Genomic DNA, 60,948 nt, shown 5'->3' on the forward strand with positions numbered 1-60,948 from the left:
ACAGGTCTCCGCCTTCTCGAGCCTGTACCCTACATTGACTGGTTCAATAAAGAGTCCCCATGCCTTCTTGGTGCTTCACCCTTATCTTTATTTACAGTGCAACCATGTAGTCCCCCTTATTCCCCCAACAGCTATCCCCATTCAGACCCATCCCAGGGTCTAATCACCATGAGGCTCCCTGCTTTTGGTGAGGCAACAAAAAGGTAAGCCTCCTAGCCCATCCCAGGCTAGCCTCCTGACTGAGCTTTCTCCAGGGCTTTTATAGCCCTCTCCTTCCTCAGCCCAGCTGTCTCTACTTAGCTCAAGTCATTACTATGAGCCAGCCCTCATTAGGGCCTGCAGCTGAGCTCTCTGCTGGCTGCCCGGGGCCCCTGCATCTGGCTTCCCTACCAGAACGCAGGGCTTGGCCAGCATTTTGGTAGGGCATTCAAGAGGTTTTACCCCAGCCCTGCCACACCATCTTAAAAAATTGTGACCATTTTGTTGAGATGCTCCAGCACGACCATGTTTTGGAGCAGACACTTCAAATTTGGGTTAAGTCACCCTGGTTTCTGGGATGTGTCTTTTACAGTTCCCATGAAAAAATGCCCAAATTTGTCCACATTATGAGACTCTGAAGCACATACTCAGTAGAGACTTCTTAGAATTTGGCAGCTAAATGTTCTGAAGATTCCATTCTGCCCTGAGCGTACTGCATCCCATGACAGCTGGCACATGCTGCCTAGATTGCACATGCACTATTCCCAGAGAATGACTGCACATGCTCCAACCTGGAGCTGCAGGGACTGAGCAGAACTTTCCCTGCAACTGTTGCTCCCAGCTGTTGTGAGCTACTATGGTACAAACTGAGCAAGGAATATGTTTCTCCTGTGCTCTCAATGCTCCCACTGCTGATGCTGAGGCAACATGAAGGAGGAAGCTGCCTGACTGTAACAGAGAGAGAACAAGACAGATCATGACAGCAGGAAAACTGAGGTAAAGAGTCTCATAGGAAAAACTGGGAGAAGCCAGGGAGAGAGGACAAGAGATAGGACTGTTCTACAGGCAGACTGGAGAGGAAGCAGGTCAGGCTTTCCTTGAAGCACAAATATGGACACAAGCATCTGTGACCACTACAGCACACTCTTCTTCAGAACCTCAGGTTTGATCTACATTTTGTTAGATTGACATAGCTCTGCTGGTCAGGGTTTGAAAAAAACAAACAAAAAATCCACTATCCTGACCATGTAGCTATGCTGCCCTAATCCACAGTGTGGATGCAGTTTGTCAGCAAGAGAATATTTCTGCCTGCACAACTTTGTTCAGGGTGTTCCTCCACCAATGGAAAAACCCCTTCCATCAGTGTAGGCTGCTATGCTATAGCTTCCATAGTGTAGACACAGCCTAAGATTTCTGAGTCTCAACATTCCTCTGTTGTCAGCAAATAGCTGTGAAATCCATTGGCAAAGCGCAGCTCATCTCCCTCTAATGCAGGTCCATGCAGAGGATGACAGCAGAGTGTCAGTCCATTAGCATAAGTGGCCGATGTTTGTGCTGAACATGTAAAGGTTCCAACACTGATTACCCATGTTGCTATCGCTAGGTTTCTATATGATGGTATTTATTCTTCGCATTGTTTTTTAAAAAGTTGAGATCACAGAAATGTTAAAAAAGAAAATTAAGGTTGCAAAGTCAAGCACTCAAAAGTTAGGAAATGCATCCATTGGGAATATGCATTATGTAGTCTTACATATTTTTTTTTTCTGCAGAACCATGGCTCATCAGGAACACAGGATGGTGCTCCGAGAATGAATCAGAATGGTGTAGTGAACAAAGCATAGGATCATGGGCAGGGGAAGGATGGTCTCTTGGTTAATAGCTAAATGACTACCCTGAAGAACCGGCTTCTTTCCTACCTCTGCCACAGCGTTCTCATGTGATGTTTGGAAAGTCACGTAAGCCAAACATTTTATGGGTTATCACTCATTATGAGATCATCATTCTGTGGATGCCTGACTTGAGACCCTAAGCTGATTTGCAGAAGTGCTGAAAACACATTACTGCTATTGAAATTAATGAGATGTGCTTTGAACATATACAATGCTAAGTACTCTGGAAAAAGAGGTCAGTGGGATCTCCAATTGCGCACCCAAAATTAGTGGTCACTTTTGATCTTAACTCTTTCTGGCCTAGAATCACAGATTTAGATATTGCAACTCTCAGCATTGCACCACTTTTCAGGCACCTTCCCACTTAGTGGAACTCACAGCCCAAGTTAGGTGCCAGACATTCTATACCAGTGGTACTCAACCTGCAGCACACACAGCACGCAGCTGCAGCCCATGTGACATCCTCAGGGCCATACAGGTAGTATTGGATGCGGCCCACATGTGCAGCCCACAATGGTAAATAGGTTGAGAATCACTGTTCTATACATTGCATAGGCATCTAAGAATATGATCCACAAAAGCAAGTACTGAGCATGGAGTCATTTAAACCAGCCAATCAGAAATCCTGAGAAAGGTTGGGCACAAGCTCTACCCCTCTGTGGAAGCCTGCACAATCTCTGGTTGGGATTCTTAGCAGTGAACCCTCTCCTGGAGTTAGGAGTAAATCAGGATACTCATTTAAGATGTGGGAGAGCTGGGTCCAGTTATGTACCGTTCCCTGATACAGAACAGGGATTTGAACCTGGGTCTCCCTCCTCAGGTGACATTTTTAATCACTGCACTATAATCATTCTCACCCTGGCTCAACCCATATTTAATAATTCATCATACACAGCTTCACAAGAATGAGAGGCCCTCCTCCCAGTGCTAGAATACCCCATTGCTCAATGGCTGTCACTTCTGGAAGGTAGGAAGCCCAAGTTCAAATCTCTGCTCCACATCACATAGAAGGGGAAAATGAACTTGGGTTCACCCACACCACAGGCAAGGTGCCTAACCACTGACCTAAAGGGAAGCCAGCCTCGCACCCCTGCATCCATTTTGTGCAGGTTTAAACATGTTTTGAGCACACCTACTGGCTCAGGCTCTGCAAAGATAGGTAAGAGACAACCTAGTTTGAGGAGCCTACTTAGGCAATGATATGTGCACCTTGGGCTATGGGTTGTGAACCACTGGTCTATCAGCACACAGCTGCAGCCCATTTTACATTCTCAGGACCATACAGGTAGTACGTATAGTGTGTGGATGCAACTCACATAACACAGAGCTGCATATGCAGCCCACGATAAATAGGTTGAGAACCACCGACCTAGACTGAGGCAACAGAATGTATGCACACATGCAGAGGCTTAGATTTTAACTATGGAATTCCATGGGATTTTAGGCACCTTTTTCTGATTAGGCAGGAGCGGAGAGGGGTTTCAGGGTCTGAGTAGCACCTATCCTCTTATGGATCTAGGTTTGCATGCTTAAATTCCCCATCTATAAAATAGGAATACCAGCTCACCTCAGAGGGTACATCTACAGTGCAAAAAACCCAGAGCCTGGGTCAGCTGAGTTGGGTTGCAGGGCTAAAAATTGCAGTGGAGAAGTTCAGGCTTAGCCTGGACTCTTAGTCCCTCCCTCCCACATGGGTCAGTCCAATCAATATTGCCATTTTATAGCCCTACAAGTATAGTCAGTTGACCTGGGCCAGCAGCAGCTATGCTACAGGTCTTTTATGAGTGTAGACATACCCACCCAGGGGGTGGGTGTGGTGTGAAGATTAATTTAGGTTTGTGAAGCACTCCTAACAACAGCAGAGTCCCACAGAAAAAAACTATTCGGAAATAATTCTGTAGAGCAGGGTTTGAACGGTATTTGGTATGAAAGGCATAGTGCAATATCCAGCAATCACATAACAGAATTAAAAGAGCTGCTCATTCAAAATGCAATATCCATTCTGTGTAATAAGGCCTAAATCCTGTGAAGAAAACTGGATATGCAAAGGCAGCAGAATTATGGTTGTACAGGCAACCATTTTTCTGGCATTTCCCAACTTTTGAATGCTCAGCTTTGCAACTGTAGTTGTGTATGTAATTCTATTTAGGTTGTTATACTAGCCCTTACAGATGCCTAAGAACCTTGATATATCTATTCCCATCAGCAGTCAAAAGACAGCAGGCTTCATTGATTAGGAAAGAGTAAAACCAACTTTGTTGCTGATAAAAATTTTGACACTTGACCAAGGCTCTTTCTTCTCTATAGTTTTGCACAGTAATAAATACTAAAATAGTTAAGAGTGCATGTCTCCTACATAATCAAGCTTATAGATTTATTTTCAGACCACAACTCCAAGCAGTGGTGTGCACGTGGTAGGAGTATGCAAGTGATTTTGATTCAGAATACTTAACCAACCTGAACTAAAATTGAAAAAAAAAACTTTTGCAAAAAGTTGGAGATAAATGGGCCTGAGAAGGTATGGACAAATATTAACAACCAGATTTATACTCTTTGGCTTGCACGTTTCTCATTTGATAAAATGTCCTATTTGGAATGCAAATATTTTCTATCAACTCTAAACAAGCCACAAACTAAGGCACTTCCCCATCTGGCGGTGGGAGGGCCTGCAGTAAATCCCCACTCTGGACAGTAGGTCTTCCCACTGTTTCTTTATCACTATTTTCAAGTTAGGCCTTGAAGTACTCCTCCACCAAACAAAAAATATTCACAAACAAAATAAAGGGGGATACCTTTCCCTCCCCCACCTCAGGGGCATCATCCTGTTATGCACCCAGGGTGTCAGTCCTTCCTCTAAACAAGTATTCAGTTTTGGTTGTTTCCGTTGTAGGGAGGAGAGCAGCCTCTCATCCTAGAGATGCCTGTCTCTCCTCCTCACCAGAGGAGGGATTTTTAGGTTTCAGGCAGCCCTTAATTGGACTCAGGTGTCCCTAATTGACCTGAGGCAACTCCTCCTCAGCTTACAGGAAAAGGGACCTTTATCCATTCTAAGGCTAACATCCTCCCTTGCAGCTGTCCAGCTTTTGTCACAAGTTTTAATCACAATATCTAGTTGCCAAATTTGAAAATTGCAACTCCAACAGGAGACATTTTCACAGTATTATATAAAGGAAATCCACCTCACAATTAATTAGCATGAAGGTATCAGCTTGGTTCCTATAAATTCCCTCACAAGTCAGTCAGTGCATTCCCCACACTAACAAAAATGCAATCTAATTAGAACAGTGGCAGTTTAACATTTACTTTTCACAGGCATAAGCCACAGCCAGTACACAAAGTAGAGAAGAAGTATGGTCAAGAGGTCAAAATAATTTGAGCATTTCACTTATTATAATGGAACCTTACAAGGCTTACTTGTTTTGGTTCAGAGTGAAGTCAAAGCCAGAACTCATCAGAACATATCTAAACATAAGAAAGCAAAATCCAGAGCTCCCAAAGGTTGGGGTGAAATTTACTTATATTCAGTCCATTATAAAAACAAATTTGAGCTGAATCTCTAATTCAAACCTGAATTTCCTTTAGGACTGTGTAGTTAAGTTTTCAAAAGATAGGAAAACACTTAAAATGTATCCAGTGTTAATTAAAAAGTATCAAAAAAAGCTAGTTTTAAAGAATTTTTGCTGCATCTCAGAAGATTTGGGTAACAATTCAGGCATCTTTCCTCACTTGTTTCAGTAGAGGGAGCCACATTTTCATCACAGATGCCGCAATACTGCAATAGAGGTTCTCAATCCCCCCCAAAACGAAATTAGGCTCTCTACAATCGATAGCAAGAGTTTGCTTAATTAAGTGGATATAGTTGAATGAATGATAAATTACCCTCAAAAGACCTAGGATGAAAAGAGGGGTTAGAAATGTACTTTTTGAGCTTGAAAGATCATGATAGATGCCACTCATCAAAAACAGACAACTTAGTCAGGCTTGACAAAATTTATTTTTCATTCATTTCTTGCACTTGAAGTATTCTTCGATTACATCTTTGGCCTGAGATTCCTTGCCATAGTCCTATAATACAAAAAAGAGTAAATTAATGGACTACAGACATCTTTGGAAATTAATATATCTTTGTTCAGAGTAAGCTACAGGCTAAATTAATTACAATATATTTTTGTTTGGCTATGTTGGGGTAAACTTTAGTGGAAGATATTCAAATAGATTCAGCAGTTAGAAATACGGGCACACAAACTTTATTCTTCAAGTATGATGTACATGTATGTATATACTTGTTCATGTACACACCCTCATGTCAGCAGTAACAACCAGAAACTCTTGGTGTTCACTTTAGCCTCCTTAATATGCTAATAAGTTGCACACCCCTCATCTACTTCCCACTGTTTGAAGAAACTAAGCTGTGCAGAAGTTGGGATAAAAGGTATCCAGTGATAAACATGTATACTAACTGCTAGATTCTTCCTTATATACACACAGTATTTTTGAAAGACTGTTCCCATCCTTGACTCCCCTCAAACACACCAATAATCCCCTGTACTTTGACAAAAACAATGGTGTGTTCAAAAGCAGTGTGCTTCTACCATCTCTTTGTTGCGCTCCTTGAGCAACCACAAGTGGACTGCACTTTCCCAGATACTCTGCTACTCTTCCAAAATACCCTTCAATGTCCCTACAATGTATCTGAGTGCCCCGAGACTTAAGGGAACCTAATGGTAAAATGTAGGCAAGCATACCTAATTGTTGTGATAACATGAAATCTGTGGGAAAGCTTTAACAGTCATAGGAAACCCATTTATTAAAATCCAGAACAATGACAGAAATATGAAAATAATCTGAGTAACCATTAGTGTTGTCCACTATGGAAGATATGTTGCCATTTTCAGGGACCTCAAAGACTAGCAAGTCTTTAAGGCTCGTACCATGGCTTTGTTTTTGCCAGCACCATCCTAATGATTTCTGCAGAACATTTTCAAGTTAAGCAGACATAATTTACTGGCATTTAGTTATGTGTTAAAACAGAACCAGACCTCTTCTAATAAAGGGTAATATTAAATTTGTTTTAAGGCTAACACATTAATGTTTTCTATCAATCCTGTACTCAAATTTTCTAGTTATGCATTATAAAATAATCAGCAACAAAAGAAAAAATGTTAGACTGAGCTGGACTGGTAAAACTATTTGTTGCTAAAAATACCACTAAAGTTAATTATAAATAAGAATGTTAACTCATGTATGCCTATTTTTTTCAATACAGGAAGCAATTTTTTTTTTTCTGTAACAGAGAATTGGCACTGAATTTACAAAGTGAAAATATTTTTCTATTTAAAATTATATTCTAGGTTTATTACTTTTTTTGGGGAAACTGAGGAAACAAATGGAAAAAACTTGTCATCTTACTTTGACAACCACACAACTGCAGCCCACTACTTTGCGGGGTTTTCCTTCTCTGTCGATTTTGCAGAGACCTACCCACTCACCCAGTTTCTTGTTGTCATCAACCTGTTAAAGACATTAGTATGTTAGAACTGCACTTTCCTTGATGCAATCAGAATAAGATCAAAGCTGCTGTAGACTCAGAAACATTGGGTAACGTTTGTGGCTGCTTTCCTCACAAATATCAGTAGAGGGAGCCAAACTATCATCATTGTACAGCTCTAACAGGATTCTGAAGAATACAGCTCTAAATTTGTAACTGAAGTTTCAATACTCACTTTTATCAAGTTGATCTGGTGTTCTGCACAAAGGGCTTCAACCAACTTTACGTACATGGGTTCGTCGCAGTTTGAAGCAAGAACACAAAGGTGGGCTTGGCGTCTAATATAAAGAACATTTATACACAAGTTACACAACAAGTTATTCCAAAGTCAATAGATTTTCATTAGTAATTAAGCCATGAACTAAAATACAATATTCAATGTCTATTTGCCTGCAATAAACCACTTTTTGTAAAACCTATCTGATCCCACCAATATGTTGAGATTCAGTTTACAAGAGAATAAATAACTTTTAATCAAGCTTTAGAAGGTTTTACTGCATCAATATCAGAGTTCATGGTTTAACTGACAGGAATCCACTTCAGTTTTGAAAACAATCTCAAAAAACATTGATTACATGGAACCGCTGCCCTTGATTTAGTGTAGTGAGATCCCAGTATCTGCAAATGACTGCATATAGGCACACCTCCATATTACAGCAAACAGTCAACTGCAAGAGTGAGGCCTTCACTGTGTAGTTCAAATGACAGCAATCCATTAGCACAACTAGGATTGTGAAGTAAAAATGTATGTCCACTAGTTATATTTGACATTTAAATTATAAACTCTTCAAGGCAGGGATCTTGTCTGCCTGTTTGCACAGCAGCTATCATGACAGGACCTCAAGTTTAATTAGGGCCTCTGTACACTATTGCTATACATACTTTTTTGGATAGATTGAAGAGGAAGATGAGAGTAAGGGAGACCGGAAAGAAGGCAGTTACAGGATCCCGGGCAAGGAAAAAAAAAAAAAAAAAAAAAAAAAAAAAAACAGTGGCACAAGCCATGAATTTTTTTTCTTCACTTTATGCATTTTGACTATTAAGATGACTAGAGTTGTTTGAACTTTGTATGCAATTTTACCCCCCCTCCCACCCAGGGCAACTGGAATGGAGTTATTGTAGTTGTTCACAATCTCTCAAGTAAAAGTTCTATGAATAACATATTGGATAAAGGTGGGGGAGGGCACCACTGAAAAAGAATGGGATCTGACTGAGGATCCACCTGAATCATGGGCATGGGTTTGGCTCTGACTCTGATCTCTCCTGATCCCCCTCGTGCAAGAATTGGAATCAGGGGCATCAGTCATTACGCCCAGACCTGATTACAACCATGATGCTACTTCATCTATTCCATCCAGCACCACACATCTGATTATCTGAAGAGATGAATGCAGCTAAAAACAGGCTCTTAGTATTGTACTTAACACACTTTAAAAGAATCCACCTATTAAATATCACTACTAACCGTGGTCCTGTGCTAATACCTCTCCATCCCCCACCCAGCCTACAACAAATAAAGTTTTACATATAGGCAGCTCAAAAAGCAATGTCTCTTTAGGCAATATAATTGTATTTCCTAAAGTATGTTTCAGGCAGTTGACTGTACATAGTCTAGGTCTTTTTCCTTTCTCACCCCTGTTTTTATATTATATTTCAGTCTATTTCCTTAAACTTACAGGTTTGTCAGACTACTTTTATCACTCATAAAAAGAGTGAAGGGGTATCCGACATTTTTGAGAGTCATCATTCAAACACTGTAGTTTTATTGGAGTTTTGAAAGCTATTATATACCTAAACCTAAAAAGGTTATTCACATATGCATCTCTATCTTACTTTGCCACTAAGTGTGTGCTCTGAGACCAACTCACATACCACATTTGGTAACAGATACAGAATAAGTTTCAGCTTTATGTTCTGTTTTATAAGATTTTATTTGCAATATATTATACAGAAGTTCGTCGAATGAAACCAGAAAATAAATTAAAGGTTACCAAAAAAATGAAGACAAGTTTTCCCAAATAGACCTATTCTCAATGAGATCTTGAGAAGATTTTTATCCCCAGTTAAATTAAGTTTAGTAGACCCCAAATCTCATACTGTCTATAAACAACTCTATCAGCTCTCCAAAACAAGGGCCATACTAGTCAAACTACATTTAAAGTAGAGACTCAAGCAAACTACATGCAGACTAAGATTTCCTAAACTCCAATCATGTTGCGTGTGCTATCCCACAACTATTCATGAAAGCAATTTTTGCTTGGGTGTACTCAGTTACATGATGCAACTACATAACACAAGCACAGGAAACCCAGCATCTTGGGACCATAACCTGTAATTTGAGGGTTTACAATTTTACATATGACAGAAGGACTGATAGTCTCCTCGTTAGTGGGACCAGATTTCAAGTGGAAACCTTTTCATGCTACTATATATCCAAATACCTATACAAATCTGGTAGTGCACCTACATTAACAAATATTTAAACAGATTTGCTCATTACAATACACAGCCCCGAAATAAGACTTACTTGTCCAAGGCTTTGGCAGCTTCACGAATACCACGAGCTAAGCCATCGTGGATGAGTGCGGTCTTCAGCACTTCTTGCAGAGCGGTGTTAACATCCATTACACCTCCAGCAGCAATGCTAAACAATTGAACACAGACATAACTCCGCGCTCACCTGCCAGTCTCCCGCCTTAGGACCCCGGAGACCTTCCCTGCAAACACCGGGGCAATAACACACCGGAGGTGGGGTGCGCAGGTCCACACAACCCTGCTGCAGCCCAGCCCGGCTCCCCCCGCTGCAGGTGAAGCCCCCGACCCGGAGATCCCGCCGCCCATTCCTCCCACCCGGCTCCGAACACGCGGCGAGGCCGCGCAGGCCTGGGCCGGGCCACGAGCGCTCAGCGCCCGGCGGAGCTACAGGCGGCAGCACGTGGCGCGCGGGGCCCGGCATCGGCCACGCGCCCCCCTCCCAGGGCGCCCGAGCGGAGCTACTGGGACCCAGCGCCCTTCCCCCCACCCCCCAGTCTGCGCCCCCGGCCCCGGCTCTCACCCTTCCTCGGCCATGGTCGGTGGGGGTCGCTCCCGCCCGGGATTTGCTGAAACACAAGCGGCAGAACGAGAAGGTTAGTGGCGGTGGCGGACACAGCCCCGCCCCCCGCAGATGCCCCCGGGACGGGGGTTAAATTCGCGCCGCGGCCCGGTTCCCACTTACCCCGCAGCCTCTACGAGTCACCAGCGAAAGAGGGGGCGGGGCCCCGGCGGCGCCTTCTTAAGGGCGCGAGGACCCCGGCGCTGCCGCGCGCTCCCGGAAGAAGTGTCTTCGGAACTGCCTGAGCCGCTGTGTGTCACCGACTCCCGTTCACAAGCGTTGCTGACGAAAAAAACCCGCCCCCGTCTCCTCTGGCTGTGACCCCTCCCCCCACAGAGCCGAGTGACGTGTTTCGGCCAGAACTTTTTACCACAGGAACATGCCGGGGCGGGTGGGAGCCTCTGGCGGAGCCGGGCCAAACCCCGCCGGTGGCGGGAACCCGCCTCGGAGAAGATGAGCCCGGCCCGGCCGAGGGTTTCCCCCCAGCCCTGCTGGATTCAGCGCCGCTCTGCCTTTGCTCTCCTGCTTCCCTCCTGGGAGCGCAGTTGCCAGTTTTAACGCGGTAAATAAGCCCCCGACTTTCACAATAAGCCAAAAATGAAGCTAATCCCATTTCAAAACAAGCCAGTCCCTAAGAAGCTCAACACAATGTGACTGGATCCCCTGGTGTGCAGTCTGGGGCTATGGTGGACCCGCTGTGCACACCCCTGATTCTCTCCCCTGCTTGCTGGGAGCTGATAAAACAAACAAACAAACAAAAAAAACCCCAGAGACTGCTTCAATTAACAAAACTCGAGACAGAGCAGAGAGAAAGAGAAGAAAAAGCCAAAAAGGAGGCCCATGAAAGAGAGATGGAGCTGGAAAAAGCCAAAGAGGAGGCTCACAAGAGAACTATGGAGCTGAAAGAAAAAGAGATGGAGGAGAGAGAAAAAGAAAGGAAGCATGAACTGGAAGTAGCAAAGGCTAAGCAGGATGCACCTGCCAATGCTAACAACCCCCCTCCAGGTACCACTTCCCATCCCAGAAAATTCCCCATCTACAAGGCAGGCGATGATACTGAGGCCTTCTTAGAAAATTTTGAAAGGGCCTGCCTTGGATACAGCATCACTGCAGACCAGTACATGGTAGAGCTGAGGCCGCAGCTCAGTGGACCCTTAGCAGAGGTGGCGGCTGAAATGCCTAAGGAACACATGAACAGTTATGAACTTTTTAAAAACAAGGCCAGACTCAGAATGGGGCTAACACCCGAGCATGCCCGTCGGCGGTTCAGAGCCCTAAAGTGGAAACCGGATGTGTCATTTACCCGTCATGCCTACCACATTGACAAAAATTGTGATGCCTGGGTATCAGGAGCAAATGTTAAATCTCTGGAAGATCTGCTTTCCCTAGTAAAAATGGAGCAGTTTTTAGAGGGTGTTCCTGAGGAAATAGAAAGGTACATCCTAGATAGGAAGCCCAAAACTGTAACTGAGGCGGGGGAGATTGGAGCCCAATGGGTGGAGGTGGCAGAAAAGAAAAAAACTAGTAGCAGTTGGAGCGAATATCAGAAGGGGCAAGCCGAAACAAAACCTTACCACCGGGGACAACCCAAGGCCCCACCCACATCCCAAGGGAAACCCCAGACGCCTTCTCACCCCACCACACCAGTCTCCACCAACCAACCTCGTCCCGGTGATACCTTAGCAGGGCGATGTTTTAAATGTAATGGACTGGGACATATAAAGGCTCACTGCCCCAAGAACCCCAACCGATTACAGTTCATTACACCCCAATCACACCAAAGATCCCCAAACCCAGATGCCTCTCTCATACCCTCGGAGCGAAGGGAAACCTTGAGAGTGGGCGGAAGGAAGGTTACCGCTTGGAGGGGCACTGGGGCTCAAGTGTCAACTATCCACCAATCCCTAGTGGACCCCAAACTCATCAACCCAGAGGCTACAGTGACAATTCAACCCTTCGTGTCACAATCTGTAACCTTGCCTACAGCCACGTTGCATGTCCAGTACAAGGGCTGGTCAGGAATGTGGACTTTTGCAGTCTATGACAATTATCCCATTCCCATGCTGCTGGGGGAAGATTTGGCCAACCATGTGAAGGTAGCCAAGAGGGTGGGAATAGTCACCCGCAGCCAGGCTAAGCAAGCTTTCACCCCCATCCCTGTTCCTAAGCCGTCCACCAGGGCCCCGTTTGTGTTACCGGAGACCCAGACAAAGGTGGTGGAACTGGATCCTCTGCCAACGACTGCAACAGCCGTAGTGGATCCAATCCCAGAGACCCAGCCAAAGCCAGTCCCAGAACCGGAACTGGCAACGCAACCAGCACCAGAACCATTGCCAGCCCTGAGTCCAGCCCTTGCAAACCCGTCTACAACTCCAACGCCAGAGGGCACCAGCGAGCCTGAACTGGCAGAAGCAGCAGATAACCCTACCCAAGAGGCTCAGCCAGAGCCTGAGATACCACATAGTGCACCAGCGGACAGCGGTTCACAGTCAATGGAAACAGCCCCAGCACCTGCATCGCTTCCAGAGGGACCAAGCCCCAGTCCACAGTCCAAGGAGGAACTGATGTCTCCAGCATCAAGGGAACAGTTCCAGGCCGAGCAGGAAGCAGATGACAGCCTTCAGAAAGCTTGGGCGGCGGCGCGGAGCACCCCACCGCCTCTCAGCTCTTCTAACCGATCCCGGTTTGTTGTAGAACAAGGACTTTTATACAAGGAGACTCTTTCTGGTGGGCACCAGGAAGACTGGCATCCTCAAAGGCAGTTGGTAGTTCCCACTAAGTATCGGGTAAAGCTCTTGAGCTTAGCCCATGATCATCCCAGTGGCCATTCTGGGGTGAACAGAACCAAAGACCGGTTGGGGAAGTCCTTCCACTGGGAGGGAATGGGCAAGGACGTTGCTAATTATGTCCGGTCTTGTGAGGTGTGCCAACGAGTGGGAAAACCCCAAGACCAGGTTAAAGCCCCTCTCCAGCCACTACCCATAATTGAGGTCCCATTTCAGCGCGTAGCTGTGGATATTCTGGGTCCTTTCCCAAAGAAGACACCCAGAGGAAAGCAGTACGTACTGACTTTCATGGATTTTGCTACCCGATGGCCGGAAGCAGTACCCTTAAGCAACACCAGGGCTAAAGGTGTGTGCCAGGCATTAACAGACATTTTTGCCAGGGTAGGTTGGCCCTCCGACATCCTTACAGATTCGGGAACTAACTTCCTGGCAGGAACCATGGAAAACCTGTGGGAAGCTCATGGGGTGAATCACTTGGTTGCCACCCCTTACCACCATGAAACCAATGGCCTGGTGGAGAGGTTTAATGGAACTTTGGGGGCCATGATACGTAAATTTGTAAATGAACACTCCAATGATTGGGACCTAGTGTTGCAGCAGTTGCTTTTTGCCTACAGGGCTGTACCACATCCCAGTTTAGGGTTTTCACCATTTGAACTTGTGTATGGCCGTGAGGTTAAGGGGCCATTACAGTTGGTGAAGCAACAATGGGAGGGGTTTACGCCTTCTCCAGGAACAAACATTCTAGACTTTGTAAGCAACCTACAAAACACCCTCCGACATTCTTTGGCCCTTGCTAAAGAAAACCTAAAGGATGCTCAGGAAGAGCAAAAGGCCTGGTATGATAAACATTCCAGAGAACGGTCCTTCAAAGTAGGAGACCAAGTCATGGTCTTAAAGGCAATCCAGGCCCATAAAATGGAAGCGTCGTGGGAAGGACCATTCACGGTCCAGGAGCGCCTAGGAGCTGTTAACTATCTCATAGCCTCCCCCGCCTCCAACATAAAGCCTAAAGTATACCATGTTAATTCTCTTAAGCCCTTTTATTCCAGAGAATTAAACGTTTGCCAGTTTACAGCCCAGGAAACAGATGACGCGGAGTGGCCTGAAGGTGTCTACTACGAAGGAAAAAAGGATGGTGGCGTGGAAGAGGTGAACCTCTCCATGACCCTTGGACGTCTGCAGCGACAGCAGATCAAGGAGCTGTGCACAAGCTTTGCACCAATTTTCTCAGCCACTCCAGGATGGACCGAACGGGCATACCACTCCATTGACACAGGTAATGCTCACCCTATTAGAACCCCACCCTACCGGGAGTCACCTCATGCCAAAACTGCTATACAAAGGGAGATCCAGGACATGCTACAGATGGGTATAATCCGCCCCTCTAAGAGTGCATGGGCATCTCCAGTGGTTCTAGTTCCCAAACCAGATGGGGAAATACGCTTTTGCGTGGACTACCGTAAGCTACATGCTGTAACTCGTCCTGACAACTATCCAATGCCACGCACAGATGAGCTATTGGAGAAATTGGGACATGCCCAATTCATCTCTACTTTAGACTTAACCAAGGGGTACTGGCAAGTACCACTAGATGAACCCGCTAAGGAAAGGTCAGCCTTCGTCACCCAGGCAGGGGTGTATGAATTCAATGTACTCCCTTTCGGGTTGCGAAATGCACCCGCCACCTTCCAAAGACTTGTAGATGGTCTCCTAGCGGGATTGGGAGAATCTGCAGTTGCCTACCTCGATGATGTGGCCATTTTTTCTGATTCATGGGCAGAGCACATGGAGCACCTGGAAAAAGTTTTCGAGCGCATCCAGCAGGCAGGACTAACTGTTAAGGCTAAAAAGTGTCAAATAGGCCAAAACAGAGTGACTTACTTGGGGTACCAGGTGGGTCAAGGAACTATAAATCCCATACAGGCCAAAGTGGATGCTATCCAAAAGTGGCCGGTTCCAAAGTCTAAGAAACAGGTCCAATCCTTCTTAGGCTTGGCTGGATATTATAGGCGATTTGTACCCCACTACAGCCAAATCGCTGCCCCGCTGACAGACCTAACCAGAAAGAACCAGCCAAATGCAGTTCAGTGGACTGATGAGTGTCAAAAGGCCTTTAACCAGCTTAAGGCAATACTCATGTCTGACCCTGTGCTAAGGGCCCCAGACTTTGACAAACTGTTCCTAGTAACCACAGATGCATCCGAGCGAGGCGTGGGAGCAGTTTTAATGCAGGAAGGACCGGATCAAGAATTCCATCCTGTCGTCTTTCTCAGTAAAAAACTGTCTGAGAGGGAAAGCCATTGGTCAATCAGCGAAAAGGAATGCTACGCCATTGTGTACGCGCTGGAAAAGCTACGCCCATATGTTTGGGGACGGCGTTTCCAACTACAAACAGACCATGCTGCGCTACAGTGGCTTCATACCGCCAAGGGAAATAACAAAAAACTTCTTCGGTGGAGTTTAGCTCTCCAAGATTTTGATTTTGAAATACAACACATTTCGGGAGCTTCTAACAAAGTGGCTGATGTACTCTCCCGGGAAAGTTTCCCAGAGTTAACTGATTAACAATTGTTCTTGGAATGAAACATATTGTTAGTTTTTATATAATCAGTAGTATATCTAAAGGTACATGTGTCTTATTAACTCTGTTTTCTCCTAGAACTCCAGGAAGAAATCACAGCCAGTGTGGAACCGAACATCCAACACTATCTGTGATTTGGGGGGCGTGTCATAACTATAAAGGGAAGGGTAATAGCTGTCCTGTGTACAGTACTATAAATCCCTCCTGGCCAGAGACTCCAAAATCCTTTTCCCTGTAAAGGGTTAAGAAGCTCAGGTAACCTGGCTGGCATCTGACCTAAAGGACCAATAAGGGGACAAGATACTTTCAAATCTTGGGGGGGGAAGGCTTTTGTTTGTGTTCTTTGTTTGGGAGTGTGTTCGTTCTCGGGGACTGAGAGGGACCAGACATCAATCCAGGTTCTCCACATCTTTCTAAACAAGCCTCTCCTATTTCAAACTTGTAAGTAAATAGCCAGGCAAGGCGTGTTAGTTTTCCTTTGTTTTTCTCAACTTGTAAATGTACCTTTTACTAGAGTGTTTATCTTTGTTTGCTGTACTTTGAACCTGAGACTAGAGGGGAGTCCTCTGAGCTCTTTAAGTTTGATTACCCTGTAAGGTTAATTTCCATACTGATTTTACAGAGATGATTTTTACCTTTTTCTTTAATTAAAAACCTTCTTTTTAAGAACCTGATTGATTTTTTCCTTGTTTTAGATCCAAAGGGGTTTTGGATCTTGATTCACCAGGAGTTGGTGGGAGGAAGGAGGGGAATGGTTAATTTCCCCTTGTTTTAAATCCAAGGGGTTGGATTTGTTTTCACCAGGGATTTGGTGAAGGTTTTTCAAGGTTTCCCAGGGAGGGAATCCATTGAAAATGGTGGCAGCCGAACCAGAGCTAAGCTGGTAATTAAGCTTAGAAGTTTTTATGCAGGCCCCTACATTTGTACCCTAAAGTTCAAAGTGGGGATCTCAGTCCTGACAGCAACTCAAGCCAATTAAGCCAAAACCATGCCCAATTTCTGTGGTTTTTTTTTCAACGGGTTTGGCATGTCTGCTTCTGGGATCTCCTGTGGGCCCAGCGCTCAGACTTCCCCTTTCCTTCTGCACAAAGCCCTGCAGTTTGTCAGTTCTCCCATGGGCCAGCAAACTGGAAGAAGATCAGTGATTCACACAGCTCAACTTCTCCCCCTTTGGAGATTTAGCAACAATTCTTAAATACACATTTGTATGTCAGAAACCGGATACATTTCAAAAACATGACAACTACCTAGGACCTACTATAAGAATTTCAGATATTCCCACATTAAAGGAATTGTTAACAAGATGCATTTAAACCGGAAACATCCCACACCTTGTGAATGTTAGGTATCAGTATTCAGCATGTATATATATTCTTCTCCACTGTGTCTGAAAAGATTTCTGAAGTCTATGAATGTGTTCAGAAAAGAGTCAAAGTAAAATACACACACTGGGAAATTCTGAGAATGAAAAAGCACAGAAACAAATCCAAAAAACAGATGTTTGGGGGGTGGGGGAAGTAACAAAAGCTGGTAGCAACAGCTTTGTAACTAAAGAAACCAAAATTAGAATGCTCCGTCCTTTTTCTGCAATGTTTCCCTCTATCACCTTGCTAGTACCCACATCATTGGTGGCATTTTACCCCACTCCTTTCCATCCAGGTTATCATGGGAGGCAACCAATAGTGGACCATGAGGTTTCTTACACCTCTGTACAGGGAACTATAGAATGACATATGCAATATATATTCTATCCAGTAGGTGGAAGTATGCTCAGCCAAAAAGGTATGTATTAGATCAAACAATGAAAATAATAGAAGAGCCAATGTATTATACATTTCTCCCCACCTTCATCTAGCTACATTATAAACTCTTTGTTGCAGACTCTCTCTTCTTATGTGTATGTCCAGCACCTACCATCCTGGAGCCCTGATCTTAGTTGGAGTCTCCAGGCTCTAAACAACAATTGTAATAATAAATAATGTGGAAGTATATGTGTTATTGCATGCTAGATGTGTACACATAAATATACGTGTGTATCTGCATGTAGGTGTGGGAATCAGTTTCTACAGATTTATTTTTATAGGTATCTGGACAGGTGTGCATTTCTGTGGTTGTGCTCTATGGATTTGTATTTGGGCTTCAAGAGTGGGCCTTTAATGGACCCATTGCAGCTGTGATAATATGTGGTCCTAATTCCACACATAAAATTACAATAACTTTAGTGAGCAAAAAACATGAAGCTGGTTACGAAAAATGGGAAGAGGGGAGGGAAAGAATCATGAAAACCTTTGTGAAATTTCATTTTTTTAAATTACCCTTTTTGACTAATTTGCTGCCAGCTCTAGTGTCCTGTAACAAATAAAACCTGAACTTAGCATAATACATTTGTCAAAACAATAAATTTGCCTGTTTGGGCCTTTCTGTGAAAATGAGCACTTGAAAGAGGGTGTAGGAGAGCAAGTGATGGAGGGAGGGGGGCAGCCCCCCCACCTTCACTAGCAGGACCAAGTACTGATTTTGCCCCAGATCCCTAAATGGCCCCCTCAAGGATTGAACTCACAACCCTGGGTTTAGCAGGCTAATGCTCAAACCAGCCAGCATGACACAGGCTCAGGGAGTGATGGGGGGAAGGAAGCTCTGGGTTTAGGTTGGAAGATGCTTGCTGCAGATTTCAGCATAATGTACCATTCAGCTTCTGATACTGTGGGTCACAGATGGTGACATGATACCTCACACACGAATGACAGAAATCCATTAATAACCCCCTTTGCATCTGTAGTGCTACCACCCTCTACGCCAATAGTGCTTAAGTATAAGACAGTACCCCTACTCCATACTAAATATCAGAGCCTGTGGACCAAAAAGATGGTCTCCTCTTCCAGCCTTCTGAGCACCCAAAACATCACCCCTAGAATACAGTTCTTGTTTCCTGGGCACAGAAAATACAGAAAACCTGTTACTGTCTGAACTGTGAAAATTCTGTGTGGTTTGGACAACTGTAGGTCATCCTCACTTACTATACCTCAGTATTCTCTTTGGATTTTGATCCTCTCCTTCTCTGTCTGATTTCAAGAATCTCTTCTGTTCCTGAAGATGACCACATCTAAACCTGCTCCTCAACTAATGAGTCTGTTGTATGCAGAAGCTGCCTACCCATCCTGGCTGATTGGGTGTAACCAAAGAACCCAACTGCTGAGGGGGTTATGGGAATATACCTGTTATGGACTGTACATTACAGCTCACCACAGAATGGTATGCGAGTCTTAAATGAAAGCCATTGTCATACGGGTCATTAGTATTCTTGGGAGATATATGTCCAGACACTATGTAAGGAGTTATGTATATATACTGGAAATATATTTTAAAGTCAGTATCAAGGTAGATTGACAAACAGGTTTCTGTCAAACAAAGAGATGTGTAGTCATCTATTTGGCTGTTGAATTATAAGTTAAGTATTGTCTCATTCACAGTGGGTCACCCCTCACACATCTAAACTGAATGCTGATGAAAGATTGTAAGAATTTCAGAAAGGAATTAACAGGTAGGGAAATCCAGTGGGGAAAGAAAACCTTATCTTGAGAAACACTTCAAAGGTTTGGTGGACTATGTTTGGGGAATAAAGAAGACACCCTGTCATCCTGTACTTAGGGAGTAAATGGACATTGTGTTTATATTTGTGAAAATGAGATCACAACTAGCCGTGGTTGAAATACTGCAGAGGACATTAGGGGTGAGGTAAACTACTTTAGACAGGAGGTTATCCTGGTAAGTTTAATTTCTAGAAAGCATGTTATGATTTTCTTTTATATGTAATCTTTTGTTTCCATTGTCTTACTCACTATCTCTCATATCTTTGATAATAAACTTGTCCTTGATTTCACTAAAAATTATCGAAGTATTGTGCTAATAAGCAAGGTGATGATTCTGAGTTGAATAATACAAGTTGGTGAGTACACTGTAACCCTGGGGACAGCAGACCTGGTATTTCTGTGAGTGTTCAGTGGATGAGGGGCTGGACACTACCAGGGAACCCTTCCAAGGGGCTTGGTTCTGGGGTGCATCTATTGTTAACTTGCAAACAAAGTAAGGGATAGTAATGCTCAGCAGAGAGGCTTGGATGGCTAACAGACTGGTGGTGTCAAGGAGCTGACACCTGGCTAAGCACAAGCAAGTGCCTCTCTCACGCTTGAGGCAAGAGGGTAATGAAGTGACTCACTGTTCTGGATACCTCGAGCACCATCACACTGGGATTCCTATATAAAATTCCTATATAACAAATGTTCCTTTTCCAGTTTCTCTTTTTCCTACTCCCCATTTTTAATAGTCTCCCCCACATTACCAGTGCTCATGTCCCCATCTGTATTGTCCGACTCCTGGCTATCAATGGTTCCCGCTTCCTCACCTTGACCCCTTCCCAATCATGTATCAATAAAGGACCAAGTCAGTCCTTCCCTCAAAAGTAGAGAGGCTTTCCATTCAAAATGGGGCTTTCATCAATCCTACAGGATTGCTCAGAACTCTAACCCCCCTGGCTCAGGGAAGGAGGAAGGGTCTTTGAAAAGCTGGGAATGACATCTTTCCCTACTGTTCCAGACCTCTGGGCACTGCCTTCAAACATGTCCACTTTTCCTACATATATTGCATCTAATGCAATCCTTGTGGTCTCAATCTTGGGTGCATTAGAACCACTGCATGTGCACTTCCTCACCCCACAGCCCACACAAAAATGCTCTGTAGAGCCACAGGTAAAACAAGTGCATGGCTGCCTGGGATACCTACAGCTCAGAACTTAAATAAAATATACTGTGGAGATGTTGCAACCCTGGAAAAGTTCGATGGGGCTGTGATAAATTAAGGGGGGGGGGAAGAGGAGTAGCTCCCTTTTATGGACACCCAGCCAGCCAGTTAGCTATAAAATCTCTCTACTTGCTTTATCTGTAAAGGGTTATAAAGTCTGACTACATGCATAGGTAAAAGGAAGTGAGTGGGCACCTGGCCAAAAGAGTCAATGGGAAGGCTAGAATTTTTTATAATCGAAACAAGACTCTCCTTTTGTCTGTCTGTGGTTGTTCTCTCTGGAGAGAAGACACAGAGCAGCAATGCTGTAAGAAGCATGCGCCAGGTATGAAAAAATCATCAAATCATACCTAGAAACTACTCATTTGAAACCCCATATATGTAAGTAGATCAGGAAATGTCTAGGAAGATGCAATTAAGTTTCTCTCTTTTATTTCTGTAAGGCTTGTGGACTCCTCTATGCTAACCCCAGGTGCTTTTGTTTTGCTTGTAACCTTTAAGATGGACCTCAAATAAGTTATTTTGATGCTTAATCCTTATAAGTGGTTCTTTTTAAAATCTAGCAATAGTCTGAGTTTTTAGATGTATTTTCTTTCTTTTTTGTTTTTAATAAAATTTACCTTTTTTAAGAGCAAGATTGGATTTTGTGTCCTAAGAGGTTTGTGCATATGTTGTTTAATTAGCTGGTGGCAACAGCTGATTTCCTTTGTTTTCTTTCTCAGCTCTTCCCCAGAGGGGGGTGAAAGGGCTTGAGGGTACCCCACAGGAAGGAATTCCCAAGTGCTCCTTCCTGGGTTCAAAGGGTTGTTTTTTGATTTGTTTTGTTTTTTTGCATTTGCGTGGTGGCAGCATCTACCCATCCAAGGTCAGAGAGAGAAGCTGTAACCTTGGAAGTTTAATACAAGCCTGGAGTGGCCAGTATTCATTTTTAGAATCCTTGCATGCCCCCACATCTTCTACACTTGCAGTGCCATAGGGGGAATCAGCCTTGACGGGGGCCTATAATTCACCATTCAAACCCTAAATCAATCATCAGCTTTAACTGGAGGCTGTGCCACTTTAATGTAACATGGAATCCAGAGCAGAAGATCTGCTTCATGGATATTTTCATTGTGGAAGAAAGTAGTCACAGGTTTAATCAAGGTTGGGATAACAAAACAGTTACTCCCAATCCCTAATCCCCCTCCTCATTCCAAACTGCTCCCAGAAAAATCCAATAGACTATAAGAGTAAAAGCTGAAACAGAATTCTCTGCTGCCCGGCAGATGTATCACAGCTTTCAGCTGTGCAAGAGGCAATCCTAACTCTTTGAACAGGAGTCCCAACAACAACATTTCTAATTGGACATTTGTCCCTGTCCCCTGTATACAGCGGTCAAATCATCTATCTCCGCTGAGGCATCCTAAGATAATTTTTCCATTATGAGGAATCTTGCCCAGAAGATCAATCCGGCCAGCTGTGACTGCTGCTAGGATTTCTTCCTAGGTGGCCCCTAAGAAGACCCATGGCTGGAAACAGACACCTCAGATCCTTCCTTATTGTCACCATTCCTCAGTTTCTAACTCCCAACAGGTTTTTGTGTTCTCTCATCCCTGTGTTCTCTCATTAGCTCTGGGGTTTCCCTTTGTGTTGCTGGGATCCTCACGGTCAAGCAAAACAAAACACCACCACTTCAGATTCTAAAAAAATGCCTCTTTTGGACCACTTTTCCCTCTCGTCCACTCATAGCCTTAATAATCTCCTGAGTGGAGTAAAGCAAATGGAGCTCCTGCAACAGAGGAGACCCCAACACAACCCCCATCTCCACTCACAGGGGAAGAGGAAGCCAGATGTGTGGCTGCTAAACTGCCCTTTACCTCTACATTTCTGATCAGCCTGACTGTGTTAAAGTTCCACTGTATCCCTGCCCCTTCTCTAAATCCCATGCAGAATTTAAAATGGCGGTCACGCCCTGCAAACCATCTGCAAGAGTAAGGGGACCTAATCCACACCATCCATAGCCAAAGCTCCTTCTGGCAGCTGATCCCCAACAGCAAGGAGCTTCAAAGCAAGCTCTCTTTCCATTTGAACATATACTCCTATTGCCAGTCTCTTCATCCTCCCCCTCCGTGCAGATCCAAGTCAGTTTCCCCAGCTACATGTACCTTTGGCCTGGGGACACAACCCCCCCAGGCACCACAGGAATAAGGCTTATAACAGGGGTCGGCAACCTCTGGCACGTGGCTCGCGAGGGTAAGCACCCTGGCGGGCTGGGCCAGTTTGTTTACCTACCGTGTCTGCTGGTTCAGCCAATCTCAGCTCCCACTGGACGCGGTTCACTGTCCCAGGCCAATGGGGGCTGTGGGAAGCAGCACGGGACAAAGAATGTGCTGGCTGCCACTTCCCGGCATCCCCATTGGCCAGGAGTGGCGAACCGTAGCCAGTGGGAGCTGTGCTCAGCCGAATCTGTGGACGTGGCAGGTAAACAAACTAGCCTGGCCCGCCAGGGTCTTACCCTGGCGAGCCGCGTGCCAGAGCTTGCCAAGCCCTGGCTTATAACATCAGCTGATAGCACCACATAGATCCACTGATCTGTTCACAGTGATTTCTGCATCAGTCTCCACACACACAGACGTTTATGCCATCCCATCAGAGAACCAGGGCCGGATTAACTTTTTGTGGGCCCGGCGCCAAACATATTTGTGGTACCCCATTGGGGAAATAGGGCATGTGATGGGGGGTGGTCCGCAGAGTGAGGGGCCGGTTGGGGGCAATGAGACTCAGCGCAGCAGGAGTGGCCCCACTCAACCCAGCACAAGGGCACTATTTACAAACCCCAAACTGCTAGATGCACACTGGCCTGCCCAGCCCTGCGCTGCCAGCCTGCCCCTTCCACACTGCCCCCCTGCCCAGTGCCCTGCCCTTATGCCAGTACCCCCTCACCCAGAGACTTCTCCCACAGCTCCTATGCCCAGCGCCCCCTGCCTAGAGACCCCTCCCGCTGACATCCCACCACAACTACACAGCACCCTGCACACCATACCCCCTGCCCAGCTCCCCCGTCCCACAGATCCACGATTGTCCAGCACCCCCTTCCCAGTCCCACCATCACAGCGCCCCATATTCCTGAGGGAATTCTGCATCAAATTCTGGGCATAATATTTTAAAATTCTAATTTTTTTTATAATAAATACATGTGAAAGCTCCACCATGGCAATGGGGAGCATAGGCCACTGGCTGCATGGAGGTGAGAAAATACCCTGCAGCCTTCCCCTCCCCTGGGATAGGGACTTGGCAATGAGACTGAACCTAACCCTGACACAGCACAAGGGCCATGCCTGCCACAGAAACACCCTGGAGCCCTGCCCCTTTTGTGCCAGGCACACCAGATATGAGCAGGGAGGCTCAGCCCTGCAGCAGGATCCAAGTGCAGAGGGACTTAGTGTGGAGGTATCCAGATGGGGGTAGTGTGGGGGGGAAGTCTGGGTGCAGGCAGCTCAGTGGGGGATCTGGATGCACAGGGAGGTGCCAGGTGCAGGGGCAATGGGAGTCTGCAGGGGGGACCAAGTGAAAGTGGTTGGTGCTCAGTGGGGGAGGTGCAGGGGAGGTGGGGTTGTTGTGCTTAAAGTACTGCACAGGATGTTTCAGGGGAATAAGGCAAACGCCACATTCATTGTAATACATGCATCAATCAACACTGTATCATATGCATATGATCTATATTACACTCATGCACTCACATACACACACACAAACACACTCCATCTTGTTGTTGTTACCAGCTAGTTGCTCCCCTTAACTTCCAAGGGGATCCGCATGCTGGGCCCCCGTTTCCCCTATCCCAGGGATCAGTAACCTTTGGCATGTAGCCCACCAGGGAAAGCCCCCTGGTGGGCTGGGCTGGTTTGTTTACTTGCCGCGTCTGCAGGTTCGGCCGATTGCGCCTCCCACTGGCCGTGGTTTGCCGCTCCAAGCCAATGGGGGCTGCGAGAAGCCACGGCCAGCACATCCCTCATCCTGCAGCCCCCCATTTGCGTAGAGCCGCGATCGGCCGAACCTGCAGATGCATCAGGTAAACAAACTGGCCTGGCCCACCAGGGTGCTTACCCGGGCAGGCCGCAGGCTGAAGGTTGCCGATCCCTGCCCTATCCCCTTCTCTTCCCCATCCCATGTCCCTTCCTTCCCCACTGCCTCTGTCCCCCTGCCCTGCCTGCCCCACCATGGGCACTCACTGTTGTACAAGGTGAAGGATGGCTCCCAGCACACAGAATGGAGCTCAACCAGCACTAGGACCCAGAAGGTGGTGTCCAGCTGTAAAGTCCGGGGAGCTGAGCAGCACCTTCTTTTTTCAGCCTGGCTGTGCAGCGCTGCAGTCACAGAGTTGGTATGCTCGTTCCACCCTCCTCCCCAAGGCCCCACCCCTGCCTCTTCTCTGCCTCCTCTCCCCAGGTGAGCATGCTGCAGCTGTGCTCACCCCCCACCCTCCTGCTGGCAAACAGCTGATCAGCAGGGAGGGGGAGGGTGGGAAGGGAGCAAGCTGTGAGAAGAGGCAGGGAAGGGGGAGCTTGGTGGCCCTACTGCAGCAGGAGCCTCAGTGCCAGGAGCACCAAGCTTCTGCCCCCCGCAGGAGAGAGCGGCGGTGGAGAAGAGTGGGCCTGGTCGGGGCCTCCCTGGAGTGTGGGCCCGGCTCCATGGAGCCATTGACTCCATGGTAAATCCGCTTCTGCAGAGAACTTGTGGGTAGGACAAAGCCTCCTTTCAGCCCCATTATCTGAGACTGCAGCCATCTTGGTAGAAAGAGGGCGTAAGAACTCTCCCTCTCTCTTTCTGTAGCTCAGAAAGACTGAGAACAGAGAGACTTTTGTTTTGGACTTTTAAGATTTGGGAATTCTGAACCATAGTCCTGAGGTAAGGGCCTTTAAATAGATTTCCAACTGCTCCTTTCATGGAGCTTAATTAAAAGGGAGACATACTTATGTTAATTAGTGTGCTTGGTTTCTCATTGCCCTGATCTGTGTAAGCACACTTGTTGACACCCGGGTAGGATAATGTAGGGTGAGATGTACCTGCAGTACCACATCTGGCCATGAGGGAGGGCATATGGTGGCCCACCCCTGTACATGAAAAGTGTCCATTACAATGTGCGATGAATATCAATAACAAAAAAGTACACAAATGAACAAGAGGAAAAAATGAGACTATCTTGAAGCTTTGTGAAATTTAAAGTTTTCAATTTGCATCCTATAGCAGTTTCCTTTTGAGTTAAAAGAGAACCAACCTAGGCTGAAACCACTAAATTTCAGCAGGTCAGAAATACACATTAGACTACTCGCTGTTTTTTTTTATTGAAAACCTAAAACAGGTAACATCCATCCCTACCCACCCACCATGCCCAGATTCCTGTCTTCTTTGGATGTCTTCCAAAATTGTTCCTCACCTCCATTGTTCCTGCAAAGGGGGACAGCTGGCCAGCTGCCCTATTTGTGTCTTCACATGAGCAGAATAAGTTAGATCTGCTTCCCAATATACACCTGGAAACCTTTGGAAGAATGGGCAGTCTGTGTGGACCCTCTGTTCAGCAGCACATCAGGAGAGGGTCTCAAGATGGGATGAAATGCTCCAGTCTACACCACATGGAAGAAAAATCCAAAGCTTCTGTCTGAACCTTAGCCCAGAAAAGTATGAATTGCTCCTGTTCATCTTCAGGAGATGTTGACCCTAATGATGATGTTGTAAATCTCAATGCTAATTATTTAACTGCTGATCAAAGCATAAGCAAAAAAAGATCTACACATTCTACTGGAAATGACATCTCTTTTTGGCACCATGAATGATTGAAGCTTGAGTTATAGACAGTTCCTGTAGGTGTACCACCATAATGAGATCCAATGACTGGAACAAGAAGCAAGAGAGGGTGCAACTTTTTAACAGTGAGGGTAATTAATCATTTGGAACAATTTATCTAGGGATGCAGTGAATTCTCCATCACTCAGAGACTTTATATCAAAACTGGATATCTTTCTAAAACATAGCTCAAACAGAAGTTATGGTCTTGATGTAGCAATTACTGGATAAGGTTCTGTGGCCTGTATTATGCAGGAAGTCAGACTAGATGATCATTATAGTCTTTGTCCTAAATTCTATAAATGTACTTTGCTACATGCTGCACACACACACACCCCTGTGCTGCTCCCACAGGTTTGTCTGTCGGCTTGGAACACTGAATGATAGAATAAACAAAGAACATTTACACTGATGTGATTCCAGTGATCAGGTGTCATGTCCCTGTTGCTGTGACGTTAAATTCGCAGCTGTTCTTTGTAACCCTTCACAAATTCTCAGGGTAGAAAAAAGGACAAATATGTACTAAAGCCGCTGATTTGCAGATTAAGCAAATATAGTGAAGCAGCATGTGCCTGTCAATGAAAAACTGGGAGGGAACGGTAGTATCAGCAGCTTCTCCCGTGCGGCTAATGATTGGGTTTAGGGTGGGCTGAGTATATTCACTAACAACATCTGAAGCTGCTGCCTTAAATCTGCTCTCCGCTGCGGTCACGATCTCTTTCTTGTGCAAAACCGGGATAGACAGAGGGACATTGGTACTCTGGTAAAGCTACATTGGGTTGCGCTATTCAGGACCCCTCGCTATGGGCAGCCAGGAAGCAGAGACCCAGGAGACTTTGCAAACCCCAGGTGGGAGTAGTAGAGTTTTTCTTTCAGATCCTGTTCTCTTTAACCTTTTGGGTTGCGGATGTCTTCCCTCCTACTCCCCCCTTCCCTCCCCCCCAGGAAATAGGGTGACTACTTCACCCAAGCATTGTCCGAACGCTTCTGAAACCCCGGCTGACTTCTTTTGTTTAGATTAGTGGTTTGTGTTTGCTTAAGGTGGGACCTGATTTTTCTGACTAACTGCAACTTTGGGGGCAGAGGACCCGTTTTGTCTGCACTTTTTTTCCCTTTTGTTATTTTTGTAACTAAGCTCTGCACATCAGAAGAACTTAGAACTACACTAAGATCATCCTCTGGCACTTCTTGCCTTTCATGTTTACATCTCTCACTGTTGAAATAGACCCATTTCGTCTTCTATTCTGGGGTAATGTGTTCAATTGGCTTTTTGTCTTTATGTGACGTCTAGCTGAAGCTCAGCAGGAGCTTTTTGTCTGTTTATAAAGGCTATGAAGGGATGAACTTGAAAGTTTCTTGCTGGCTATTTAAAAACTCTGACCCTAATTGCGACTCCATCTAAATAATGGAAAGCCTGGCTAGTGGAGCCTGAAGCCAGACCTGTTAAATAACTATCTTACTGCACCTTGGAAAAGGAGCAAAAGGGTATCTGATTTTCTGGGAACTCTCTTCTGGCCTCAACCTCATTCTGGAGTGCAAAATATCAGGAACACTTAAAATATACACCTGGAGGAGTGGAGAGAAAGAAAGCAAGTAAATTTAAATACGATCTATTGCAAACTTTCCTTGAAGGATACAAAGAGCTGGCAGATGACCTACACCTGTATCTTGAATGTTTCTTACATCTTTATTTGTAAGCTGATTGTTTCTGGGCTGTAAAACAAAGTGTATGTGAGGGATGAGGTGCAGACTTTTTATAGCCCATTAATACTGCGTAGATAAAACACTGCAACGTTATATGTTAGATGTCTGATCAGGCAGCCTCTACTTAGATGGACAGTTCTCACTCCCACAAGTAATCCAATTCACTTCTGTGGAGCTATGTGTGAGTCGCAGTGGCAGATTCTTTTGTCATTGATGCTGCAAGCTGCTCACTGTGGAAAAACACTGGGAGACTCTCAGAAGTCAAAGGGACTCTGGGTGCAAGAGGCTATACAGATAGGGTTGTGGGGAGGGTTTCACTTAGGCTATGTCTACACTGCACTTTCCTCATTAAAACTTTTGTCTCTCAGAGGGGGGAAAAAAACCTCGTTGGGGGGTGGTTTTATTTTGTCAAGAAGAGTGGCTACACTGCTTACCTTACAGCAGCACCGAGGCTTGTAAGCTGTGCAGTGTAGACATAGCCTTGTAAAATGGTGCAGTAATATATTCATAAAATGGTGGGTTTTATTACTTTTAATGGCAGAACATCAATTACCTTTTCCTGACCCATAAGTTTAGGTTACTAATTCCGAATTCCTGGAGGGCACATCTTTTGTAAACAGACAGCTTGAAGTTGTGCCTAATACAAATGTCTTTAGTTCTAGAAAATGGCAGACCAGAAGTTCCCAGTGAAGAGTCAAGCAGATTTACCAGAGATCAGCTCTTCACAATGGCAGCAACAGCTTGTTTAAACTTCAGTTCAATGATTTGCTATTCAATCCTGGGGCCCTTTTTTCCAAGAGAGGTAAATCAATGTACAGCTCTGCAGACTATTATTCAAATTACCTGTGTATTTTGTAGAACTTTTTTTTTAAAAAAATCAGAAATTACTTTATAAAAAAAGTAATCAGATCATTTCTATTGCAGCAGCACCCTTAGAGGCTACATCTGAGCTCAGGCCCCTATTGTGCCAGGCACTGTAAGAGACAGTTCCTGTCCCAAAACACTTGCAGCCTATTTTAGATGAGGCAGACAAACTGTAGAGAGAGGTGAAGTGATTTGCCCAAGGTCTTGTAGCTGGTCAGTAGGAAAACCAGGAATAAAACCCAGGTCTCTTGACTCCATTCCAATGCCTTATCTTCTGGATCACTCTCTTCCCTCCCCTCCCCCATCCACTTATGACTTCCCCCTCAGTCTTTCCCAGTTTGCCAGGCTGGCAGATAGGAAAACCACCTTTACTGTCATATTAAATTGAGCAAACTTGATGTGCAAGTTGAGAGAGAAAAATAAATGTATGTAGAGCCCCATGAAACTTCAGAGTAATCCTTTTAGAGCAAATCCATTGCTCAGAGAGAGAGAGGGGCAGGCCCTGGTCAGTTGGACAGATCATCCCCACCTGGGGCAATGCCTACAAGAGAGGGCTAAGGGTTTTCTCCTGAAACATTCCAGTGTTCCACCCACCTGCTGCATGGAGTGATCTTCAAAGCTTGCCCCCAGATGCTGCATAGTCACCAGGATCTGTGAGAGGCTAGTGCTCTCTGTGCAGAGGCCTTGTACCTCTGTTCCAGTGCTGGAGTCACCGTGGTTCTCTTCCCCTCTGGCTGTGTAGCTCCAGTGGAAAGGAAAAGTAAAGTGACTGAACATATTACCTCTTCCCAGGTAATTTCTATAAGGCCAGAGGGGAGATGTTGTTGTCTTCCCCCTGCCCAGTCCACACCTCATCCTCTGCATGGATCCCAAATTCGCAGGGTGTCCTCTGTGGCATCCTGGGGTATGTGGGTAGGGGAACCATGCTGTGGAGACAGCAGATTCCTTCATTTGCCCCTTTCTTGCAGAGGGGATGAGGTCTCTGCACACCAGGTTCCACCTGCGTACGGACTTGGGGAATGCGTTCTGTCCCTGGGTAAGGTCCTACTATCTGACCTGTAGTGCAACACAGCAACTTAGAATTTCCATCCTTTACACCTGCTTCCACTTGGAATAGATGCCACTTCTGCTCCCGACTACAGAAATACTGAATTGTGGTGCCAAGTGATTTTAAATTGCTGTAGAGTTACTGCTGAATCTCCCACTCTTTTTTTTTTTTTTTATGCTTTGACTGTACTGGCAGGTACAATGAAAGAAGGATAAAGATGTAAGACTTGAATAAAAGTATTTTACCTAATGCTATCATTTTCCTTTGTGTACTGAGGTCTTTTATGGACAAAAAAAAAAAAAAAAAAAAAAAGTCTGGCTGTCATGATGTTTCCTTTTACAGGCAGAGAAAAAGGGTGCCAGTGATACGGTTGTTGGACTGATTTTTGGATCCTTTGCTTTATCTAATTTCTTGACTTCTTTAATATTAGGCAATTATGTAAGTATGTTTACAGTTTTCAGTACTGACGTAATTATGGAATAGGACCTAACAACCTTACGCAGAGTGTGGTCCAGTTAAATCAATTTGACTGCTGACATATATAAGTTTGCTCTTTTAAGCAAGTGAAAAGATATATTAAAATAATAATGTCCATATTGGGTCAGACCAAAGGTCCATCTAGCCCAGTATCCGGTCTTCCAACAGTGGTCAATGCCAGGTGCTTCAGAGGGAATGAACAGAAGAGGTAATCATCAAGTGATCCATCTGCTGTTGCCCATTCCCGGCTGTTTAGTGGTCAGGAAAAACTAATTATGTGCACTCTCAGACTCACTCCATACTCTAGTAAATGTATTTATGTTGTCTTCCTATCTTCCAATTGCTTTTACAGACATCCATGCTCTTCCTTTAATGAAGAGCCTGGACACCTGTAAATTCAGCTAGAAACAAGGAAGATGTTCAGCAGAATGAGACTAAGTTGCTCTGCTTACCATCAGCAAGTACTCTACAGATCACAGTAGAGAAGCTGCTCTTTTTTTAAAAGAAGGCAGGTTTTCTCTGACTGCACATTCAGCCAGCTGGGTTAGGAGCAATAGTCTGTGCGCTGTTTTTACAGCCCTGGGTTCTCAGAGGCAGACCTCCTGGGAGAAGAGGTCAAAACTAGGACTGTCAAGTGATTAAAAAAATTAATCGTGATTAATAGCACAATTAATCACACTATTAAACAACAATAGAATACCATTTAAATATTTTTGGATGTTTTCTACATTTTCAAGTATATTGATTTCAGTTACAACACAGAATACCAAGTGTACAGTGCTCACTTTATATTTTGGATTACAAATATTTGCACTGTAAAAATCAAATCATATTTTTCAATTCACCTAATACAAGTACTATAGTGCAATTTCTTTATCACAAAAGTTGAACTTACAAATGTAGAATTATGTACAAAAAAATGCATGCAAAAACAAAACAATGTAAAATTTTAGAGCTTGCAAGTCCTCTCAGTCCACCTTCTTGTTCAGCCAATCGCTCAGACAAACAAGTTTGTTTACATTTGCAGGAGATAATGCTGCCCTCTTCTTATTTACAATGTCACCTGACAGTGAGAACAGGGGTTCTCACAGCACTGTTGTAGCCAGCGTTGCAAGATATTTATGTGCCAGATGCACTAAAGATTGATATGTCCCTTTATGCTTCAATCACTAGTCCAGGGGACAAGTATCCATGCTGATGATGGGTTCTGCTCGATAACAATCCAAAGCAGTGCGGACTAACGCATGTTCATTTTCATTATCTGAGTCAGATGCCACCAGCAGAAGGGTAATTTCTTTTTTGGTGGTTCAGGTTCTGTAGTTTCCACATAAGAATGTTGCTCTTCTAAGACTTCTGTAAGCATGCGCCACACCTCATCCCTCTCAGATTTTAGAAGGCACTTCATATTCTTAATCCTTGGGTCAAGTGCTGTAGCTTTCTTTAGAAATCTCACATTGGTACCCTCGCTGCAGATTTGACAAAACTTAAGGAAAGTGTTCTTAAAATGAACAAAATGTGCTGAGTCGTCACCCGAGACTGCTTTAACATTAAGTATGTGGCAGAAAACAGAGCAGGGGACATATAATCCTCCCTCAAGGAGTTCAGTCACAAATATAATTAATGTGGTGCGTGTTGTGTTTTTTTACAAGTGTCATCAGTATGGAAGCATGTCCTCTGGAATGGTGGCCGAAGCATGAAGGGGCATATGAATGTTTAGCATATCTGGCATGAAAATACCTTGTAATGCCAGCTACAAAAATGCCATGCACATAACTGTTTTCACTTTTGGTGACCTTGTAAATAGGGCAGCATTATCTCCCATAAATGTAAACAAGCTTGTTTGTCTGAGTGATTGGCTGAACAAGAAGTGGGACTGAGTGGACTTTTTTTGTTTGAGTGCAATTATGTGACAAAATCTACATTTGTAAGTTGCACTTTCACGACAGATCACACTACAGTACTTGTATGAGGTGAATTGAAAAATACTATTTCTTTATCATTTTTACAGTGCAAATATTTGTAATAAATAATATACACTTTAATTTCAATTGCAGCACAGAATACAACATATATAAAAAGATATATAAACATCCCATATATTTAATACATTTCAATTGGTCTTCTATTGTTTAACAGTGCAATTAAAAGTGATTAATCGCCATTATTTTTTAATCTCAATTAATTTGAGTTAACTGCAGTTAGTTGACAGCCCTAGTCAAAACTGTGGCCAGAATATGCTGTAATCAATCTCTTTTTGGAGTATCTTCTTTTAATTTCAATTTTGCCTGTCTTTTTGTGACTAGTACTCAGACTAGTACTAGCTACACTTTTTTTTTTAAGTGTGTTAAGAGTATATTGTCTTTTGCCCCCCCTTTTTTGGGGGGGGGGAGGAGGAGGAATAGTACTTTTCAATGAGAGTGGCATTCGACATCTAGTGTTTCCAATGGGAAGTCCCTTCAATTTACAAGAAAAAGAATAAAAGCCCTTACCGGTAAAAAGTGGCTGCCAATAATGGCCCGTACACCTGACTTTTTAAAGCGGTGCCACGGCAAAGGACCCTGCTTAAAGTGCTGCCCTTTTTGCCCATGACAGAATGATCTTTTCCCTGAATAATTAGCCTTTCACAGATCTTGTGTTTACTGCCTTTTGGAGCTTACATGCCCTGAGCTGCATACCCTGTTGTCTTGGGTTAGTTGCTAGTATGTTAGATAGATGAGCAAATGGAAACAGCCATTTTAATCAGCTCCCCATTGCCTACCTTAATAGCACCATTACTGCCTGCTATAGGCAATGCTGGATGTATGTGAGTCACTCTATCTAATCAATACAAGAATGCTGGTGCATTCTGCCACTGTACAGAGGCTACAGCAAATGGCAGTGAGAGAGTTAGCTCTACCAATGACTTACTGTTGGGGAAAAGTAGGTTAAGTCACTTAACCATTTAGAATATTTTTAGGTTTGGTTACAAGCTAAATGTGGGGGGAGTCTGATTCTCTGCCTTTGTTCTGTCAATTACTTTTCTAGAGCGTGCACACAGTGTTTTGATTTCATAACAAAACTTCCCAAATAAATTTCCTTGATTAAAATTGGACTGGAAGTAATTAAAATGTAACATTTATTCTTCACCAATTGCAGCTTGTACAAATTGGAGCCAAATTCATGTTTGTGGCTGGGATGTTTGTCTCAGGATGTGTTACAATTCTGTTTGGGTGAGTGTTTTCCTGTTTCTAGTGTGCAATTTGCATTGTGTTCTAATCATATGGAAAAACAGATGGTCTTGCTGTTCAAACTCAGGGCTAGGAGTCAAAAGACCTCAGCTCTGTTTCTGACATTGGGCCGATGACTTAACTTCTTTGTCTTAGTTTTCCTTCTCCGTAAAGTGGGAATAATACTTACCTAACTCCGGGGGCTGAGACCCTCGGCTGGAAGATGCCATAAATGCAATTTGCTATTTAGTTATTGGAAAAACCTCAAGTAAGTATGGTAATAAGTATATAAACAATCTACCTCACAAAATGGGATTTTTAATTGTTTTAAATCAATTTGGAAATTGGAAACTTTGCCTGGCAATTGTAGGGTCTAATGCACCAATTTGAGCAACATGTAGGCTTTATTTTTAAAAAGTGTCTATTTCACAATGCTGTGAAATCAAGTTCAGCTTTGTGGGGATGCTGCTTGGCAAAACTATGAAGAGCAACAGAGGAAGGCACTGGAGTTCTTCACAGGGGAGAAGGACGTGGTGTTTGGCCCTCTGCCCCCAAAGGGGGTGGGGGAGTTGGAGGAGGGCTAGAGATTTTCCCTCCCCTTCCCAGAAGCAGGTGGGAGATGATAGAACTCTCCTTTCCCCATTCAGGCACTAGGGGTATGTCTACACTGCATTGTCAGCCTGGGTCTATAGGATCTGAGACTGCAGACTCTATCTTTTGCATCCACACTGCATAATGAACCTAGGCTTACAATTTCTGGACCTGGGTCTTGCAATCATGCTGACACATCCATACTGTGCTACACTGATCCCAGTCCAACATTATTCTTGGGGCATATTCCAGGCTTCCTAGTGCAGCCTCTAGCTGTAGCCATTCTACGCCTTGTTTCACTGTGTATTGTGGGAAAACTTGACTGTCCATCCTACGGCACTTGGCAGGCTAAGACAACTTCCAGTCAACACATCCAGCTGAGCCATCTTTGGGTCTACACCCTCCCAAGAACCAGAGCCACAAACATGGGTGAAGCACCATTGGAAGAACTGGTCTAGCTTGCACTTTCCCTCCCATTTCAGGAAATGGTAGAGTGTCCATGAGACGCTGGTGGATATTTCGATAGGGTGTGTTTGGTTTGTGTGGTGGGTTTTTTTTGGGGGGGAGGGGGTCCTACTGGAGGCACCTCTCAGAGGGGAATACAGATGTAGCAAAGTCCAGCTGGTGGGTGCTGTTAATGATTCTTGCTATAGCTGCAGATTTTCCCCATATGTTGACTGGTGCTTCTGGAGCAGGGCCATGAGAACAGACTAATGGGATCAGATCATTTGGACTTGGGATGCCCAGCAGTGTCTCCAGAACTTTCACATGAAGAAACAGATGTTTCTGGAGCTTTGTCAGCAGCTTGCCCTGACTCTTCAGCATCAGGACACATGTGAGGGAGCCAGGCAGGTCCAGAGCAAGGTTGCTATAGCCATCTGAAAGAAGTTCTATCCCTGACTGCTACAGATCCATGGCTAACCAGTTTGGTGTTGGCAAATCAATGGTAGGAGCTGTGCTGGTGGATGTTTGTGTGGCAATTGGAACTGAGATTTACCCAAAGGTTAGTGGGCATAAACAAAGTCCCTGAAATAATTTTGAGAGAATGGACTTTCCAAACTGCACTGGGGCATGGATGGGACTTGTGTCCTTAGTTTTCTCTCCTCAAGGAGCACATGAGTGCATAAATGACAAGTGATACAACTTGATCATTATGGAAGCCCTGGTTGACCACAGAGGCTAATTCATGGATGCCAATGTGGGCTGTTCTAGCAAAGTGCATGGTGCCAAGGTTTTCTGCAGAACAGGACTTTACCTTAATGGACAGGCTGGGACAGTATTCCCACTGAATGAGATGGTCCTAAATAGTTGTTCTCACTGTTGTTCTAGGGAACTCTATGTATCCCTTATGGTTTTTGAAACAGTACCCTGATCTCAGAAGGCCTGGCAAAAGAAAGTTAATTACACCTTCAGTAGCTGTAGAATGGTGGTTCAGTGTACGTTTGGCAGATTGAAATCCTGCTATGGCTGTATACTGGATCATTTGGATGCTAGTGTTATGCTGTCCACGTTATTGTGGCTTGCTGTGCTCTTCACAACATCTGCGAGGTGAGCCATTTCTTCAGGTGTGCACTCAGGCTTTTACTGGATTGCTAGACCAGTACACCTATCATAATGGAATCAGGATCCACATGCACCATGGAAATCAGGGAAGCTTTGTGCAGCCACAATATGGGCTTGCCTCACACCATGGTTGAGGGGAATAGTAAGTGTGTGAATATATGCAAATAGTAATGTGAAATATCATCTGTGGTGTGATGGATCCCATTCACACTTCCATTACCACTGAGGGATTCTCAATGAATTTAAATATATGGATGCAATGGAATATATGGTGTTCTTTACTGTATAAAATGGGCATGTGCCTCAGCCCACTGTTTTTTGGATTGCTGTTATGCACTTCTTATTTAGTGAAGGTAATGAACAGCTATCATGACGCCACATTTTTGTGCAAACACAACACTTTAATTCTAGACATGGTTTTAATAAAAACAGACAATATTAAACTACTAGCCAGCCCAGCTGCCATCAAACTCCCAATACCGGGGGAGGAATTGCAAAAAAACGTGCATGGTGCTCATTAAATCACTGCCAAAAAAATGAACAATTGTGACACACTCATTGGTGGCTCACTGCTTTGTGTCAATGACTCTTATCAGACCTGTCCAAGTCACTACACCTTACAGGTTGCTGTCATAGTATTTGTCTTTTTAAAGAAGATTGTGTGAGATGTCAAATAACAGCTTATACCGTACTGGTCATTCTATGCATTGTGAGATTCATCTGCAGATATTATTCTCAAGAAGTTGTATGTATAAAATATGTAACTATTCTGTTTTAAAATGTTACTAGACAGGGTTGATAAACTAGTTTCTCCCAGATAAAGGAATATTGACGTACCGATGTGCCTACATATCTGATGTAAAATTAAGCACTGTGAAAGCCAAAACACAATGGGAACAACATCTGCATGTAAGTCACCAGGAAAAGCCAGGTTGATTTTTTTTGGGGGGGGGGGGGGAGGTGAGTAATTAGCATGAGAAGATGGGTTTACAATGCAGTGTAGACATACCCTAGAGATACTGGAGATTCTTATATATCAAATACATGCAAAAGCTGGAGCACCCAAGCAGGTCCTGGGACAGCTCCTTCCACAGCACCTGAGAGTGAAAGTGGAACTGAGCTTCTCATCAGGACACTGTCCCTGGACTCTGATGGAGGGGGGAGAGCCTGCATTGGCTGCTAGGTGTCTAAACTTTTCAAACTCTTTCTTTATGTGATAGGCAGGTAAGAGTTATTCCCCATTTAACGAAGGGCAAGTGACTTGCCCTGTGCTTTGACTGCTAGACCATATTGTTTAAAATTATCATTTTGGTTTGGTTTGTTTCATTTTGTTTTTGTTTCTTTGTTCTTTCAGTATGTTGGATAGAGCACCTGATGGACCAGTATTCATTGGTTTGTGTTTTCTGGTTAGAGCGATGGATGCCATAGGCTTTGCTGCAGCAGTGACAGCATCATTTTCTATTCTAGCAAAGGCTTTTCCCAATAATATAGCTACAGTAATGGTATGTACAGAACTATACATTATAGCCAAATGTCCAGAATAAAAGTGTTTTAATGACTCTCATATCTTTATGTATTTTTGCATACCAGACAGCCACTGTAACCCTACAGCTCATGTCAGGTGTCTAATATAAGCTCCTCCAATTTAAAAAGCCTGACAAAAATCTCTAATTTGAATTAAAAAAACGATATATGCCTGGATTGAATAAATGATTCAGGTGAAAAAAAAGTTATGCAGGTCCTGGAACAATGGAAGGAATAAAGATGTAAAACTGAGCTAATTCAGTAACACATACAGGACTGTTAAAATAATAAAAACCTTGATGTCTTTCTGAGGATTAGTTGAGGAGAGATTATTATTATTTTTTTAAATTATATTGTTGTGATCCGTTTGCCAGCCTTGTTTGAAACATGGGTAGGATATTGACAGACAATGTACAACTTGAAAGCATTTTAAAAATGCAACCACTTAATCTAGTCTTCATGGAAACTGAATTCCGTATGACATAACACAACAAAGGGAAATGTCTTGGCTTATCATATAGCTTTCTGCTTCAGGATCAATCTGCTTTAACTAGGCGCTTCAACAAGGAGTTAAACCATTACATCTGGGATTTTTTTTATTCTAAGGTTCCTCCATTCTAGTGGGGACTGTTGCAAAGTGCCCTATGCTGTTGTGTCTAGCTGCATTGGTGATGGCTTCACTAGGAGTAGACCCAAGGGAGGGCATGCTGACCCAGCTTTGCATGATACTAATGCTGTGCCCTTGCTTTAAAAACAGCAAGCCATTAGCAAGAGGAGGAGGGATCAAAGAAGTGGATATGGCTGGAGACTTGGAGAAGGAATTGGTGCTGCTGTTCAATAAGATAGAAGTAATCATAATTTTTTGTGGGGGGTGGAGTGCGTGTGGGAGAACTAAATAAAAGTTTACTTTAAATCTTAAACCCTCCATCTCCTTATACCAGGCTCCAGTTCACAAAGGTACTTTAAAGGTGGACTTGCTGAATTGGGGCCCCTGTCACCTGTCAGTCTTGTTTCTCCATGAGAGATAACACTGAAGGGCAGACTTATCTCCGAAATCTGTGAAAATAACTAGTCATAGTTTGCTGTTAACACAGCAAAAATCTCAGAAGTAGACTACCACACAGACACTACAGCATTGTGACATAAAAACCAAAAACTGCCCTGCCTCCCCCCCCCCCTTCCCCAAGCAAATTAACTCAAACGAGACAGAGTAGAGACACAAGTCTGATATACATTTAAGTTTTACCCATATTTTAATTATGGGTGGCATTTTTTAACCAAAATAGTTATACTGGCAAAAGCCTTTGTGTAAACAGAAATCACCTTTATACTGTATTACTATCAGTGCAGTTGTTCTCCTTCCTGCATAGGAATAATGATGCTGGTGAAAGCACTACCCATATAGTGCAAGCAGTACATCTTTCTAGTGTAAACATACCCTTATGTGAGCTTTCTTGTCACTGTTCTATTACTTCCCAGTGGATATTATGGCTAACTACTTTTTCCTGAAGAGAGAGAGAGAGGAAGAAAATTTTTTTAGTCTAAGTATAGGTTGATCCAACGATGTAACTGAAGGGTAGTCAATTATTTTTGTCAAAGTCCATTTTTGGGGGGGGGTTAAGGTATAGTCATGGTCCAGACTCCAGAGAAGAAAATAAATAATAAAAATATGATAGATAAATAGATTTTTGAGGTCCATTCAAAAGCATCTGATGGTCTGGGTGTGATCCGCAGTCCACCTATTGACTACCCCTGATGGGGACTAATAGTATTGTAAGAGGAGACTAAGTCCACATAGGTCCCCTTCATCCTATTTTTTGAGGTAGCCTCTGATAAAAGAAACCAAACTTAGTGGGTCAAACATGCCCATTTTGTGACTTGATGGACTTCATTAGATAGATGCAGGGGCTGAACTTGACCAATTGTATATAGATAAAAAAGTGCTTCAACTTAAGGCATTTTTCACCCAAGCCCCAAAGAAGTGACTTGATGATGATCATCTGCAATATGTTTACAAAATTGCATTCAAACCTGAAGGGGAGAACTTAGTATTTGGGAAATGTAGTCACTTCATTGCTGGCCTCTCTGCAGATGTACTGGGTATATGGAACAGGAATGGAAGTGTTTTGCCCCAGAAACTAGGTATGTTAGGCAGTACTTGAGTAGCTAATACCAAAATATAAGAACTATACTTGGTCCTGTCCTCTCTGTGCTGAAATAAGAGGATCAAATTGCTTTTACCTAGACAACTTTCCAGACTCCGTTTGCTGTCTTTGCATGTGAAAGTGGTTGTTGATGAATCTGATTTGTTCTAGCTCTTGATCAATGACCGAGCCTTGCTTCTATCTAGCCAACCTCCTCACACTGGATGCTCCTCATAGGAAGTGGTTTGTCTCCAGACTGTTGCTGAAGAATTTGGATGCACCCAAAAATTGATGTTTGTTCTCTCTCTCTCTCCTCTTTAGGGTAGTCTTGAAACATTTACAGGGCTTGGACTGGTGCTGGGCCCACCTATAGGTGGCTTTTTGTATCAGTCCTTTGGCTATGAAGTCCCTTTCAGAGTACTAGGATGCATAGTGCTGATCCTGGTGCCGCTGAACATGTACCTCTTACCAAAATACGGTAGGATCTTTTTCTTCCACTTTCTTTGATTAATATTTCAAATTTGAGATGCATGGATAGATACATACTCCAGTAAAATATTTTAATTCTTCATGTGTGTAACTATCTGTAGGAGATTCCGGAGCTGGATCAGGCATAAGAAATCTTATGGCAAAATTGCAACGGATTTTAATGTTGCAGGATCAGGTCCTTGCTGAACATAACTAAAAATCATGGATGCACATGGCTTGGAATGAAGCAAATATCTTCTGTCCATCCCTGTAAATGCTAGCTTCCTCTGTTGCATTGAAATGCAGTGAGACTTTTCTACATGTGTCTTAGTTTTGGGACTGGAAATGATCAGTTGTCTTTACTTAGTAGCATTTTGAGGCTAGTTGGAGTCTTATAGTACCAAGGACAAAGGGATTCCTATGTATTGTATTCCACACAGTGCAAGATATAATTCACACATGGAAGAGAATCCAGCTGCATGCAGTACTTTTGAACTCTGATGCATTTTGGGGAGAAAAGGTAGCTAGAAAGTAACTGTCCATATAATGACAGGTTTCAGAGTAGCAGCCATGTTAGTCTGTATCCGCAAAAAGAACAGGAGTACTTGTGGCACCTTAGAGACAAGTACTCCTGTTCTTTGTCCATATAATATGAACAGCCTAATGTTAGAAGGTAGTCATCACCAGATTGCTGGAGGATAAAACTAATGGAACAGTTCAGATGTGATAACTTTGGAGGATAAGGGCTGCATAGCTAAATATTTGAAGCTTTATAGAAAGCCCACAAGGGAGGAGATGGTAAAGATTAAAAAATCACAGGAGAGGAAGCACCGCATATATAAGTGTGTATCCTGCTTGTTACCACTACATGGGATATGCTGGTTAACTGTTTGTCTGTCTTCAAAAGATGTTTATAGCTTGGATATAAATACTCTGAATTATGCAGCTTTGGAATTCTGCTATGTGGAAATCATTCTACAATAGTCCTAGGTTTTGATCTTGTAGATAACGCATATCAGTAGCAGTCTCATAGTACACACACTGAGATTGTGCCCATATTGAAGTGTGTTTAGGAATGAGGCAATGGAATATAACTTAAAAATGAAAAGACTAGACAAGACACATTTCAAATGCCATTGTGATGAGTGCATATCCAAGGTGCAGGAAGCCTGATCAGGTAACTGCATGCATATGCTAATTGATTTGGTTTGACAACTGACAATCTTTTTTTGTTTTGGTAGCATGTGTCTGAACTAGGAATACCATGAAAAGGGAGAACTTCCACATGTGGTTTTATGATGCACAATGTGTTAACTTTTTTCTGGCCATTAAAAGAAAATAACTAGATAGTTTGATCTTCTGTAATGGCAGATGATGTACTGTAGAGAGATGGCTGTATTTCATATTTTTGCCTAGTCACTTAATAGACAATAGCCCAATTACTTTAATCTAAGATGAAGGCATTAAGTAGGAAAATTTTAAGTTCTGCTTTCTTCTTTTTTTTTTCCTCTGTCATTTGTCTAGCTTCCAATTTTGGAGGCTTTTTTTTTTTTTTTTTAAAATTGATCTTATAACAATGTCCAACCATGAGCTGTAACATTCTAAATTTTGCTTCAATTTGTTTGAGATTCCCACTGCTTTGAAGATGGTTGTGAGAGAATACTGAATCTTGGAAATAAAGAGTAGGTTATGAGCATATCAAATTAAACACAATCCATGCTACCAAAAGAACAGTTTCTTTTCTTCTCTTAAAACAGATGCAGTCGCTACCAAGGAATCATTCTGGATGCTCATTACTCTGCCAAAAGTTGTATTTCTCTGTTTTACTAGATTTTCACTAAGTGCGTGTTTAGGCTTTCTGGATCCCACTATGTCACTGTTTGTTTCAGAGAAGGTGAGTCATCTTAATGTGCAAGAGATGGGTTAATGACTTCAGCAATATGGAGTACTTTAATCCAAATATTTTAAAATTAATGTCCTAATAAATTTTATTTTATCAAATGTGCTTGTCATCGGCATTAGCCGAGCTTAATACTTTATTGTTGACTTGCCATTCAGAGTAATTTGATTTCCGCAGTGCTGGGCACTAGCAGCTCCTATTAACTTCATTTGGAATTATGGGAACTCAACAGCTATGAAAATCCATCCCATGCTCTCTTTTAAAAATGTTTTTTCCCCCCATTTTCCAGTTGCATAAGATCCTTCCCTAAGGTATTCAAACGGTGACTGCAACTCTCCCTTTCATTCACCCCGTCTATCAGATAAAATGAGTAAATGCTTTGTCTGTGGGATAATAGTCACTGTGACAGAACATTGTCCTAAGCAAAAGCATCTTATTTCGGGGTTAAGCTGTTTTGGCTCCACCTCTGCTTGTAACAACACAAAACACTTAAACTGTTTCAACAGTCTATTCTGAAGACACTATCTTGGCCTTGTCACTTATCCATTAAGATGGATAAGTGACACTTATTTGTATGTTTGCATGACATGCTGAAATAAAGTGCATACTAACAAAATCATTAGGTATATATTAATGTTGTCATTGTATTTCCCCATCAGGGAACTTGAAAACCAAGCTTAATTGCACCTTTGCCAAGTACTAATTTTTTCCTGATTCTTACCTACTTACTGTCTCCGGATAAGTATGAACAGATAATGCATGTGTGAATGGCAGGAGGGTTCATGTTCATGTGATTGGGTAAGATGAGTATTTACAGACTTAGAGGTTTCAATGGAAATAGCTGCAATCTTGGAATATTTGAATTGACTGAGCTCTTCAAATCTAGAATTGTTGATGCCATTGGGCTATAAAACTAGGGAATGGCAAGTGAACAAAGCCTACCCTACAATAGTCTAACTTCTCATTCTATTGTTTTTGCATCAGTGAGACCCCTTTCCTCTCCCTCCCATGCCCTGTTCTGAATCCCTCTTTATATCACAGAGACAAAGTGGGTGAGATGATCTTTTATGGGACCAACATTTGTTTGGGGGAGGGTGGGGGAGGAGAGAGAAGTTTTTGAATTACACAAAGCTCTTCTCCAGGTCTGGGAAGTGTATTCAGAGTGTCATAGCTAAATACAAAGTGGAACAGGTTGTTTAGCATAAGAAGTTAATACATATTGTAAGGGAACATTCAAGGTGAAGTGGCCCATTAACACCCCTGCAGTCATAGGACAAAAAGGTGGAGTTAGTGGGTTACAGATGGTTGTAATAAGCCATAAATCCAGTGTCCTTTATTAAGATCTTGATTGTAGTGTCTAGCAGCATTATGAATTTAAGCTCCAGGCTCATCTTTTGAAGGTGTTGAGCATGTTTCCTTTGAGGAGGAGGTCTGAGAGGTCAGATACGGAGTGATGATTTTGTGAAAAGTGTTCACCCATATGTGATAAAGTGTTTTTGTCTTATCACTTTTCTGTGCAAGTTTATTTGACAGCATAGTGATTGTCTGGTTGTTGGGGCATTGAGTGCACTGGATGAGGCAAACCACACATTGCAATAGGCATGTGTAGGACCCCTGGATCTTGAAAGGTGTATGTTGTTCCTTCTGTTGTTCTGGCAGGGTCTGGTGTAGGGTGACCAGATGTCCCGATTTTATAGGGACAGTCCCGATTTTTGGGTCTTTTTCTTATATAGGCTCCTATTACCTCCCACCCCCTGTCCCGATTTTTCACACTTGCTGTCTGGTCACCTTAGTCTGGTGCCATTTTGAGTTGGTGGGCCTTAGTCTGTGGGAGCTTGCTTCTGATGAGGAGCTTAGTGAGGTTGTGGGGGAGGGGATTGTTTCAAGGCCAGAAGAGAGGGTTCAGGAAATATTTTTTTCGGGATGTGGTCCCCATTGAGCATGGGTTGTAATTGTTTAATGATGCCCTATAAGGGTTCCAGTGTGGTGTGATAACTGACAAGTGGGGATATGCAATCAGAATTTTTGTTTTTCTGTAATGGAGCAAGCTCTCTCAGGCTATTAGGGAGGCCTGTTCTGTGTTATAATCCACTCCTCTGGACTGTCCTTATTTAGTGAAGGTGGTTTTAAGTGTGTTAAGGTATGTATCTCTGACTTACCACAGAATATGCTTTGAGGGGAATCTGATGGCCTGGCTGTAGGTAACCGATTTCTTGGTGTATCTGGGGTAGTTACTGGACCTGGGTAGGTAGGTATGGTGATCAACAGGTTTGTTGCATATAGCAGTCTGTCAGGTTTCTTCTGGAATATGTGAGGGGCAAGAGATGGTTCTTCAGTTTTTCTGAAGTCCTTTTGCAGAATTATTTAGCATATTTGAAGTTGTATATATTGGTCAGAGAGCTATAGATGATGAGCCCTCTGGGGATGATGTTTTGTTTCTTGCATTTACTCAGGAAGTAAATGTCGCTGTTTAAGTTTTTTTTGTTTTTTTGTTTTCATGTTGAGGAATTTCCATTTCAATGGCAAAATTCAGTATCTTCCATTGTTGTTTGACTTGTTCCCAGGATACTAGAGAGACATAGTGGAAGAAGTAATAGCTTTTACTGGGCCAACTTTTGTTTGGAGAAAGAGACCTACAACCCCAAATATGGTGTGCAGCTCTGCAGAAGGACTTCAGAAAAACTAAGAAACCATCTCTTGCACCTCCCATACTCCAGAAGAAATCACCTCATACAAGAAATTATCATGTACCCCCATATGATGGAAAGAAAAAAATCAAGAAACCTATCTGGAGATCACGCAAAAAACCTCTAACTTTTTAAAAACAAAAACTAACCACCGTCGGAACCAACTACAACTCCACAACCCACAGAACTTTGCCTCTGAGATGAACCATGGCAATAGGACCCGCCACATGAATGCTGCATGACAACTCAACATCATCAATTTATCAAGAGTACCCCTAATTGCAGCTGAATTATCTGTACTTTATAAGGGACCAAAATTCTGCCCCACCACAGACCCTGATACCATACTATCATGTAGAAAATTAGAATAACTTTCACGGACTCTTCCTCAAGTATTCTTTCACAACAATGACAACACCTCTCACAACTACCATGTCCCCTCCCACAGTCATAAGAAAAAAAAAGAATCATCTGACTAGACATCTAAGTTTCCTCTAAGCTGTGTGGTCATTAAGTGTCGTGCAGATGTTCAGGGCTGTGGCGGGGAAGACATACTTCTCTCCCAGCCCTAGATCTGCTGCGGTGGGGAGAGGCACCTCTCCCTGCTGGCCCCAGCCTAGCCCTGCCCTGGACCTGCTGCGAATGGGGAAGAGGTGCTCCGGCCCCAACCCAGCCCAGACCTGCTGCGGCCAGGGGGGGGGGGGGAGAGATGCCTATCCTGTGGTGCCAGCACCAGAGCTGCCTCAGCAAGGAGAGACACCTCTCTCTCTTCTCTTCTTCTTCCCCCCCCCACCCCCCCAGCCTAAGGAGAAAGAGAGAAAGCACGTGCACTGGGGGGGGGGGGGGGAGTCCTCTCTCCCTGCTGTAGTCCTGGGGCAGCCTGCACCCCAAACCCCTCGTCTCTGACCTCACCCCAGAACCCGCCCCCCCCAGCCAGATCCCTCACCCCTTGCATCCCAACCCTCTGTCCCAGCCCTGAGTCCCTTATCACAGTCCCCACACCTCCAGCCAGATCCCCGAACCCCCGCATCCAAACCCCAGTCCTGAGCTCCCTCCCACACTTCAAACCCCTCGGCCCCATCCCCGCCACATGAATTTTGTTATGTGCACCAATATGGAGGTGATGATGGTGCACATAACAAAATTCATTCCACACATGTGTGGGGAAAATTAGAGGGCACGCTGCTGGACACCCCAGAATGGACAAAACCACACATTTGATTGCTTCAGGAAAAAAAATAGACTGTGAAATCCTTAACAAACAGCATATCCACCACAATCTTTCCCCTGCCAAGAGGACAGCTGTACAGTCCCTGAAATCCAACCACTAGATAATGATCAAACCTGCAGACAAAGGGAGTATTGTAATTCTCAACCATGATGACTACAACAATGAGGTCAGCTGACAACTTTCCAACACAATAATGAACTTAAAGAAGACCCCACACCACAATCCACCCAGGAATTTTAAAGATACTATCAAATCCTTCCTCAAACAACTCCAAGAGAAACTCTACAACTTCATCCTGCACAAAACTACCCCAGGGATCTTCTACATGCTTCTTGAGATATACAAACAATGGAACCCCGGCAGACCCATCATACCTAGCCATGGCACTCTTACTGAAGGAATATCCGGACTCATAGAAACTATCCTCAAACCACTCACCACGCAAAAGGTCAGCTTTATCCAGGACACATGAAACTTCCTGCAGAAACTCTGCAATATTAAGAAACTCCCTCAAACACCATCCTTGCCATCGTGAATGTCACTCCGCTATACCAACATTCTTCACAATGACTGCATCACTGCCTACCTCAAATATCTACAAGCCAATGATCAACACTCAGATATCCACCCCAAACACATCACCAAACTCCTCCATTTCATCCTCACCCATAACAATTTCACATTCAACAACAAACAGTTTGTTCAAAGCATGGAAACAGTCATGGGTATTAGGATGGCTCCCCAATATGCGAACCTCTTCATGGGCCACCTTGAGGAAGAATTTCTGGACAAATGCACCATGACATTTTCATCTTCTCGACAGATGACCTAAACTCCCTCAGATTTCCACCACAACTTCAACAAACCACCACCCATCTACTAAACTCTCTATAGAACACTCCCTCACCACCATCAACTTCCTGGAGACCACGATCAGCTTCAACAATGGATCCCTACAGAAAACTGTGTACAAGAAACTCACGGATCACCACACTTGACTTCACAGATCCAGTAACTTTCCCAAACACACCATGCCAGGCAATCAGATACCACAGAATATGCTTTGAGGAGAAAGTCCGGGATACATATCTTACTGCACTTAAAACTGCCTTCATCAAACAAGGACACTGCACCAGAGACGTTACATAGATTGCATCAGGGAACGGGCCACCCAAACACCCTGAAAGAACTTTCTTCAATATGGAAATAAAACTGTCTCTGACTGCACAAACCTAGTTGTCACCTATCATCCCATACTGGAACCCATACAGGGTATCATTAAATAATTACAACCCATACTCTGTGGGGACCCTGTCCTGAAAGAAAGCTTTCCTGAATCCCCTCTTTTGGCCTTGAAACAACCCCTTACCTCTCCAAATTCATCATCAGAAGTAAGCTCCCCACAGACCAGAACCCACCAGTTCCTGCCATAGCAGAAGCAAAACCTGAAGACACATCACTATAGCTACAATGATCAATACCCCCCCACAACGCACCCTTCAAGATCCATGGGTCCTACACATGCCTATCACATGTGGTGTACCTCATCGAGTGCACTATATTCTCCAATAAATAACTAATAATCAGACAGTTATTATTCTCTCAGATAACTCACAAAGAAAAATGATGAAAGACAAAAACACCATCTCACTGGTGTTTGAACACTTTTCATGAAACAGTCACTTCATATCTGACCTCAGTCGTCCTCCTCAAAAGAAAACGGCACAACACTTTCAAAACACAAGCCTGGGAGCTTAAATTCATAACTTTGCTAGACACTAAAATCATGGTTTTAATAAAGTATAGGATTTATGGTTTATTACAACAATCTGTAACCCACTACCCCACCTTTTTTGTCCTATGAGCAGGGTGTTAATGAGCCACTTCACCTTAAATGGACCCTTAGCATATATGCTAACTACTTATGCTAAACAATCTGTTCCACATCTTGTATTTAGCTGTGACAATTTGAGAACCCTTCCAAGACCAGGAAAAGAGCTCTGTATAGCTCAAAAGCTTGTCTTTTTCATCAACAGAAGTTGATTCAATAAAAGATATTACCTCACCCACCTTGTGTCTCTCATATCTTGGAACCAACATGGCTGCAACAACACTGCAAACAACAGAGGGGTTTTTTGTGACTTATTTGTTAAAAAAAAATCATTAATTTTTTCCAGTTTAAAAGCCATCTTAAAGGGAAATCCTGCTGTAAAATAAATTAACCTAGTAGGAAGATACAAATGCTATAGTATTCTACTATTAACATAACTAAAAATTGGAGGAGATGTAAATACTAGAGCCACTTGTACTGTACTCTGAGATCTAGATTTCAAACACCCCAGATTCTGAGCTGTTAAAATGAAGCCTTCTGGATTGGGGGCAAATCTGTCAATTTTTGAGATTAGACTTGAACCATGCGTGTCTGTGGAGTATTGGAACCTGATGAATTGAAGAGATTTGGGGTAAGGGGTAACCCCAAAACTTCTACTGATACGCAAGTATTGAAAAATATATTTCATAAGGAAGTTAAAATTATTGGCTTCAGCCACTTAGCCTAAAATGTGATTCTTATGGAATACTTCAATCATTCTGTGCTTTTTTTTTTTTTTTTTTTTTTTAAACTTTATTTTACAGTTCAAATTACCGGCTGGTTATGTGGGTTTAGTATTTCTAGCGTTGGCACTCTCCTACTCCTTGTCTTCACCATTACTTGGGCTTCTAAGTGATAAAATGCCAGTGAGTAAAATCTCTTGTTGCTTGTATAGTGTCATATGTACATGACTAGCTTAAATATGCAAAGTAAAAAAGCAGAGAAGTCTCTTTTCTGAAGTCTTAGACCAAGACCCCAATTCTGCAAAGGGGTCCATCTGCCCAGGCCTTTACACCTGCACTGAGTCCCATTTTCTTCAAAGGATCTGAGGTTACATTAATATCACAAATGCACTTGTTCATTATCTTTACTGTTTCTACGTATATTATAGCTGATATACAGCTGGATTTTTAGATGGGCTAAATGCATGGTCGGCCTCTTAGATGTAAAGAATCACTGCTCCAGGTAGAGCTGGAATTGGGGGGGAGAGAGGGTGTGGGGTGGTGAACAAGCTGTCAGGATATCTCCCCCCCCCCCCCTCACCCCCTTCAGGACAAATGTACTGGCCAGCCGTACCTTCACACTCTTAATGAAAAGCTCACTATAGGAATATATTTCAAATAAGCTTGGTATATGTGTGGGCTAGGAGGCTTTGGTGACACAGCCTTTTACCTTTGGAGATCTTTGTTCAAGTCTTATCTGATCACAAGTGCAAATGTCTATTTATTTTGACATAGTATGTGTCACTTTTGCCATTTACCAGTGACCACCAATTATGTAGCAAAAAGACAATAGGAAAAGCAGAGATATTGAATATCCAAAATTATGTGCATGGTCAACTCTGTATGGCAGCAAGCACTTGACAGTAGTGGGAGCCGTTAATGTCACATCAGCATCATGTGCAAACTTACATTTCAGCAGTATTTTTTTTTTTTTTAAGTCCTGAATCATCCTACTGGTGAAAACCAAGCTTTGGGCACCTGGTAGCAGAGTCTGCTTGCAATAGGGTCACAGTGACTTGAAATACCCTCATCTCCTGATTTGTCAGCTGAAAGCTTCCAGATACAATCCCCACAGTAGGCAGTACTTGCCAGGCAGTGGGCATGAGATAGGAAATGTACTGATCAGTGCCTCTCCCATACATCCACCTATGGAGCCTCAGTCAGAATGTAAAGGAGTTTTCCGCAGGGGCCACTTTTAAAAGCTTCATTGGGGGTTGAGGTCATCCAGTCAAACTCTTAAATTTGCCTCTGTTACCAGTCATATATCTGCAGCATCTTCTTACACTGGGAGTAGGAGATACTGTGGTGCCATAACTAATGCTGAGTGGCAAATGTTAAGTGTAAGGACTCGTACTCTGTTGTGATGGGGAGAGAATATTGACTTTCTCTAGAAAATTATTGTTCTACATCCCACTTTCTGCTTTCACCCCCAAGAGGTCTGAGCTGCTTCTGAAGGATGGGAAATGCATCTGAATGAGTCACAAGTATCTTCCTTTTCCCTGGTGGGTTTGAAGTGTTCAGAAGTGCCTTAACCAAATTATTTTTGCGTATGTGCTAGTTTGGCAGATAAGAGTTTAGTTGAGTTTGAATTTCTTCAGACCTTTGATTTCTCTTTCACAGCACCTAAGGAAATGGTTGTTGGTCTTTGGAGGTTTACTGACAGCATTGTCCTTTTTCCTGTTAGGACCTGCTCCCATCTTGCACATTGAAAGGTACAGTTTACCACCTTTTATCTCCAACACTATCGAGTGAGCTTTCCCCATTAATTGGCATTCTGTCTAATTATTACCACTTTATGTAATCATTCAATGCAAGAGGAGTTTATCTGCTGAGCTTTTGAAAAGAGATACTGTTTTCCTTGCTCAAGCAGCAGAACACAAATGTACCTCCAGATGGGAGCATCAGAATACTTACATACGGTTATAATTAAAAAATGACGACTAGAAAAAATAACTCATCTGTACTGACCTGCAGCCTTTGCCTCTTCAGAGTTGTACCTACTCACTTTAGTCTGTGTGTGGGGTGGAGAATAATAAAGGTTAGTTTTGTTATTACTGGTAAGTCCTCCAGGACCAACATGGCTGTGGGAGAGCAAAGTGATTTATTTTGTTAGTTCTTGGGATGCATAAGCAACTACAGCTATGTCTTCATGGGTGTGGGTAGAGGGGGGAGGAGGAGGGAACCCACTGAGAGCCATTTTGATGTCGTATCCAAGGGGAGACGGGTACTGTGTGGTGTGGTGTTTTTTACCTCAATGTAGGTAGGTGAGGTAAACACTATAGCCCGCATTTGGTATTTACCTCAACTAATTACACTGAAATAAAAAACTATGTTGCCGGTCTCTCCTTATATTTATGACATTGAAATGCCTCTCAATGGAAAATCATTGCGTGTCCCTCGCGCCCCCCCCCCTAAAAAAAGTGAAGAAAGTCTGTGTTCCATTTGTCAAGCCACCTGTGCTACCCCCATTGTCTTCCAATGACATACTCTGTTACACCTGTGAAATGACCCTGATGGCAAGGGTTGCTAAGGTGTAGAGCTGGTTACATTTTTTTCCTAACTTTTGAAGAAGAACATAACCAATTTCAAACATTTTGGGAGGAGGAGTGAGTGGAGGAGAAACTTCGGGAATTAGTTTGTAGGGGTTTTTCACACCTCTATCTCTACATCGATGTAACTGTGGACTGCAGAATATTTAGTGTTATGAAACAAAGACCATATCTTGGATTTAACAACCCCAGGATAAATTTTCAGGGTCAGCAGTTGGTAAAACCATTCTCTGTTTATAAACTAAGCTCCCTGCATAAGGAAATCATTGACGCAACAGACATGGAATCACAGATTTTTTTTATTTTTCACAAAGTCCATTTTTCAAATTGGAGCTGCACTATTAAATCTCTTCTGTCAAAACATGCAGGGCTATTTACTGGATGGTTTAAAATGAATATTATAGCTATTATAGCTAATGATGGTTTGAAGGGAAAACTAATCTCTGAACCATGGAGAACTGGTGTTACAATCCTAATTAACAAAAATAAAGTTTATTTTAAAGAAGTTTTACACCATTCCTTTCAATGCTCATTTTGCAGCAAACTCTGGATGTTTGTCCTAATGCTGGTTTTATATGGCTTTTCCTTTGGGATGACTGGTGTCCCACTGTTTCCTGAGATGCTCAGTTGTGCTTAGTAAGTAATTCCGTCTGTTTATATTATTACTAATACTTGGAAGCTCTGCAAACAATTTCCAGCCACCTTTTCATTCTCTGAGAGGGAGGGGTGGGGGACCTAATTAATTATTGATCTGAGGTGTTGAGTGAATCTTTTGAAAAAGTGACTTAGGCTCTTGTCAAGTGGCTTTCTTGCTTTTTATTTTTATTTTATTTATTTTAAAGTGAGCTGGGCTTCTACATCACTTAAGCACTTCTGAATTGTATCTATTGTTCAGGGGATGTGACAACCTCAATATGGTCATGTGGTCCAGCTGGTTTTGGTAGTTTGCATAGCAAGCCATAAGACTAATGTATATATTTTTAAGGGGACTTTTATTTCAGGTCATTGGAAGGGTTAATATCCAGCAAATACTGTTGTCTCTCTGGGAGACGCTACAGTAACAATTCTATCGGCAGGAGTCAGGATTACTTTAAAAGCAGTTTCCCATCTTCCATGCTGCTTGCCCATAGTGGGCTGAGGTCCTCTTGGTTGCATGTTTAGCCAACGTGTATTTCTCCTTGGAACCAAAGGCTTCCCCCTTTTTCAGACCCATCTCTCAGCTTTCCTTCTCCTATGCCCCATCACAAGACTGACTGTGTATGACATGCATATCCAGTTATCGCAGTCTCAAAGGTGATTATGCTGTAGTGATAGGAATCCCACTTAACATTGTCCTTATCTTCCTTCTCCTAGGGAGGTGGTGCCAGGTGGCTTAATAGACAAGACAAGGGGCAGAAAGTTGTAGATCCTCTGTACAGACAAACTTCTCTGTGCTATAGTAGATGCACTTGTGTGTATTTTTATGTAGTTCATATTTCCCTGGGGGTGGGGGACATTCCCGACCTCCCACAGGAATAGAGCACTTTAAAAGGAAAGAAATGTGCTTAGTGGAAATAACTTGTCTGTCTTTCTCCAGTGAGAATGGATTCGAGCAGGGGTTAAGTGCATTAGGACTGGTGTCTGGGCTCTGTGGTGCAATGTGGTCACTTGGGTAGGTACACAGTCATGCTCTATAAACTTCTGGTGTTTTGGTTGCTCTGTTACTATAATGTTGCTGGGCTGCTTAAGTATGTAGAAAAGCTGGCTTGCCCTTTAGCGCCCCCCCCCCCTCTTCTCCTCTCCCCCACTGGCCAAGTATGGCTCTTCAGTGTCCTACCTCAATAGTCTGTGCTCTCAGGACCCCTTAAGAATGCCACACAGTCCAAAGGTATAACATGAAATTCCCCTGCTGGGGTTCTACTTTATGAAGTCCAAAGATTTTTTTGAAATAGTCTCTTTTGCCCAGATTCAAAATAAAGCCTCCTTGGCCTGCAGTCTCTGTCCCCTCAGGTTCAGGGGTTGCATAGCCCTCTTTCTTGGGGAGGGAGTCTGTACTTCCAGACTCCCAGTAGCTTCCTTCAGGGACCCTTTCACCTGCTCCCTGTGTAATTTTCTCCCTTCTTTCCCTGTGTTGAAAGAGAGATCCATGGGAAGCCCTTCCCCATCTCCTGTTTCCCAGGTATCTCTTCTTAAGCCTGGTTGGGCAACAGGTAGTCAGTCACAGGTGCACTGGACCCTGCTCCCTCTTAAAGGGGCCAGTCTCCCAATGACAAATTGATAATGAAAAATCTCTTAACTTTTACCTCTGTCATTGTGTTAACCCTGGACCAAAGACTCATTACTAAACTGCTGCCAGGTGGGTATGTTCTGCAGTGATTCAAAATGGGCAGGAAAGGGATAGCAGGACGGAATCTGAACTAATCTTCCTTGAGATGGTGGTGTCTTTCACATCAAGAAATCATTGTTGGTGACTAAGTCTGGGTGAGCCTGCAGTTCCCCTGTGTGTGGTTACTTCTGGCTATCAAAACTCTTGGCGTGTGCTAGCTTAAAGACAGTGACACTGAACCTCCCAATAGTACAAGGAGGGACGCTTGTGCCTGAGATGAAGGATATAGTGACGTTCCCATCACTACTCCCAATTTCTACCCTCTGTCTTCCCCTCCGCTTTCCTGCCAATCGCCACCTTTCCCCCTTCATTGTCTGGGCAGTTTGATGTGTGGATAATTTGGCATTTTGAGGTAGGGGTGAGTGGGTGTTCAGGGCTAGCTCTAGATCAAATGGCACCCCAGGCAAGGAGTGCCTTTGGTGCTCCTTCCCCCCCCAGCCCCCATTTGTTAAACTTTGAACAATTTTTTTTTTTTTTTTTTTTGCGCATTTGTAGCCCATTTCGTGACTTTGATGCCCGATTTGCATGCATGATTTATCCCTGTCATATAAGACTATCAATTTGCATGCTAGGAGCTGTAATCTGCATTTATTCATGCCATATATAAGAAAATCCCTCTAAGCTTATAGAAATGTCTTAAAATTAAGAATAACTGACTTGTTCTAGCATCACAAAATTGAACTGTACACCGACATTGGGTGGAGCTGTATTAATTAGTGTCACAGTAGGTAACAGCCTTAGAATGTTAACCCTAGTCCTTTAGTTCAAAAGGTCGCTTTTCTTGCCTTTGCCCTCGTAAGCTGAAGCACAGTGTCAGAGATCCAAAGACAATGGCATCTTCAAGCAATGAAACAGCAAGCGATGTCAGTCTCTCATTGGCCATCATTAAGGCTAAGATTTAGTCATGGGTATTTTTAGTAAAAGTCATGGACAGGTGACAGGCAATAAATAAAAATTTATGGTCCAGGACTTATTATATAAATACCCCTGAATAAAACTTAACAGTTCCTGAGGCTCCGGGTGCTGCGGCTCTGGGGGCCACCAGGACACCACTGTTGTGGGGGCCTGGGGACGGATGGCTAGCCTCTGCATTGGCTGTGGGGGCTGACTTCCGCCAGCCACCCCTGCTCAGAGTCCCTGGGGACCACTGTTCAAACACTCCCTGGGGCCTCTCCTGGGGACCACTGCTTGGGCACTCCCTGGGGCCAGCCACCCTGGAACTGCCTGAGCAGTGGCCTGTGCGGCTGGCTCCCAGGCCGCTCCAGCGGCACCAAGTGCTGCTGGCTGCAGGACACCCGAGCAGCTGTGTAAGGGAGTGGACACCCCCCGTGGCACCTCCCTGCTGGTTGTCTGTGGGAATTAACTTGTCACAGGCTCCGGAGCACCCTCTGCAAGCTGGTGATCCACCTTACCTCACTCTGGCCCCTGTGTTCCTCCCAGGACCTGGTGCCCTGTTATCTGGGGTGCTGCTGCCTGGCAGTAACCCCACAGTTCTGGGTCTCCCCCGCCCAGGGGAACCCCCACCCACTATCCCCACTTCACCTCAGTCTTGGCTACTGCCAGTCATCACTTAGCCCCCATTCACTGGGGCAGACTGCAGTGAATCAGCCACTCATCACAGGCAAAGGGGTTTGGACCTGCTGCCTCTGCCTACCTGTGGGCTGCCCCTTTGCAACCCCAGTACTCAGTTGGCCTTACCCTAGGCCTGCAGCCTGGGGATTTTCAGGCTGGAGCTCCCCAGCTCCTCTTGCCTTCCCCCAGTCCTGCTCCACCTTAGGTACCCAGGTACATTCCCTAGCAGCCAGGCCCTTCTCCCTCTAAAGGCAGAGAGTGTGTGTTTGCTTGAGCTCCAGGCTCAAGCCTTTATAGGGCCAGCTGGGCCCTGATTTGGGGTGTGGCCTCAGCTAAGCCTGCCTCCCACTCAGCCTGGGCTGTTTCCCCTGCCACAGCCGTCTCAAAGGGCTGTTTTAAGCCCTTCCGGGCAGGAGTTGGTGGCCACCCTGCTACAAGCTGGCCCCGGGATCAGCTGCACCAGCCACTGCAGCTGCGAAAGTCACTGAGGTCACGGAAAGTCACAGAATTTGTGACTTCTGCAACCTCCATGACAAAAATCACAGCCTTAGCCATCATTGATCAGATATACGTTTTAATGAGCCTGAGCTTCAAAAAGGTGCTCTTACTACTTGAGACTGTGATTGGCAGCGTGAGCAGAATCCTCCAAGCTATCCACACATTAGGAAAAGTATCCTTCAGCTTTGCATCACGAATGAATTGGAGAACTTGGAGTGGAGAGTGCTTCCCATGTTGCAAAATGTGATGGATGTTGTCCAATTCAACATAGAGGTCTTTATCGTTGACATCTGAACATTCTCCATGTGTCAGCTTCCAGTGAAGGTCTGTACAATTGTTCAAGTATGTTCCTGTCCACCAGCAGCTTACTAAGGGCATACAAAAAAAAAACCAGGTCTTTTCATGGTACTTCATTTGTCCAAACCTTTCTTCGATGGACACTTGAGCAGCAGCAATGAGTGAGCAAAAAAACTCCCTCCTGAATTTTTCTTCCGAGCTTCCCATCACCTCATCTCTCCCCTTGTAACCAAACTCTGTCTTCTTCCAATGAATATGAGTTTCCTTGAAGAAAGGCTCAACTCCTAAGTTTTCTGCCATTTCTTTGGCAGCAGTGATGGCACCTTCAAATCCGTTGTCTCTGTAGGCCGCAATGAAATCAAGGCAGCTTCTAGTCAAAGTAGCAGCAGTTGCGATGTCCATTGACTGAGTTTTTAATGCTTTGCTTACAACATTTACTTGGGAACAGGATATCGTGTCAAAGCAAAATTGAGATCAGAAATTTGAAGTCCATGATCCGGTTGGCCAGGCTTTGCGCCTCATGTTGGATTCTGGCCTCGGCTTTACTTGACTGCTCCAGTTCCATCAGGGCATCATAAACCTCCGTCACTTGGTAGCTCACTGGCCTTATGCTGTCAATGTGGCTCTCCCAGTGAGTGTCACCTAGTGGCTTCATGGTCAGATTTGTCGTTATCCATGAGAATCTTCCACCTGATAGTTGATGCTGAAAACAGGATGTATATCCTTTGCAATACTCTGAAGAGAGATACTGATTCTAAAGATGATGATGCTGCCTCTGACAGAGCCAGATTGATGGCATGGCAGCCACAAGCCATGAAGAAAGCTCTTTGATTCAGTGCCAGGATCCTTGCCTGGATGCCACTGTTTCTTCCCTTCATGTTCATGCTGTTGTCGTAGCCTTGGCCATGGCAATCCTGAAACTTTATTTTATTCTCATTCAAAACTTTCATAAACAGTTCTGTTAGGCTTTTTCCAGTTGAGTCATCCACAGACTGGAAACAGATAATGTTTCTTTACTCGGATACAGCCGCCTTCATCATTAACAAATCTTACTATAAATGACATCTTTTCATTGTGACAAATGTCCAGAGTGCAGTCCATTATTACAGCATAGTACTTCGCTTTGTCAAGCCACATCAATATGTTATCAAGTCCCTTCCAAGCCATAAGGCTGCCGTAATGGTCCATAGCTTCTTTACGAACTACTCGATGTAGGTGCTCACTCATGACGACATCATTGGAGCTCTACCAAACTGAGGAAATTACTGTTAAGTTGTTCACTGAACATATCGGACAAGCCCCAGAAAGCCAAATTACTCTTTGCAAGTAATTTGAGATCAGATGCTTGTGCACTTTCCTCCAATGCTGGGTTTCTACATTTAATAATGCATTAGTTTTCTCTGTGTCTGCATTTATTCAGCTTGAGTCTGGCCTTGACCTCCAACCGTTTGGAGTAGGCTGTGAAATGGCCGGGAGACTTATGTTGCTTCAGAGCATCAGCTAAATTATGCTGGTAATTGTACCTGGAAAGCAGAAGCAATGATTTGGCTTTGTCAAATATTTTGCAACAAAAATAGAATACTTTGGCTAGTTTACTCAAACACAACTGACAATGCCAATTCAGTTTCTCACCATTCTCAAGCAGTCTTTCGCAGTGTGACTTTGAGATGATGTGTCACTTCTGCCCATTTACTGGAAACCTCATATCCTCAGTTTTGCCTGGCCCGTTCAAAATTGTACGATCAATAATGGCAGAGTTTAGGATTGCTGGTCATAAAACAGGATCTGATGTAACCATTTGCGGTGTGCAATTTTTCTCACTGCTGTTTGTCATCGTGCAAGGCTGATTCTTCATCATTTCTCTCCTTTTCATGTAAACCAGTTTTTTTTTTTCTTTCTTTCACATTACGCTCCTTTTCATGTGAGCCACATTCTTCTTCTTTGCTCTCTTTTATACCACAAGGAAAACTGGGTGATTCTCCATCACTTTCCTCACATTTCCATTTCTTATCTTCAGGTAAATCTGTTAATTCCTTAGTAATAGGACTTCCATCATTTACACTTTGCTCCTCAATTTTATTTGCACTGGAACGATCGCTACTACCTAAAGCCTGGTCTATATCTAACAGTTTCAGATATTTTTCCATCAAATTTACACCTTGATGCAAACTAGATTGCAATTGAGCTTTTTGCTTCCTATACTGAGCTTCTGAAGGCTTCTTTTGGGAGCATCTTTTACTTTCTATGGGGGAAAACAGACAGCATTGGGGAGAGCAAAAGTCTGTTCTGCAGTCTTAGAAAGTCATCAAACATTATGTGTTAAGCATGGCAAAAGAAGTAACAGTATTTCTTTTATATTGTTGCTTAGATAGGGGTTTGATAGATATCACTGGTCTCATTAAATATATCCTTTATTAGTCACTACTTACACTCTTCAAGTCTTAAAACACAAGTACACTTTCACAATTGCACAATAAAACAAGCTTCACAATATCGCAGATGGATTCTCACGTCACTTCGTTTTTATACCTCACTGACTGACTGGTGACACCCCGCCCCTTACATATCCATGAGGGCATGGCTGACAACATTCTAGGCGGTTCAAAGGAAATGTAGCTCTCAAAGTCTGGAGTGTTCCACAAAATTCTAGAAAGGTCCAGAACATTCTCAAAGGTTAGTGAAAAATGAATCCACATGTGGAATACCTGAAACATTTTACTTCAAACATTCTATTTTCCCTTTTTGCCACTAACAAGAAAAACAGGACCCTGAGCCCAGTGTCCCAAGTCCAGCACCTCAAGTGGTTGCCTAGGTTACCTGCCCCTGAATCTGGCCCTGCGTCTATTTGGATAGAAGGGAGGGGTTCCAGAGTTTCTCACCCAGTTGCTGCCACCAAGTGAGTGGAAGTTGAGGACATGAGGTATGCCACAGCCAGTGCTCTGCCCACCCTGCTTGTGTTGATAGCAGCACACAGGCAACAGCAGCACAAACCATAGCTTTGGGCAGCATTTTCCAGGATGTTAGTCTGGCCTGCTTTATCATCCATATTGGCAGCTGATGGGATTTAATGGAACAAGAGTGGGATGCTCTCCACTGAGTGACTGAAATGCTGGCTGTCCTGCCTAGTGCAGGACAGTTGAGAGCAGTGCTGGGTATATGACAGCAGCCTGGTGGATGTAGTAAAGAGATATGTACAGTCCTCTCCTGTTACTAAATCCGTCTTTAGATCTTGTAAAAAGCTACTTCAGTTTACACAAAATGAATTGTGAACAAACAATAATGTTGTGCTACTGCATGAGAATGATGCTGTACTGTGCTTTTCAAAAAAGCTGAGCATGCACAATTCACATGGAAATCAATGGAGCTTTCAAGGTGTTCAACACCTCAGAAAACCAGGCCCCTATATAAGTAGTCTAACTTTGAACACAAGGCCCCACTCCTGCATTGAATTCTAGCACAGACCTGGGCACGGTCCCATTTGAATCAGTGGGACTATGCATGGGCACAGAAGTCAACAGGACACAAGTCTGAAAACGTAAGTTAGTTTATATTCTGCGTAGGTTCTCCCCTCACACCCCACTTCACAAAACCTCAGTTTGGTGCATGGACTACACTGACAGACCCTGTGTCAAACCGCTCTAGCATGGGACTACTCCATAGATGTCTGCCAGCTGATGTGCCATCTGTACATAAGTTATAGATCTGAAACCTCTTGTCTAGGGTGACCAGATGGCAAGTGTGAAAAATCGGGACATGGGTGGGGGGTAATAGGCACCTATATAAGAAAAAGCCCCAAATATCAGGACTGTCCCTATAAAATTGGGACATCTGGTCACCCTACTCTTGTCTCCACGTATTGCGATAAAGAATCTCTTAGCTGTGGATGTTGTAATCTCTTCTCTTTGAGGTACCCATACTACTTCTCTTTGATATTTTTAGAGGTTTTGTAGGACCAACATTAGGTGGATTCCTAAATGAGAGGCTGGGGTTTGAATGGGCTGCCGCCATACAAGGAGGATGGGCGTTATTAAGTGTAAGTAAAGCTAGTATTCTTGCTTGTTGCTTTTATTGCAGACTGCGACTGTAAAATATTACACAACTATTACAACTATAATAATTGGTGGCCGTTTCTTTAAAGGGACTAGCTATTGGAATATTCTATATCCTAGAGGCCTCACGAAGAAGAAGGTAATGTGGGACTTTAATTCTTTACATCCATTTCCAACCAGATTTAAAAGGTTTTCATTAAGGAAAACACAAAATCAGCTTAGTAATGAAAGAGACTTTAAACACTTCTGGGGGCACAGACTACACCTGCTTTTGTTTGGGTTTTTTGTTTGTTTTTTGTTAAATAATGCTAACATTATGTATTCAAAAAGTATCCAGAAGTTCTGTCACACACATTTCCTTTCCTTCTTTTCCCTTCCCCTCCACTCACAGATCCAGCCTACAGATTCCTCCAGGCACAAATGAAGAAAGAGTTCACCTTTTGGCTAGTGAGACGTAGCCAGAAATATTTTTGGATCACTGTTCATTTTTTTATAGTTAACTTAGTGACGAGAAGAGTGGACTACACACACACACACACACATGCAATACTGCATAATTCTAGAGCTGGGGGTGGGGGAAATCTTCCCATAATGCACAATGAATTGTGGTTTATTTGTAACTGCAATATAATTCTCCAGGGCTGTTCTGATACTTGGATATTAAATGTCGAATGCCTTTCTTTTGGATGTTCCTGCCGTGCATTAGTTGAACTGGTAAATATCAGATGTCAGCCGGCTTATCTGTGTTCACTGTACAGCGTTCTGAAGAGCGGTTTTGCCCAACGTGAAAGAACTTTATTTCAGAATGTTCTACTTTTTGTACTTGTATCTGCTGGAGACTATTCCAGATAGTCAGTCAGTCTGTTACACATTAGAAAAAAAAATGGTTGTATTTTCCTTTTTTAAAGGGAAGTTAGTGGTTAAAAATATAATAACTGATAATATAAGATGTTCAAAGGGAATTTTGAAATAGTGAAGCAGTGAACGTAATGCTTTGTTAAATAAAACCAATTAACTTCTTTTTAAATTCTGTGAATTTCTTTAGCCAAATGAGATTAAAAGTGAGGGTGGAAAGGAAGTCCACAATCTCCCTTGTCATCCTAATAAACGCAGGAGTTG

At 43.6% G+C, this 60,948-nt stretch overlaps 2 protein-coding genes and 4 non-coding genes across 6 annotated transcripts; 1 reads left to right on the plus strand and 5 right to left on the minus strand.

Annotated features, from left to right (window-relative positions):
* Positions 1–5,549: 5,549 nt before the first annotated feature.
* Positions 5,550–5,634, minus strand: LOC128835203 (small nucleolar RNA SNORD100). Its single transcript, XR_008444620.1, has one exon. It is a non-coding gene; the product is annotated as a small nucleolar RNA SNORD100 (small nucleolar RNA).
* A 205-nt stretch (positions 5,635–5,839) lies between these two features.
* On the minus strand, positions 5,840–10,578 carry RPS12 (ribosomal protein S12). The gene is made up of 5 exons (XM_054024285.1): positions 10,472–10,578; positions 9,944–10,060; positions 7,592–7,694; positions 7,278–7,379; positions 5,840–5,933 (listed from the first exon to the last, which is right to left on the minus strand). The coding sequence occupies exons 1-5, from the start codon at positions 10,483–10,485 to the stop codon at positions 5,871–5,873; spliced, it is 399 nt and encodes a 132-aa protein (XP_053880260.1). The 5' UTR covers positions 10,486–10,578; the 3' UTR covers positions 5,840–5,870.
* Positions 6,746–6,879, minus strand: LOC128835201 (small nucleolar RNA SNORA33). The gene has a single exon (XR_008444618.1). It is a non-coding gene; the product is annotated as a small nucleolar RNA SNORA33 (small nucleolar RNA).
* On the minus strand, positions 7,445–7,533 carry LOC128835202 (small nucleolar RNA SNORD100). The gene has a single exon (XR_008444619.1). It is a non-coding gene; the product is annotated as a small nucleolar RNA SNORD100 (small nucleolar RNA).
* On the minus strand, positions 9,095–9,169 carry LOC128835189 (small nucleolar RNA SNORD101). The gene has a single exon (XR_008444606.1). It is a non-coding gene; the product is annotated as a small nucleolar RNA SNORD101 (small nucleolar RNA).
* A 16,415-nt stretch (positions 10,579–26,993) lies between the features above and the next one.
* On the plus strand, positions 26,994–60,685 carry LOC128833547 (MFS-type transporter SLC18B1-like). Its single transcript, XM_054021502.1, has 14 exons — positions 26,994–27,349; positions 28,861–29,006; positions 30,459–30,554; positions 33,729–33,802; positions 37,308–37,455; positions 39,943–40,099; positions 41,847–41,983; positions 48,542–48,643; positions 50,120–50,211; positions 51,589–51,684; positions 52,625–52,699; positions 59,720–59,813; positions 59,919–59,968; positions 60,221–60,685. The coding sequence occupies exons 1-14, from the start codon at positions 27,304–27,306 to the stop codon at positions 60,285–60,287; spliced, it is 1,380 nt and encodes a 459-aa protein (XP_053877477.1). The 5' UTR covers positions 26,994–27,303; the 3' UTR covers positions 60,288–60,685.
* Positions 60,686–60,948: the final 263 nt, after the last annotated feature.

The sequence above is a fragment of the Malaclemys terrapin genome, chromosome 3 (assembly GCF_027887155.1).
Source record: "Malaclemys terrapin pileata isolate rMalTer1 chromosome 3, rMalTer1.hap1, whole genome shotgun sequence".
Lineage (NCBI taxonomy): Eukaryota > Metazoa > Chordata > Testudines > Emydidae > Malaclemys > Malaclemys terrapin.

Bases quoted from the DNA above. Each gene is read 5' to 3' on its own strand.
- LOC128833547 (XM_054021502.1), top strand. From the start codon at position 27,304: ATGGGCAGCCAGGAAGCAGAGACCCAGGAGACTTTGCAAACCCCAG. The intron at 37,456-39,942 runs GTATGTACAGAA...TCTCCTCTTTAG, and splicing joins ATAATATAGCTACAGTAATG to GGTAGTCTTGAAACATTTAC. The intron at 52,700-59,719 runs GTAGGTACACAG...TGATATTTTTAG, and splicing joins GGTGCAATGTGGTCACTTGG to AGGTTTTGTAGGACCAACAT.
- RPS12 (XM_054024285.1), bottom strand. The intron at 7,695-9,943 runs GTAAGTCTTATT...TCTTTATATTAG, and splicing joins GCTGCCAAAGCCTTGGACAA to ACGCCAAGCCCACCTTTGTG. The intron at 5,934-7,277 runs GTAAGATGACAA...TTTGTATTATAG, and splicing joins GCAGTTGTGTGGTTGTCAAA to GACTATGGCAAGGAATCTCA.